This window comes from Vulpes lagopus, chromosome X (genome assembly GCF_018345385.1).
Source record: "Vulpes lagopus strain Blue_001 chromosome X, ASM1834538v1, whole genome shotgun sequence".
In the NCBI taxonomy this organism is placed as follows: Eukaryota; Metazoa; Chordata; class Mammalia; order Carnivora; family Canidae; genus Vulpes; species Vulpes lagopus.
In genome coordinates, this window is record NC_054848.1 from 46,699,322 (window position 1) to 46,771,410 (window position 72,089).

The 72,089-nt window shown below is 39.5% G+C and overlaps 1 pseudogene; it reads left to right on the forward strand.

Moving 5' to 3' along the window:
• Positions 1 to 8,220: 8,220 nt before the first annotated feature.
• LOC121482522 lies at positions 8,221 to 55,842 on the forward strand (annotated as a pseudogene).
• Positions 55,843 to 72,089: the final 16,247 nt, after the last annotated feature.

Below are 72,089 nucleotides of genomic sequence, written 5' to 3' on the forward strand. Positions count from 1 at the left end.
GTCAACAAAACTAAAAGACAACCTACAGGATGGGAGGAGATATTTGCAAATATATATCATTTGCAGCTAAAGGGCTAATATTTCTCCCCATATAAATTAGGGATCTCTTGTCTCTTGCTGCTTTACAGATCTTCTCTTTATCTTTGGAATTTCCAAGTTTCACTATTAAATGTCGAGGTGTTGAATGGCTTTTATTGATTTTAGCAGGGAGCTATCTATCTCCTGGATCTGAATGCCTGTTTCTCTCCCCAAGTTAGGGAAGTTCTCAGCTATGATTTGTTCAAATACACTTTCTGGTCCTCTGTCCCTTTCGGCACCCTCTGGAACCCCAATTCAACGTCGATTTTTCCTTCTGAGGCTGTCATTTATTTCCCTTAACCTTTCCTCATGGTCTTTGTTTTTGTCTTTTTTTCCTCAGCTTCCTTCTTGCCATCAACTTGTCTTCTATGTCACTCACTCTTTCTTCTACCTCATCAACCCTTGTCATTGGGGCCTCCTGTTTGGATTGCATCTCATTTAATTGATTTTTTAATATTTATTTATTTATTTTAATAAATTTATTTTTTATTGGTGTTCAATTTGCCAACATATAGAATAACACCCAGTGCTCATCCCGTCAAGTGCCCACCTCAGTGCCTGTCACCCAGTCACCCCCACCCCTCCGCCCACCTCCCCTTTTACCACCCCTAGTTCATTTCCCAGAGTTAGGAGTCTCTCATGTTCTTTTAATTGTTTTTTAATTTAGACCAGATTAGGTCTATATTCTCGAGTCATGAAGCCTCTTGATTCCTTTATGCTTTTTCCTAGCGCCACCAGTAGCTTTATAATTGTGCTTCTGAATTGGCTTTCTGACATCAAATTGTAATGCAAATTCTGTAACTCTTTCACAGAGAGTACTGTTTTGTGGTGAGTTCTTTTTCAAGTGATTTTGCTCAGGGCAGAGTGGCTAAAAAGGAGTTGTACTGGAAAAAGGAAGGAAAAAAGAGAAAAAAAAAGAAAAAAGAAAGAAAGAAAGAAACAACAAACAAACAAAAAACCCAACAAGGCGGGATATCCTCTGGTTCTATATACTGTAAATCCCTCGACTTCCCCTGGAGCTTTCCAGCGCTACTTGGTCAAGAACTTGCTCTTCCCCTGTCCTTCCTGCTGGTCTTCTTGGGGGTGGGGGTGGGGGCTGCTGTGTTGATCCTCAAGTGTGTGCACCTGGAGGAGCTGCCCCGCCCCTGCCAGGTGCATGGCTCAGTGGGAGCTGTTTACCCCGTGAGGCCTCTGTTCCCTGGCGGCCCTGCTCTGTCCCAGGCATAGGGTGACACCAGGAGGAACAACCCCACTGGTGGCGGCCAGCTCTCCAGCCCTGGATTCAGCTCCTGCAGTAACTACCACAGCTCCCAGTCCGCACTGGCCAGGATGCTCCCGGAGGCGGGGGTGGGTGCTGATCTGCACAGCTCGGGGCGCCTGGTGGCAGAAGCCTCCTTGCTGTCCTGGGCCCTTCCAGTCTCTGCCTGTCCTGAGGGTATTGCAGGATTCTGGGCTGTGTCCCCTGGTGCCCTGGCATCCGGGGCCTGGGCTGCTGGAATCGTATTCCTGGGGCCACGCAGCCTCCTCCCTCTGGAGCCGCAGGTTGAGTTGCTCCCGAGGCCCTGGGGAGGGGAGGGCATGCTTCCGCCCTTTACTGAGCTTGGCCCGAGGTTTGTGACATGCTCTCCCTGGGGCGCACTTCATTAGTGACCCCGGGAACCTGGAGGCTCCACTGCTCCTCCTGGGTTCCTGCCAGAGTTCCCTGAGAGCACCTTTCCCTGTGGGAAGAATCCGGTGCGGATTTTTAAAGTTCCTGCTTCTCCAGTACTGGGCTTTCCTGTCCTGGAGGCTTTTGCCACCCACCACCCTCCACCAGCTCCTCTCAGGGCCCCTCCCCAACTGGATTCATTCTTTCTTTCTTTCTTTCTTTCTTTCTTTCTTTCTTTCTTTCTTTCTTTCTTTCTTTCTTTCTTCTTTCTTTCTTTCTTTCTTTCTTCTTTCTTTCTTTCCTTTCTTCTTTCTTTCTTTCTTTCATCTATCTTTCTTCCTTCCTTCCTTCCTTCCTCTTTCTTTCTTTCTTTCTTTCTTTCTTTCTTTCTTCTTTCTTCCTTTCTTCCTTCCTTTCTTCCTTTCTGCCTTCCTTCCTTTTTTCCTTCCTTCCTTTTTTCCTTCCTTCCTTCTTTCCATTCTTTCTTTCTTTCTTCCTTTTTCTTTCTTTCTTTCTTTCTTTCTTTCTTTCTTTCTTTTTCTTCCTTTCTTCCTTTCTTCCTTTTTTCCTTCCTTCCTTCTTTTCGTTCTTTCTTTCTTTCTTTTTCTTTCTTTTCTTCCTTTCTTCCTTCCTTTCTTCCTTTCTTCCTTTTTTCCTTCCTTCCTTCTTTCCATCCTTCCTTCCCTCCTTTCTTTCTTTCTTTCTTTCTTTCTTTCTTTCTTTCTTTCTTCCTTTCTTCTTCTTCTTCTTCTTCTTTCTTTCTTTTTTCTTCCTTTCTTCCTTTCTTCCTTTTTTCCTTCCTTCCTTCTTTCTTTTCTTTCTTTCTTTCTTTCTTCTTTCTTTCTTTCTTTCTTTCTTTCTTTCTTTCTTTCTTTCTTTCTTTCTTCCTACCTTGTTAGAAGCACAAACTCTTCTCTCTGTAGCGTTCCAGCTGTTCTCTCTTTAAATCTCAGGTCAAGTCCGGAGGTTTTCAGGATGATTTGAATATTATCTAGGTAAGTTGGTGGGGACAGGTGACTTGGGGACCCTACTCTTCCGCCATCTTGCCCTGTCCCTCTGAGACTTATATTAATTATCTTATAACAAACTACTTAAACCTGATAACACTGTAATATTTTTTTACACTTTATCTTTGATCTGATACAAAAATTCTGCACTTATTCCTCCTCATATTCATGTTTTTGATGATACAATATATATTGTTTTATTTTCTTATCCATTTTAAAATTATTTTACTATGCCTATTTTGAATTATTTTCTCTTTTAACGTTTATAATAGAGTTAAAAGTGATTTACATACAGCCATTACAATGTTGAGTATTCTGAGTTTGACTGTATACTTAAATTTACCAATGAGTTTTATACTTTCATATGATTTCATGTTACTAATTAGTATCCTTTCATAGTTCCAGCCCACCATTAGAGCATCGAGTTAGCTAACTCTGTTTTCATATAGCTCACTGAGCTTCCTTAAAGCAATTATTTAGAATTTCTGTCAGACAATTTGTAGATCTCCATTTCTCTGGGGATCTACTTGTGTTCCTTTGGTCTTGTCATGTTTCCTTGATATTCTTTGTTCTTTGAAGTCTTGTGTTGCTGTCTATATACTTGAAGATGCAGTCACCTCCTCTAGTCTGTACTGACTTGGTACGGGAGACATATCTTTACTCGTCAGCCCAGCTAAAGATTCTGAGGTGCATTCAGGTCTTTTCCATGGATGCACTCACTGCATGGAAGTGGTGGGAGATAATTCCTAAAATTGTATAACTTTTCTTGATCCCACGATGCCAGGAAAGGTGCTGAGTGCTCCCTGTTTGTTTTCCATGGATCGGTGTCCTGAAGTTCTCAGGTTTGTATGTCTTCTCCCAGTGCTGCATAGTCAAGATGGCTGTCTGCATACTCTCTCAAGCTGTCTGCAGAGGCTCCCACTCATCAACTGTAGGGTCACACATGGGAGCTGCCCATGGTGAAAGGAGTGGAGTGCCATCATTTGGAAGCTCCTTTGGACCAGTTAGGGGAAGGATCTTCCTGATGGGGTCTGTGAAGCAGCTAGTAAAACCCATGGCTCTTTGTCGAAATGGAACCCTGACTTTTGAGTACCTACCCATTTCTCTTCCCTGCACCCAACTTCTCCCATCCACTAAGACATGATGATCACCTCAGTATTCTTGGAAGGGCGAAAAAGAAGTGGGTTTCTTGGGTAGCAACCTGATTGGATGGGGAAGCTCGCTAAGATTTTACTTCCATCCGTGGGATAAATCATGGGCTGAGAGGAGCTCTCTTGGCACTGAGTTGTGCTTTGGGGGAAGGGTGATGTAAGCAAAGTGAAACTGCACTTCTTACCCTCTTCAATGTGTCTTTTCATGGACTTTTGGCTCAGATAGTGGGCTGGCTAAAGCGGTCTTTATCAGGTTGAGAAAGTTCCCCTTGTTCATAATTTGCTAAAACTGTTTATCATAAATGGGTGTTGGATTTTGGATTTTGTCCACTGCTATTGCTGCATCTGTATATGATCATGTGATTTATCTTCCTCAGTCTATTGATATGATAGATTCCATTAACTGATTTTCAAATGTTGAACCAGTCTTAAATACCTGGATAAATCCCGAATAGTCACAGTGTATGGTTGTTTTCATAGATTATTGCATTTGGTTTGCTAATACTTTGTTGAGTATTTTGCATCTGTGTTAGGAGAGAGATTAATCTGTAGTTTTCATATTTTATAAGGTTTGTATTTGGGCTTGGTATTAGACTGAGTTAGGAAATATTCCACTTGCTCCTATCTTCTGGAGTAGATTGTACAGAATTGGTATAATTTCTTACTTCAATGTATGTTAGAATTCAAAAGCCAACCCATCTTGGCCTGTTATTTTCTATGTTAGAAGGTTATTCAATATTGACTCGATTCTTAAAATAGATATAGAGCTATTTGGAGTGTCTATTTTCTCTCTATTGTTTCTTGTGTGAGTTTTAGCTGAGTTTGTCTTTCTAGGAATTGCTCATTTCATTGGGTCTGTCAAGGTTATGGGTGTACACTTGTTCATTATATTCATTTATTATCCTTTCAATACCTATGTGATTGGTAGTGATCTCTCTCTCATTTTTTAAAAAGATTTTATTTTTTTAAGTAAGTTCCACACTCAATGTGGGGCTCAAATTCACAAACCTGAGATCAAGATTCGCATGTTCTACCAACTGAGCCAGCTAGACACTGCTCTCATTTTTGATATTAGCAGTCTGCATCTTTTCTTCCAGAAAGCACGGACAGAGGTTTATCAATTTTGATTGTCTTTTCTTTTTTTTAAAGATTTTATTTATTTATTCATGAGAGCCATACAGAGAGAGAGGCAGAGACATAGGCAGAGGAAGAAGCAGGCCCCCTGTGGGGACCCTGATGTGAGACTTGATTCCAGGTGGGATCACACCCTGAGCCAACGTAGATGCTCAACCACTGAGCCACCCAGGTGCCACAAGTTCAAACTACTTACAGGGAAACTAGAAAAAGAAAAGAAAAGTAAACAAAATCACAGCAAAGGAAATAATAAACACCAGGATGGAAATCATATTGAAAATAGGAAAATAGCAGAGAAAAAAAATTAAATGTAGTTTTTTCAAAACTATTACTGAAATGTATAAGCTCTAGCAATACTGATAGAAATACAAAAGAGAGATGGCACAAAACATCAAAACCAATCATTCCAGAGTCTGCAGCCATGATATGGAAATACCATGAATAATTATATGCTCATAAACTCACTAATTTAGAAGAAATGGAGCAATTCCTCAAAACCCAAAAACTATCAAAACTCATAAAAGATTAAACAGACATCTGAATAGCACTAAAACTATTAAAGGAATTGAAAATTTTAATTTAAAAAATCTTCCAAAAAAAGAGTCCCAGGCCCAGATGATTTAATTGGAAAATTCTATGAATCAGTTAAAGAAGTAACACCAGTCTACACAATTTCTTTCAAAAGAAACAAGGAAGAAAACCTTCCCGACACATTGGATGAGGCCAATATTAACCTGATATGTAAACCAGCTGCAGACTACCAAAAAAGTCACTACGTTATCAAATCTCTTATGAACATAGGCACAAAAACTGTTAACGAAATATGACCAAATTAAATCCAACACTGTATAAAAACAAATTATACATCTTGACCAGTGGGAGCTTTTCCAGGTATGCAGTGTTGCTGCAACATTCAAAATTCAATTAATGTAATCCAAATAAACTAAATAGTAAAAATAATATGGTTATATCAAGGAACACACAAGGTTACTGACAAAATCCAACACCAAGTCACAGTACAAACGTTCAGAAATTTAGGACAGTGGTGAATTTCCTAAACTTGATAACATTTAAAAAACAAACATACATTATGGTCTGACAATATGCAGGGAAGGATCCCAATCTTTTGGTATCGGTTCAGACCCGATTTGTGACCCAGTATGTGGTCTATTCTGGAGAAAGTTCCATGTGCACTTGAGAAGAATGTGTATTCAGTTGAGTTTGGATGTAAAGTTCTGTAGATATCTGTGAAATCCCTCTGGTCCAGTGTATCATTTAAAGCTCTCATTTCTTTGGAGATGTTGTGCTTCGAAGACCTATCGAGTATAGAAAGAGCTACATTGAAGTCACCAAGTATAAGTGTATTATTATCTAAGTATTTCTTCATTTTGGTTATTAAATGATTTAAATATTTGGGAGCTCCCACATTCGGGGCATATATATTGAGGATTGTTAAGTCCTCTTGTTGGATAGATCCTTTAAGGATGATATAGTGTCCCTCTTCATCTCTCACTACAGTCTTCGGGTTACACTGTTGGTGGGAATGTGAACTGGTGCAGCCACTCTGGAAAACTGTGTGGAGGTTCCTCAAAGAGTTAAAAGTAGACCTGCCCTACGACCCAGCAATTGCACTGTTGGGGATTTACCCCAAAGATTCAGATGCAATGAAACGCCGGGACACCTGCACCCCGATGTTTCTAGCAGCAATGTCCACAATAGCCAAACTGTGGAAGGAGCCTAGGTGTCCATCGAAAGATGAATGGATAAAGAAGATGTGGTTTATGTATACAATGGAATATTACTCAGCCATTAGAAATGACAAATACCCACCAGTTGCTTCAACGTGTATGGAACTGGAGGGTATTATGCTGAGTGAAGTAAGTCAATCGGAGAAGGACAAACATATGTTCTCATTCATTTGGGGAATATAAATAATAGTGAAAGGGAATATAAGGGAAGGGAGAAGAAATGTGTGGGAAATATTAGGAAGGGAGACAGAACATGAGAGACTCCTAACTCTGGGAAACGAACTAGGGGTGGTGGAAGGGGAGGAGGGCTGGGAGTGGGGGTGAATGGGTGACGGGCACTGAGGGGGGCACTTGACGGGATGAGCACTGGGTGTTATTCTGTATGTTGGTAAATTGAACACCAATAAAAATTAATTTATTAAAAAAACAAAAAAAAAAACAAAAAACAAAAAAATAAAATAAATAAAAAACAAACAAACAAACAACCCTACAGCTAAGGCTGTCTACAACGAAGTTTGAAAAGAAGGAAATGATGTCTGATCTCTCTACTCTTGCTCAAACAAAACAAAACAAAACTTAGCCCTTAAAATGAGATAATAAAACTAAATAAAAGCATATTGATGGGAAAAGAAATAAAACTGCCCCTAATTGTAGATAATATTGTCTATATAGAAAATGTATTGAGTGACAGGCATTAAGGAAAGCACGTAATGTGATGAGCACTGGGTGTTATACTAATCGAATTTAAATTAAAAAATAAAGAAAATGCCAAGAAATCTACAACAGGCACACACAGAACCAAACAAACAAAAAGAAAAGCAAAAAGAAATGAGTTTCAGTCAGGTCTGAGGACACAAAATCAGTGCTCAGCTTGGCACCTATGCCCACACCTCCTGGCCACAAGCCCTCAGACACTGCTGGCAGCTCTGCCACCCTGTCCTCTAGCTCCTCCTCCAGGGAGAGCACAGGGTGCTGCGGAGCAGAGCAGCAGACCCATGGGGTTCCTGCCTTCTCCCTGGCAGTCAATCAGGGCCCTTTGCTGCAACGGCCTGGGTGGCAATCTCACAACTTGTCTGGTCAGGAGCCCAGCGTCAAGGAAGCTGAGTGCCAGTGTGAGCTGCTATGCTTCAAATGGTCTCTGGTGGCAGGGCCCACCCTCCGCATTCCAGAAGCGACCACACACAGCTGGCCTGCTGGTGAAGACTCATTTAGATGGAAACGCTCTACATTGGTCCACGGTTGTGCAAATGACTCGGAACTTACCTGGCATTTTGATATAGCCAAATGACAGACAAGGAGCTAAAAGTAAGATAATTGAAGACAGTAAAACCTAAATGAAACGTAAGGATTATTAACCAAAAAAGACCCATTGGAGAAAGCAGAGGATGAAAAATAAAATGAAACTGTTTTATTCTCTGTATTTCATGAGGCTTCATGAAATTTAATAAGAAAATATGGTGACTTTTTCTTCAAAGAACTGTGCTTTTCAGTGCCAGTTACATCAAACCAACCAGCCCCTAAGTGTTAACTCTATACTTGGGAGTATGTTATTAAAGATGCTCACATTAGAATGAGAAAGAAAAACACCTATCAAAATATTATGGTTTATTTTTGCATCTCACTAGCATTCATTGGTCTTTACTTTAGGCAAACATGTCCATTATGTTCTATCTCAGGGAATATTGTACTTTTAGGCACTAAATACCACATCTGCCTATTTACTGAAACTATTTCCTTTACTTATGGCTTATTGTATCATCCAGCTTTCTTGATAACATGTACAAATTATTACCTGAATTTCTCTAAAGCCACCAAACTTTTGATATGTAAAGTTATTTATTTTATTTTATTTTATTTATTTGTAAAGTTATTTTATTTCTTCACAGTAATTTTCATTTGGATTTTAGTCTTTGCTCGTGTTTTGGGAGATCCAACTATCCACCAAAGCCTGAAGGCACAGAACGCTTATTCTTACCAATATCCTTTCTACTTGTGTATTCAAAGTCACTGTCTGTCATTTCCCATGGTGATGATTTTATTTATGGCTTTTATAATCTCTTGATCAGAAGTTATGACCTTGGTACAGGCTATTAGGATATCTTCCTATAGGACTGAAGCTCTCCTCTATTCTTCTTTTCATCTTTCTAGTTATATTGTGGGCTTTAAAAAAGTACTCCTACCAAGCTCGTTACCTGTTTTCCTGGTAGCTGGTTACCATTTGTCCTCCTTCAAATAATTGTCTTTTTGCTTAAAAAATGTGTGTGTGTGTGTGTGTGTGTGTGTGTGTGTGTGTATTAAGATGAACATTCCCTGGTTATATTTTATCAATAGTTTTCCTATTGCCATTGTTATTGGCTTAATTGACACATCTTAATTTAAGAGATATCACATTATCTGTGGGTATGTTTATCAACTGGAAATGATGCTTCATTCCACTTACAATTTACAATCTGGAGCAAATTGAAAAGCTTATACTAATCACAATTTGTTATATGTCAATTATATCTCAAAAAAGCTGGAAAATGTTGTTAGTATGCTGCCATGTTAAAACTAATTAAAACTAATAGCCAGTATAAGAATCATAATTTTACAAATGGGAAGGCATGATGACTCATAAATCATATTATTTCATTCATATGTGGGATTTAAGGAACAAAATACAGGAGCACAGAGGAAGAGAGGGAAAAATTAAACAAGATGAAACTACAGAGGGAGACAAATCATAAAAGACTCTTAATCATAGGAAACAAACTGAGGGTTGCTGTAGGGGAAGGGGGGGTGGGGATGGGATAACTGGTGATGGGCATGAAGGAGGGCACATGATATAATGAGCACTAGGTGTTATATATGGCTGATGAAACACTGAACTCTACCTTTGAAACTAGTAACAAACTATATGTTAATTAATTGAATTTAAATTAAAAAATAAAATAATAAAATAAAAATAAAATTTGAGGACTGTGGAGAAAAAAAGAATAAAGTGGGAGGATTGTAGTTCTGGTCATTTGTTCCAGAGTAATGAAAACTATTTTTCACACAGAAATCTGTGCACAAATGTTTATAGCACCTTTATCTGAAATAGCCAAATCCTGGGAAGGACCCTCTGAAGGATTCAGTGGGTAAATGGCTACACAGATTATGGTGTACCCATGCCATGGAATATTGCTCACCATTAAGAAATGAACTATTTACATATGCAACTCTATTTGCAGATTGCCAGAGAATGATGGTAAGTGAAAAAAGCCAATATCAGAAGGTTACATACAGGATTATTCCATTCTTAAAATTACAAAACAAATGTGACACAGGCTGATGGCTGCCAGGTTGAGGAATGTTAAGAGTGGAAAGAAAGTGGGTCCGGTTGTTAAAAAAAAAATTAAAAAGGTAATATTACGGATCCCTGTGATGGAAATGTTTTGTAGCCTGCCTATATCAAGGTTGATATCCTTGTCACTATATTATAGTTTTGTGAGATATTACCATTGGAAGAAATTGAGCAGATGGCAACTGGGCTCTCTGTGTATTATTTCTTTCAACTGCATCTGATTCAACAATGATCCAGAAAAGAATAAACTTAAATGAAAAGATTACCATGTAATAAAATATGCTACAATTATTCAAGACAACAACAACTCCTCAAAAAGAATAAAGTGGAAGGAATTATTCTACCAATACATTCATATATTATTGGTATATGATTATTTAGCTCCAGTAATCAAAACAGTATGGTGTTGGCTGAGGGATAGACACTTGCATAAGTGGACTAGTTCAAGAATCCTCAAATAGATTCACACAAAAATGCTGACTTGAATTTTGACAAGAGTGCAAAAGCAATTCAATGGAAGAAGGATAGCATTTTCAACAAGTGGTACTAGAGCAACTAGCACCAGAACTTCCACAGGTCCAAAAAATAAATCATGACTTAAACTTCACACATTGTATAAAAGTTCGTTCAAAACAAATTATGATTCGACAAAGCAGGAAAGACTATCCACTGGAAAAAAGACAGTCTCTTCAATAAATGATGCTGGGAAAATTGGACATCCACATGCAGAAGAACGAAACTAGACCATTCTCTTACACCATACACAAAGATAAACTCAAAATGGATGAAAGATCTAAATGTGCGATAAGAATCCATCAAAATCCTAGAGGAGAACACAGGCAACATCCTTTTGAACTTGGCCAGAGCAACTTCTTGCAAGATACCTCCATGAAGGCAAGAGAAACAAAAGCAGAAATGAATCATTGGGACTTCATCAAGATAAAAAGCTTCTCCAGAGCAAAAGAAACAGTCCACAAAACTAAAAGAAAACCTACAGATTGGGAGAAGACATTTGCAAATGACCTATCAGATAAAGGGGTAGTATCCAAGATCTATAAAGAACTTATTCAACTCAACAGCAAAGAAACAAACAATCCAATCATGAAATGGGCAAAAGACATGAAGAGAAATCTCACAGAGGAAGACATAGACAGGGCCAACAAGCACATGAGAAAATGCTCCGCATCACTAGCCATCAGGGAAATACCAATCAAAACCACAATGAGATACCACCTCACACCAGTGAGAATGGGGAAAATTAACAAGGCAGGAGACCACAAATGTTGGAGAGCATGTGGAGAAAGGGGAACCCTCTTGCACTGTTGGTGGGAATGTGAACTGGTGCAGCCACTCTGGAAAACTGTGTGGAAGTTCCTCAAAGAGTGAAAAATAGATCTGCCCTAGGACCCAGCAATTGCGCTGCTGGGGATTTACCCCAAATATACAGATGCAGTGAAACGCCAGGACACCTGCACCCTGATGTTTCTAGCAGCAATGTCCACAATAGCCAAACTGGAAGGAGCCTCAGTGTCCATCGAAAGATGATTGGATAAAGAAGATGTGGTATATGTATAAAATGGAATATTACTCAGCCATTAGAAACGAAAAATACCCACCATTTGCTTCGACGTGGATGGAACTGGAGGGTATTATGCTGAGTGAAATAAGTCAATCGGAAAAGGACAAACATTTTATGGTCTCATTCATTTGGGGAATATAATAATTTGTGAAAGGGAATAAAGGGATAGGAGAGAAAATGAGTGAAAATATCAGTGAGGGTGACAAAACATGAGACCCCTAAACTCTGGGAAATGAACAAGGGGTAGTGGAAAGGGAGGTGGGCGGGGGGTTTGGGTGACTGGGTGATCGGCACTGAGCGGGGCACTTGGCGGGATGAGCACTGGGTGTTATGCTAAATGTTGGAAAATTGAACTCCTATAAAAAATTTTAAAAGATAAATTATGAACATAAAAGGAAAACATAAGGCAATAACAAAAATTTTAAATAGATAGCAAAATCTTTGAAATCTCGGGGTAGGAAATGAGTCCTTAGGCTTGAAACCAAAAGCATGATCCACAAAGAGAAAAATTGATAAACTGAACCTCATCAAAATTAAACACTTTTGCTCTGTGAAAGCCCATGTAAAATTGAAAAGACAAGCTACCGTCTGGGAGGATGTATTTCAAACCATATATTTGACAAAAGATTAGTATTTAGAATATATAAAGAATTCTCAAGAGACCAAAGTTAAAAAGTATATATGCCAACTAGAAAGTGGACAAAAACATGAACATCCATGTCACTGCAGAGGATATAATGTAGCAAATAATCTCTAAAAAGATAACAAACACCATTAGCCATTAGGAAAGCATATTAAAATGACAATGAACTAGCACTACATATTTGCCACACCGGCCAAAATAATAACAAAATAATAATGACAATACCAAATGCTGGTGAAGGTGTGGAGAATCTGGAGCACTTATACTCATGTCTATTTCTTGGAAGCATAAAATGACATTGCCACTCTGCAATACAGTTTGGTAGTTTCTTAAAAACTAAATATACAGTAACTGTACGTCCTAGACATTTTACTCTTGGGCATTTACACCATATAAATAAAAATTAATATTTGCCAAAATTCCGTATAAAAAATGCTCATAACAACATTCTTGGTAATAGCCAAAAACTAGAATCAAACAGATGAGTGGCTAAGCAACCTATGATACATCCATTGCACAGAGTACTACTCAGCAATAAAAGGAATGAACTATTTTTTGTATATTTTTATTGGAGTTAAATTTGCCAACATATAGCATAACATCCAGTACTCCTCCCATCAAGTGCCCCCCTCAGTGCCCGTCAGGCATTCATCCCAAGCCCCGCCCACCTCCCTTTCCACCACCCCTTGTACATTTCCCAGAGTTAGGAGTAACTCAAGCTCTGTCACCCTCACTGATATTTCCCACTCAATTTCTCTCCTTTCCCCTTTAATCCCTTTCACTCTCACTATTTTTATATTTTCCAAATGAATGAGACCATATAATGTTTGTCCTTCTCCGATTGACTTGCTTCATTCAGCATAATTAATACCCTCCAGTTCCATCCACGTTGAAGCAAATGGTGGGTATTTGTCATTTCTAATGGCTGAGTAATAAATATTCCACTGTATACATAAACCACATCTTCTTTATCCATTCTTCTTTCGATGGACACCGAGGCTCCTTGCACAGTTTGGCTATTGTGGACATTGCTGCTAGAAACATCGGGGTGCAGGTGTCCCAGGGATTCACTGCATCTGTATCTTTGGGGTAAATCCCCAGCAGTGCAATTGCTGGGTCGTAGGGCAGATCTATTTTTCACTCTTTGAGGAACCTCCACACAGTTGTCCAGAGTGGCTGCACCAGTTCACATTCCCACCAAAAGTGCAAGAGGGTTCCCCTTTCTCCACATCCTCTCCAACATTTGTTGTTTCCTGTCTTGTTAATTTTCACCATTCTCACCGGTATGAGGGCACATCTCATTGTGGTTTTGTTTTGTATTTCCCTGATGGCAAGAGATGCGGAGCATTTTCTCATGTGCTTGTGGGCCATGTCTTTGTCTTCCTCTGTGAAATTTCTGCTCATGTCTTTTTCCCATTTCATGATTGGATTGTTTGTTTCTTTGCTTTTGAGTTGAATAAGTTCTTTATAGATCTTGGATACTAGCCCTTTATCTGATAGGTCATTTGCAAATATCTTCTCCCAATCTGTAGGTTGTCTTTTAGTTTTGTGGACTCTTTCTTTTGCTGTGCAGAAGCTTTATACGTTGAATAAGTCTGAATAGTTCATTTCTACTTTTGTTTCCCTTGCCGTCATAGATGTATCTTCCATTAAGTTGTTGTCACCAGGTTCAAAAAGGCCTGTGTTCCCCTTGAGGATTTTGATGGATTCTTGTCTCACATTTAGATCATTCATCCATTTTGAGTTTATCTTTGTGTATGGTGTAGGAGAATGATCTAGTGTCATTCTTCTGCATGTGGCTGTCCAATTCTCCCAGCACCATTTATTGAAGAGACTGTCCTTTTTCCAGTGGATAATATTTCCTGCTTTGTCAGATAATAGTTGACCATATGTTGAGGGCCCGTTTCTGGGTCCTCTATTCGGTTCCATTGACCTATGTGTCTGTTTTCGTGCGGGAACACACTGTCTTGATGAGCCCAGCTTTGTAGTACAATCTGAGGTCTGGCATTGTGATGCCCCCAGCTCTGGTTTTCCTTTTTAATATTCCCCTGGCTATTTGGGGTCTTTTCTGACTCCACACAAATCTTAAGATGATTTGTTCCAACTCTCTGAAGAAAGTCCTTGGTAGTTTCATACAGATTGCATCGCATGAGTAAGTTTCCCTGGGTAGCATTGACATTTTCACAATATTAATTCTTCCAATCCAGGAGCATGGAATATTTTTCCGTCTCTTTGTGTCTTCCTCCATTTCTTTCAGAAGTGTTCTGTAATTTTTAGGGTATAGATCCTTTACCTCTTTGGTGATGTTTATTCGTAGGTATCTTATGCTTTTGGGTGCCATTGTAAATGGGATTGACTCCTTAATTTCTTTCTTCAGGCTCATTGTTGGTGTCTAGAAATGCCACTGACTTCTGGGCATTGATTTTGTATCCTGCCACACTGCTGAATTGCTGTATGAGTTCTAGCAATCTTGGGGTGGAGTCTTTTGGGGTTTCTCTGTACACTATTATGTCATCTGCAAAGAGGGAGAGATTGACGTCTTCTTTGCCAATTTGAATGCCTTTTATTTCTTTTTGTTGCCTGATTGATGAGTCTAGGTCTTCTACTACTATGTTGAATAACAGTGCTGGAAGAGGACATCCCTGTCATGTTCCTGATCTAGGGGAAAGGCTCCCACTGTTTCCCCATTGAGAATGATATTTCCTGTGGGCTTTTTGTAGATGGCTTTTAAGATGCTGAAGAATGTTCCCTCTATCCCTACACCCTAAAAATTTTGGATCTGGAATGGATGCTGTCTTCTGTCAAATGCTTTCTCTGCATCTATTGAGAGGATCATATAGTTCTTGTTTTTTCTCTTGTTGATATGGTCTATCACACTGACTGATTTATGAGTGTTTAACCAGCCTTGCATTCTGGGGATAAATCCCGCTTGGTCATGGTGAATAATCTTCTCAATATACTGTTGGATCCAATAGGCTAGTATCTTGTTGAGAATTTTTGCATCTGTGTTTATCAGGCATATTGGTCTATAATTCTCCTTTTTGGTGGCGTCTTTGTCTGGTATTGGAATCAAGGCGATGCTGGCCTCGGAGAATGAGTTTGGAAGTATTCCATCTCTATCTTTCCAAACAGCTTTAGTAGAATAGGTATGGTTTCTTCTTTAAACGTTTGATAGAATTCCCCTGGGAAGCCATCTGGCCCTGGGCTTTTGTGTCTTGGGAGGTTTTTGATGACTGCTTCAATTTCCTCCCTGGTTATCGGCCTGTTCAAGGTTTCTATTTCTTCCCGTTCCAGTTCTGGTCATTTGTGGTTTTACAGGAATGCATCCATTTCTTCTACATTGCCTCATTTATTGGCGTATAGCTGCTCATCATATGCTTTCAAAATAGTTTGTATTTCCTTTGTACCAGTTGTGATCTCTCCATTTTCATTGGTGATTTTATTTACTTGAGTCTTTTCTCTTTTGTTTTTTAACAATGCTGGCTAATGGTTCATCTATCTCATTAATTCAAAGAACCACCTCCTGGTTTTGTTGATCTGTTCCACAGTTCTCCTGGTCTCTATTTCATTGAGATCTGCTTGAATCTTTATTAACTCTCTTCTGCTGGGTGTAGGTTTTATTTGCTGTTCTTTTCCTGTTCCTTTAGGTGGAAGGTTAGCTTGTGTATTTGAGTTTTCTCCAATTTATTGAGGGATGCTTGTATTGCAATGTATTTTCCTCTCAGGACTGCTTTTGCTGTATCCCAAAGATTTTGAACAGTTGTATCTTCATTCTCATTAGTTTCCATGAATTTTTTTTCATTCTTCTCTAATTTCCTTGTTGACCCTTTCATCTTTTAGCAGGATGCTCTTTAACCTTCACGTGTTTGATTTCTTCCAAATTTCTTCTTGTGATTGAGTTCTAGTTTCAAAGAATTATGGTGTGAATATATGCAGGGGATGATCCCAATCTTCTGGTGTTGGTTAAGACCTGATTTGTGACCCAGTATGTGGTCTATTCTGGAGAAAGTTCAATGTGCACTTGAGAAGAATGTGTATTGAGTTGTGTTTGGATGTAAAGTTCTGTAAATATCTGTGAAATCCATCTGGTCTGGTGTATCATTTAAAGCTCCTGTTTCTTTGGAGATGTTGTGCGTAGAAAAGCTGTCATTTGCAGAAAGTTCTGTCTTGAAGTCTCCCAGCATTAGTGTATTATTATCTAAGTATGTCTTAACTTTGGTGGTTAATTGATTGATATACTTGGCGGCTCCTACATCAGGGGCATAAATATTCATGATATTTAGATCCTCTTGTTGGATAGGTCCGTTAAATTTGATATAGTGTCCTGCTATATCTCTTACAACAGTCTTTGGATAAACTTTAATTTTTCTGATATGAGGATGGCTACTCCTGTATCTTTTGAGGACCATTTGAATGGTAAATGGTTCTCCAACCTTTTTATATTTAGGGTGTAGATGTCCTTAGGTCTAAAATGAGTCTCTTGTAGACAGCAAATAGATGGGTCTTGCTTTTTTATCCAGTCTGAAACCCTGCGTCTTTTGATGGGATCATTAAGCCCATTCACGTTCAGAGTTAGTATTGAAAGATATCAATTCAGTGTCATCATGATACCTATTCAGTCCCTGTTTTTGTGGATTGTTTCTTTGGACTTCCTCTTTCTTTTACAGAGTCTCCCTTATTATTTCTTACAGAGCTGGTTTGGTGGTCACATATTCTTTCAGTTTCTGCCTATCTTGGAAGCTCTTTATCTCTCCTATTCTGAATGAGAGCCTTGCTGGATAGAGGACTCTTGGCTGCATGCTCTTCTCATATAGGACCCTGAATATATCCTGCCAGCCCTTTCTGGCCTGCCAGGACTCTGCGGAGAAGTCTGCTGTTAATATAGTATTTTTCCCTATATGAGTTAGGGATTTCTTGTCTCTTGCTGCTTTAAGGACTTTCTCTTTATCCCTGGAATTTGCAAGTTTCACTCTTAAATGTCGAGGTGTTGAAGGCTTTTATTGATTTTAGGGGGCGGGGAATCTCTCTCCTGGATCTGAATGCCTGTTTCCCTCCCCAAGTTAGGGAAGTTCTCAGCTATGATTTGTTCAAATACACTTTCTGGTCCTCTGTCCCTTTTGGCACCCTCTGGAACCCCAATTCAACATAGATTTTTTTCCTTCTGAGGCTGTCATTTATTTCCCTTAACCTTTCTTCATGGTCTTTAATTGTTTTTTTTTTCTTTTCTCCTCAGCTTCCTTCCTTGCTATCACCTTGTCTTCTATGTCACTCACTCTTTCTTCTACCTCATTAAGCCTCATCGTTGGGACCTCCAGTTTGAATTGCATCTCATTTAATTGATTTTTAATTTCAGCCTGATTAGATATAAATTCTGCTGTCATGAAGTCTCTTGATTCCTTTATGCTTTTTTCCAGAGCCACCAGGAGCTTTATAATTGTGCTTCTTAATTGTCTGACATCAAATTTAATGTAAATTCTCTAACTCTGTGGCAGAGAGTACTGTTTCTGATTCTGTGTTTTCTGGTGAGTTCTTCTTTCTAGTCATTTAGCTCAGTGCAGAGTGGCTGAAAATGAGTTGTACTGGAAAAGGGAAGAAAAAAAGAAAAAAAACAAAGAAAAAACAAAACAAAACAAAAAACAAGGCGGTATCCTCTGCTTCTATATACTGTAAGTCCCTTGACTCCCCCTGGAGCTTCCTAGCACTGCTCAGTCAAGAACTTGCTCTTCTCCTGTCCTTCCAGCTGGGAAGGGGCATGCTGTGCTGATTGTCAGGTGTGTGTACCTGCCGGCGCTGCCCCTACCCCTGCCAGGTGTTGGGCTCAGTGGGAGCTGTTATCCTGTGAGGCCCCTGTTCCCTGGCGGTCCTGCTACATCCCAGGGACAGGGTGACACCAGGAGGGATGACAACACTGGGCGTGGCCAGCTCTCCAGCCCTGGAATCAGCTCCGACAGTAACTACTGCAGTCTCCCAGTCGGCACTGCCCTGGATGATCCCGGGGACGGGGGGCGCTGATCTGCATAGCCCGGGGTCGCCCGGTGGCAGTAGCGTCCTTGCTGTCCTGGGCCCTCCCCTCCTCCACCTGTTTAGGCGGAATGTAGGATCCTAGGCTGTGTCAGCTCAGTGCCCTGGGATCCGGGGCCAGGGCTGCTAGAATCGCGCTCCCGGGACTGCAGCTCCCGAAGGCAGCAGGGCTCAGCTGAGCTTCCCCTGAGGCCCCGCCAGGCACCCTCCAGCCCTTTACTGAGCTCTGCCCACGGTGTGTGTGGCACTCTCCCGCAGGATCAGTTCCTCTGTTAGTGACCCCGGGAACCTGGAGGCTCCACTGCCCCTCCTGCATTTCTGCCCGAGTTCCTTGCTCAGTGCCTTTCCATCCAGGAAGAATCCCGTGCGGATTTTTAAACTTCCTGCTTCCCCGGGACTGGGCTTCCCTGTCCTGGAGGCCTTCGCTGCCTGGCCTCAGCCCAGCTCCTCATTGGGGCCCCTCTCCCACTTGATTATTTTTTATTTTGTTTTTTTTTTTTTTTCCCGTCTTCCTACTTTGTTAGCAGCACGCACTCTTCTCTCTGTAGCGTCCCAGCTGTTCTCTCTTTAAATCTCAGGTTGAATTCATAGGTTTTCAGGATGATTTGAAAGTTATCTAGGTAAGTTGTTGGGGACAGGTGACTTGGGGACCCTACTCTTCCGCCATCTTGCCCTGCCCCCTGAACTCTTAATCCATTCAACAACTTGGATGAACCTTCAGAGAAGTATACTGAGGAAATAATAAATATAGCCAAAAGGTTACATGCTGTATGATTTCACTGTTGCATCATATTTGAAATGATAAAATTTTAGAAATGTAGAATCCATTTGTGGTTGCCAGATTAGGGGAGTTAGGGACCATAGCACAGGAAGATGTGTGTCATTAAAAGGACCATGTATGTGATCCTTGTGATAAAGGACTACATCAGTATCTTTACCGTGGTGTTGGATACACAAGTCTACACATGTGAGAAACTTGTATGGCACTAAATACACACCTACTCCTACACAAATGAATACCACTGGTAAATCTGAGTAAGATCAGTGGATTGCATCCATGTCAATATTCTAATTGTGATATTATACTATAGTTTTGCAAAATCTCATCTGTATTATTTCTTACAACTTCATGTGAATCTATAATTCTCACAATAAAACTTTAAAATACGAAATAGAAAGGCACGTATTGAAGGAAAAACAGTACCAAATTGAAGTAGAGGTGATGAATATGAATTGTAAAAATCGATACTAATATGAGGGAAGGATTTTTGTAATACATGTTGCATTTTCTCAGAACTTTGCATTTAAACATATCTAGATTGATAAATGGCTTCATCGCTTGCTGGGTGAATGAATGACTTAACCTCTCTGACCCACTGTTAACCTCATCTAAAAATGTGAATAATAATATTATGTTACCACCTCTGTGAAGCTGTTCCTGAAAACTTGAATTCCTTTGTTCATGTTTCAAGCTTCTCTAGCTCACTCCTGCCATGGCTCTCATCATATTTGCCTTTTAGTTATTTTCACTGTGGTTGTCTGCTTACTAGACTATGAACTACTCAAGCACTGTTATCCTATAAGAATCATCCCTATGTCTCCATAGCCTGCCTCACCCAGCATCTGGAGCCTGGTCCCCAGCAAATGAGGGATGATGACACATAATGCTCACTCAAAAACCATACCTATTATTATATTGTCATTTTGTTCACAGGAAATAATATATTGAAAATGGGAGAACGTAGAATGTATCTACTTGTATGCATGTTCATAAGAACAGGATTGGGGTGGTTTGGTAGTGGTGGCTTTTATCCCCATATCTTGTTCAGAATATTCTGATACCACTGTATTCTCCACTTTTACCCCTTCATAAACCCAAATACAAAATAACTGATGAACAGTGCTGGGTTTCAGTAAATACTAGTTGGATGAATACAACACTGCCATCAGGTTACTTTAGTTTTGCAGAGAATAATTGCAGATGTCATTCAGGCTTACTTCAGCATAATCAAGAACATGAATTCAGTGATCAGTGGCCTTGGGTGAGTCCAGGTGAGCTCTTTCACATTCAAAATAGACTTCTCTCTCTTTTCCTCCTCAGACTTCTCTCTTTGTTTTCCTCCTGCTGCTTTGGCCACAACTCCTCTGTATATGCTTTTCTCCCAGGCTTCCCTCCCCTGTGTCCTTTCTTTGCACTTCCACAGCTTTTCTGTTTATGTTTGCCTAACCAAACTAGTTGTGAGATTCCCAGATGCCAAAGACCATGATCCATTCTTTCATTTCTCACATCCAGGATATCCCTAAAACATGGTAGGCATTGCTGTTTGCTTGCTGCATTAATTAATTTATCTTTGTAATGACTCTGACAGAAGGGACACTCCCTTTATTCTACAAAATCTAATGTAGATATTAATGTGTAGGTACCAGGTAGTAGACAGGCTATTGTAGTGAGTGGTGAATACGTTACATGAGTATAATGTGGAGTTCTTTTCTTTGCCGTCTCACACGCAGAGAATCACAGTTTTCAGTACCCAGAATGGCTTCCAGTAATAGTGGTGTGTGGAGTTTGGGGAATTCACTTTCACAGAAAACAAGTAAAACAAAATATTGAAAAACAACCACATCAAAAAAAAAAGGAAAAAAAAAAGAAAAACAACCACTTCATGGTACTGACAGACAATAGAAACCCTGAGAAATGTTTCTTTATGAAAAAACTGCTACAGTGTCAGGTAAGAAGAAAAGTTTGTGGCCTTTTTCCTGGGGGTGTCCTCATTCCCCCTCTCCAGCTCAGATCGTAAAAGTCAACTGTTGTGCTGTGTAGAGGTGGTGGACTCAATCTGGGAATGTTGACAGGCCAACTTAGAGATTTTGCACAGATAGTTTGGAATTAAAGAGTCATAAAAGGTTGAGATATTGTATTCTCCAGTGCTTATGGTCTGACTGCTAAATTATGCATCCATGAGGGAGACCCAGGGAGTCAGGAAAAAATTGGAAGTCTTGGATGACTTGTGATGGATGTTGCTATAATTTTTAATGCACTCCTCAACCCACAGGCAACTTGGACGACAGAGAGAGGTAGCCTTACTGGTTTGAGTAGGGCTGCAAGATTTAGCAAATAAAAATTAAAATTCCCAGTTAAATTTGAATTTTAAATATACTAAAAATATTATTCATTGCTTATCTGAAATTCAAAAGGCATCTTGTGTTTTACCTGGCAACCCTAGGATTGAGGTGTTTGGACAAAAGCTCCACCCAAACTTTCTGAATACAAAACTATACAGGTGAAAGGGAGACTGCCAGAATTCCCAGCCAAAAAAGAAGAGAAAAAGAAGGTAAGAAAAGAAAAAAAAAGAAAGAAAAAGAAGAAAGGAAAGGAAAGGAAAGAAAGGAAAGGAAAGGAAAGGAAAGGAAAGGAAAGGAAAGGAAAGGAAAGGAAAGGAAAGGAAAGGAAAAAATGCTGAGCACAGACATTATTGCCTATACACATCTGGGAAACAGTTTTAGCAGTTGAGTCCAGTTGAGGTCACAATAATTATCAACTAATAGAAAAAAAAGATGAAGCTAGAAACATTCAGAAAACAAAACAAAATCAAAATCGCTAGAATGTGCCACCTATAAGTTCATCTTTCAATTCAAATTTATTAGATAGGGAAAAAATGGAAAGTATAACTCATTACCAAGACAATAAATGAGTCAGGACGCCTAGGTGGCTTAGTGGTTGAGTGTCTGCCTTTGGCTCAGGGCATGATCCCACAGTTCTGGAATCGAGTCCCACATGGGGCTTCCCACCAGGAGCCTGCTTCTTCCTCTGCCTATGTCTCTGCCTCTCTTTCTCTGTGTCTCTCTTGAATAAATAAACAAAATCTTAAAAAAAGAAAGGAAACGAGTCAGTGAAATCAGCCTCTATGTAAAACTAGATATTAATTTAGCAGATACACTTCAACGCAATTATTATAAATAAGTTTAAAAATTTTAAGAAATAAATATTTAAAAGTTAAAGAAAAATAGACTGGATTTGGGAAAAAATAGGGAATATTAGCCAAGAAATAAAAATTCTGAGAGGAAAAACAATGGAAAATCTAGAGCTGAATAGCATAATAACCAAAATGAAAAAAAATTCACGAGATTTACTGAGAAGCATAACTGAGATACCAAAAGAAACCACTGCAAAACATGAAGACAGAACAATAGAAATTAGTCAATCTAAAGAACAGGGATAAAAGAGTGAATGAAGATTCAGAGGTCTGTGCAAAAATATCAAGCACCCCAACATATGTGTAATTGTAATACAGAAAGGGCAAGAGAAAAAGAAGGGGCAGACAAAGTTTTTGAAAAACAAAAACAAAAACAAAATTCCCCAAATTTGGTAAAAGTATTAACTTAAAGATCAAAGAAACTAAATGAGCTCCAAGCAGGAGAAACACAAAGAGAAGCAAAACTCAAAAGTCAAAGGGAAAAAGGGAAATTTTGAAAGCAACAATAGAAAAAAATAATACATCAGAGAAACAGAACATAAAAAAGCCTCATGAAGGGACCAAGACTGGAACAAAGAACAGATAAAATCAAGTGTGGATACAGTGTACTAAATGAGAGGAAAAGTTGGAGGGGTAGGCAGAAGCCATACAGTCTAGTGTCTTGCAGGCCATGCTAAGGAGTAACGATTTTATTTTATTTTATTTTATTTTTTTAAATTTTTTTTCAATTTATTTATTTATGATAGTCATACAGAGAGAGAGAGAGAGAGGCAGAGACACAGGCAGAGGGAGAAGCAGGCTCCATGCAGGGAGCCCGACGTGGGATTCGATCCCGGGTCTCCAGGATCGTGCCCTGGGCCAAAGGCAGGCGCTAAACTGCTGCGCCACCCAGGGATCCCAGGAGTAACGATTTTATTAAAGTTAAAGTGGGAACTCAAAAATTTAACAGGTCTTGACATAATTTGTTCAATATGCTGAAGAGACATGGTGGCTACTTTGTGGACAATATATTTTACAGGGATGAGAGTTGAATAAAGGAGGAAAACTGAGATGTTAATTAAGGCAAGAGATGAGTGACATTGGATTTTAAAGTGGTAGTAATAGATGAGGCAGTTGTACTCAGGATATATTTTGAAGATAGAATCAAGAAGACTTGTTGATGGGAATTAGTGAAAAAAATATATATATGCATAACAAACCCAAGAGTTCACCCAAACAGGGAAGCCATGTAGGTTAGACAAGTCTGAGTTTCAGAGAAAAGAATGGTGCTCAGATATAAATTTGGATGGACTAATCTAGCGCTTTCTACACTCGATGGGTATTCTAAACACAACATCTCCAAAGAAAACAAGAGCTTTAAATGATACACGGGACCAGATGATTTCACAGATATCTACAGAACTTTACATCCATACTCAACTGAATACACATTCCTCTCAAGTGCACATGGAACTTTCTCCAGAATAGACCACATACTGGGTCACAAATCAGGTCTGAACCGATACCAAAAGATTGGGATCATCCCCTGCATATTCTCAGACCATAATGCCTTGAAATTAGAACTAAATCACAACAAGAAGTTTGGAAGTACTTCAAACACGTGGAGGTTAAGGACCATCCTGCTAAAAGATAAAAGGGTCAATCAAGAAATTAAGGAAGGATTAAAAAGATTCATGGAAACTAATGAGAATGAAGATAAAACCGTTCAAAATCTTTGGGATGCAGCAAAAGCAGGCCTGGGGGGGAAATACATTGCAATACAAGCATCCATTCAAAAACTGGAAAGAACTCAAATACAAAAGCTAACCTTACACCTAAAGGAGCTAGAGAAAAAACAGCAAATAGATCCTACACGCAGCAGAAGAAGAGAGTTAATAAAAATTCGAGTAGAACTCAACAACATCGAGACCGGAAAAACTGTGGAACATATCAACAAAACCAGGAGTTGGTTCTTTGAAAGAATTAATAAGATAGATAAACCATTAGCCAGCCTTATTAAAACGAAGAGACAGAAGACTCAAATTAATAAAATCATGAATGAGAAAGGAGAGATCACTACCAACACCAAGGAAATAAAAACGATTTTAAAAACATATTATGAACAGCGATACACCAATAAATTAGGTAATCTAGAAGAAATGGATGCATTTCGGGAAAACCACAAACTAACAAAACTGGAACTGGAAGAAATAGAAAACCTGAATGGGCCAATAACCAGGGAGGAAATCGAAGCAGTCATCAAAAACCTCCCAAGACACAAAAGTCCACGGCCAGATGGCTTCCCTGGGGAATTCTATGCAACGTTTAAAGAAGAAACCATACCTATTCTCCTAAAGCTGTTTGGAAAGATAGAAAAAGATGGAGTACTTCCAAATTCGTTCTATGAGGCCAGCATCACCTTAATTCCAAAACCAGACAAAGACCCCACCAAGAGGAGAATTATAGAACAATATCCCTGATGAACATGGATGCAAAAATTCTCAACATGATACTAGCCAATAGGATCTAAGAGTACATTAAGAAAATTATTCACCATGACCAAGTAGGATATATTCCCGAGACACAAGGCTCATTCAACACTCATAAAACAATCGATGTGATTCATCATATTAGCAAGAGAAAAAACAAGAACCATATGACCCTCTCAATAGATGCAGAGAATGCATTTGAAAATACAGCATCCATTCCTGATCAAAACTATTCATAGGGTAGGGATAGAGGGAACATTCATCAACATCTTAAAAGCCATCTATGAAAAGCCCACAGGAAATATAATTCTGAATGGGGAAGCACTGGGAGTCTTTCCCTTAAGATCAGGAACAAGACAGGGATGTCCACTCTCACCACTGCTATTCAACATAGTACTGGAAGTCCTGGCCTCAGCAATCAGACAACAAAAAGACATTTAAGGCATTCAAATTGGCAAAGAAGAAGTCAAGCTCTCCCTCTTCGCCGATGACATGATACTATACCTAGAAAACCCAAAAGACTCCACCCCAAGACTGCAAGAACTCATTCAGCAATTTGGCAGCGTGGCAGGACGCAAAATCAATGCCCAGAAGTCAGTGGCATTTCTATCCACTAACAATGAGGCTGAAGAAAGAGAGACTGAGGAGTCAATCCCATTTACAATTGCACCCAAAAGCATAAGATACCTAGGAATAAAACTCACCAAAGAGGTAAAGGATCTATACCCTAAAAACTATAGAACATTTCTGAAAGAAATTGAGGAAGACACAAAGAGATGGAAAACTATTCCATGCTCATGGATTGGCAGAATTAATATTGTGAAAATGTCTATGTTACCCAGGGCAATTTACACGATTAATGCAATCCCTATCAAAATACCATGGACTTTCTTCAGAGAGTTGGAACAAATTATTTTAAGATTTGTGTGGAATCAGACAAGATCCCGAATAGCCAGGGGAATTTTAAAAAAGAAAACCATAGCTGGGGGCATCACAATGCCAGATTTCAGGTTGTACTACAAAGCTGTGGTCATCACGACAGTGTGGTACTGGCACAAAAACAGACACATAGATCAATGGAACAGAATAGAGAATCAAGAAGTGGACCCTCAACTTTATGGTCAACCACAAATGTTGGAGAGGATGCGGAGAAAGGGGAACCCTCTTGCACTGTTGGTGGGAATGTGAACTGGTGCAGCCACTCTGGAAAACTGTGTGGAGGTTCCTCAAAGAGTGAAAAATAGATCTGCCCTATGACTCAGCAATTGCACTGTTGGGGATTTACCCCAAAGATACAGATGCAGTGAAACGCCCGGACACCTGCATCCCAATGTTTATAGCAGCAATGTCCACAATAGCTAAACTGTGGAAGGAGCCTCGGTGTCCATCAAAAGGTGAATGGACAAAGAAGATGTGGTCTATGTATGCAATGGAATATTACTCAGCAATTTGAAAGGACAAATTCCCACCGTTTGCTTTGATGTGGATGGAACTGGAGGGTATTATGCTGAGTGAAATAAGTCAATTGGAGAAGGACAAACATTATATGGTCTCATTCATTTGGGGAATATAAAAGATAGTGGAAGGGAATAAAGGGGAAAGGAGAAAAAAATGAGTGGGAAATATTGGAAAGGGAGACAGAACATGAGAGAATCCTAACTCTGGGAAACGAACAAGGGGTGGTAGCAAGGGAGTTGGGCGGGGGGTGAGGGTGACTGGGTGATGGCACTGAGGGTGGCACTTGATGGGATGAGCACTTGGTGTTTTTCTAAATATTGGCAAATTGTACACCAATAAAAAACAAATTTATAAAAAAAATAAGGTGATTTAGTATTAGGGACCTATACTTGCCTCATCATTCACACACAGGTAGGTAAGTATGAAATCATTCTGAACACCAAAGAAGTGGATCTGAGGACTAACAAAACAAACTCTGCAAGTAGATGAAAAGAAAATGCCGTACAGAAGAGAGTAGGTTAGGAGATTTGAGTACGAAAAGATTCACAGATGCTGCAGAGGGAAGGAAGCTCTTATCAGAATGAAGAGAGAGAGAGAGATTGAGATTGGAGATGAAGAGAAGTACACGGGGAATTGTACAAGGAAAACACTTCCTCCAAGCCGTTGACTGGGAAAATAAGAAGGAATGATTATTATGATTTTCACAAATAGCAGAACTCAAAGACTGAAGTTTTAGAATCTGCACCTTGGCCAGTATGGAGTCAAGCAGCTTTAGGATGGAATGCTCTGTATTTATCTGTGAAGTCCATCTGGTCCAGTGTGTCATTCAATGCCCTTGTTTTTTTGTTGATCTTCTTCTTAGATTATCTGTCCATTGCTGTTAGTGGGGTGTTGAAGTGCCCTATTAGTGTATTATTATCAATATGTTTCTTTCTTTGGTTATTAATTGGTTGATATAAGTGGCTGCTCCCAAATTAGGAGCATAAATATTTATAATTATTATATCTTCTTGTTGGATGGACCGTTTAAGTGTGATATAGTGTCCCTCTTCATCCCTTACTACAGTCTCTGGTTTAAAATCTAATTTGTATGGTAAAAGCATTGCTACCCTAACTTTCTTTTGAGGTCCATTCATATAGTCAATTGTTCTCTACCCCCTCATTTTCAGTCTGAAGGTGTCTTTAGTTCTAAATGAGTCTCTTGTAGACAACATACAGATGGGTCTGGCTTTTTAAATCCAATCTAGTGTTCTGTGTCTTTTGATTGGAGCATTTAGCCCATTTACATTCAGAGTAACTATTCAAAGATATGAATGTAGTGCCATTGTATTACCTGTAAAGTCCCTGTTTCTGTAGTTTGTCTCCATTTCTTTCTTTTCTAAGTTACTCTTGGGTTCTCTCTTCACTTACAGAATCCCCTTAATAATTCTTAGTGATCACATATTTTTCCAGTTTCTGTGTGTCCTGGAAGCTCTTTATCTCTCCTTCCATTCTGAATGACAGCCTTGCTGGATAAAGTATTCTTGGCTACATGTTTTTCTCATTTATATATATTTCTGAATATATATTTCTGAACTGCCAAGTCTCTGTGGATAGGTATAATGTCAATCTAATATTTCTCCCTCTGTATGTTAGGAATCTCTTGTCTCAATATATTTTCAGATTTTCTCTTTATCTCTGACATTTGCAAGCTTCACTATTATATGTTGGGATGTTGATCTGTTTTTATTAATTTTGGGCGGGATCTTCTGTACCTCTTGGTTATATATGCCTGTTTCCTTCCCCAGATTAGGGAAGTTCTCAACTGTGTTTTGCTCAAATATACCTTCTGGCCCTATATCTCTCTTCATCTTCAGGCATCCCAATAATTCTGATGTTGGTTGGTTTCATGGCATCACTGATCTCTTGGACCCTCTCCTCATGGGATATTAGTTGTTTTTCTCTCTTTTGCTTAGCTTCCTTCTTTTTCATCAACTTGACTTCTATGTCACTTACTCTCTCTTCTGCATCATTTACCCAAGCTGTTAGAGCATCCAATTTATACTGAATCTTAGAGAATTTTTAATTTCAGCCTTATTATATTTTATTACTGCACTAAGATATTTTCTAGTGTCCTTTCTGCATTTTTTCAAGCCCAGCTAGTAACTTTATAATTGTTATTCTAAGTTCCATCTGTGACATTTTACTTAAATCCATATCTTTTATATCTGTGGCAGAGTATTACCTGTGATTCTTTCTTTTGTTGTGATTTCCTCCTCCTACTCATTTTGCTCAAAGAATGAATGAATTTGTGAACAGTATAAAAAATGACGACCATGACCCAAGAAAAATACACACTAGACTAATCTGATGAGGTCATAAAGCAAAAGAACAAAGCAAAAGAAAAATAAGAAAAAAAGGGAGAGAGGAGAGAATATAATCCCACATAGTGAACAAAAGAGAGTGATCTACTTGTTCCTGAGTGTATTTTGGTCTGCGTGTTAGAAGATGCTAAATCCCAATATTGTAAAGAAAGCAAAACCTTATATGTAAAAAAATAAAATTGAATAGAGTGAAAATAAACAAAAATGAAATATATATCTATAAAATGGAAATGTAAAAAGATGAAAGTTGACAAAAGACTTAAAAACACAGAGTTGATAAAATAAGAAATGAGTTGACAAGGGAAAAGATAAAAGAAAAAATTTAAATTGAAAGATAATAACATGAAAAAACCCTCTAATTCTATATACTATTTTCCCTTAGCAATGGAGTTTTATAGTCTTGTGGGGTCTGTAAACTTGTGAACCTATTTCTCCAGTTAGTCTTCTGGGGGAGGGGCTTGCTGCATTGCTTCTCAGGTTTCTTTGCCTGGAGGAGTTCCACCATCCCTTGCCAGGGGACCAGGCTGAATGTAAGCTGATCCTCTCTGTGGCTTTTGTTCCCTGAAGGCTTTCTGAACCTCTTTAGAGGATCAAAATAAAAATGTCCACACGCCTCTCTTCAGTAAACCCTCAGGGATAAACAGTCTTCACTTTTGCATGTATCACAGTCTGCAGACTCCTGCAGTGTGTGCCCACACGAATCCTCCAGGGGATATTGGATGATCTTGCCTTATTGCACTTTGTAGGATGCTGGCACTTATACTGGTGTCCAGATCATGGGCTCACCTGCTCCACTTCTCTTGGGAGAAAGTGGAGTGTCACCTGCCACTGTTCTTTACAGGGCCCCCACCCTGAAAGCTGTTGCCTGGTCTTGTCTGCATTGTCTCTGCCCCTCCTGGAGGATGGTAAGGTGTCCCCACATTCCAATCCTCTGCAAGGTCCCCAGGAAGAGAGTAGTCACCTGTTTGGGCCTGCATCTCAATATATGGCAAACCGAATTGAGAGCCACCTCTTGGGCTCACACACCTCAACCAGTTTCCCTGCTCCATTGCTTTGTTACTCCACAGGATCAGGTACTCCAGTTAATTTTGTGACTCCAGGGATCCTGAGACCACACTGTCTCACCTAGAATTCTGCCCATTTCAACAGCTGAGCACTTTTTAGGCAGGGATGTCTCTCACTAGAACAGATTTCTAAGGATCCCAGTTTTGCCCTCAGGGGCTATAGCACTTTCCAGTAGCTGGTTTATGGAGGGTCCTTCCCCCTGCTGCTTATCGTCCTATATATCCCCTCAGATTCACTTCTCCATACCTCTTACCTTGAAAAACAGTGTTCACTTTTCTACCTATAGACTTCCACATATTCTTTTCTTACATCTCAAGTTGAATTCATGGGTGTTCGGAATGCTTTGATAGTTATCTAGCTAAATTCAAGGGTATAGATGAAACAAGGTCCCCCACTCTTCTGCCATCTTGGCACATCCTCTGGTGTCTTATTAATAATGACATTACTTGCAGGAGCAGGAAACACAAAAGGCTTTCATAACACACAGAAGAAGACAGAGACCTAGGCAAAATGCTAAGACAGAGAAGGTCATCCCAACGGAAAGAACAAGAAAAAGGCAAGGCCAGGGATCTAACCAAAACAGATGTAAGTAATATGCCTGATACAGAGTATAAAACAACAATCATAAGGATACTGTTTGGGCTTAAGAAAAGCATAGAAGACACAAGAGAGTACTTTACCACAGAGAAAAAAAGACCTAAAAATTAGTCAGACTAAAATAAAAAATTCTATAACCAATATTCAAAACTAACAACACATAATTACCCCAAGGATTGAAGAAGCAGAGGAATGAATAAGTGATATTGAAGATAAAATTATGGGGGAAAATGAAGTAGAAGAGAGAAAGAAAAAATATTGAATTGCAAATGCAGACCTAGGGACCTCAGTTACCCATAATGTAAAATAACATTCCTATGATTGAAATCCCAGAAGAGGAACAGAGAGGAAAAAGGGTAGAAGAATTATTTGAGTAAATAATAGCTGAAAACTTCCCTAATCTGGGGAAGGAAACAGATATACAACTGCAGGAGGCACAGAGCTAACAAAAGAGGACCATCAAAGCTAACAAAAGAGGACCGACACTAAGACATAATATAGTAAATTTTTAAAAATAAAAAGAATAGTAAAAAATCCTGAAAGCAACAAGGGACAGGAATCCTTAACCTACAAGGTAAGACAAACTAAGCTAGTAGCAGACCTATCAGTAGAAATTTGGCAGGCCAGAAGACAGTGTCATTATATAGTAAACGTGCTGAATGGGAAAAATATGCAGCCAAGGATATGCTATCCAACAAGGTTGCCATTCAGAATAGGAAAGATAGAGTTTCCAAATGAAAGCTAAAGAGGTCAATGGCCACTAAACCAGGCCTGCAAAAAATATTCAAGGTTACACTTTAAGAGGGAAACAAAGACCAAAAGTGGCAAAGACTAAAAAGGAACATAGAAAATCGCTAGGAACATTAACTTTACAGGTAACACAATGGGACTAAATTCGTATCACTATCAATAATTCCTCTGAATACAAATGAACTACATGTTACAATCAAAGATATATGGTATCAGAATTTTTAAAAGATTTTATTTATTTATTCATGACAGACACAGACAGAGAGGCAGAGACAGAGGCAGAGGGGGAAGCAGGCTCCATGCAGGAAGCCTGATATGGGACTCAATCCCAGAACTCCAGGATCATGCCCTGGGCTGAAGGCAGGTGCCAAACTGCTGAGCCACCCAGGTATCAGATTTTTAAAAAACAAGACCCATCAATATGCTGCCTACAAAAACACATTATGGACTTAAAGACACCTGCAGATTGAAATTGAGGGAATGGAGAAACATTTATAATGCTAATGGATGTCAAAAGCAAGCCAGAGTAGCTATACTTATATCAGACAAACTGGATTTTTAGCAAAGACTGTAACAAGAATTGAAGAAGGGCACTACATTCTAATGAAGGGGTCTATCTGACAAGATCTAGCAGTTGTAAATGTTTATGCACCCAACTTGGGAGCACCAAAATATATGAATCAATTAATATAAAAAATAAACTCAATAATAATAATACAGTAATAGGAGACTTTTACACCCCACTCACAGCAATGAACAGGTTATCTAAAAAGAAAATCAACATGGAAAAGAATGTCTTTGAATGACACACACTGGACCAGATGGACTTAACAGATATATTTAGAAAATTTCATCCTAAATTAGCATGATACACATTCTTTTGAAGTGTACATGAAACATTCTCCAGAATAGATCATGTACCAGTTCATAAATCAGGCCTTAACAAATAAAAAGATTGAGATAATACCATGCATGTTTTCAGACCATAACACTATTAAACTTGAAGTCAACAACAAGAAAAAAATGGGAAGACTACAAATACATGAAAGTTAAGGAACGTTCTATTAAGTAATGAATGGGTAAACCATGAAATTAAAGAAGAAATGAAAAATTACATGGAGGCAAATGAAAATGAAAACACAAGTTCCAAAAACTTTAGGATGAAGAAAAAGTGGTCATAAGAGGGAAGTGTATAGCAATACAAGTCTATCTCAAGAAGCAAGAAAAGTCTCAAATATATAACCTAAATTTACACCTAAAGCATCTAGAAAAAGGTACAGCAAATAAAACCTAAAGACAGCAGGAGAAGGGAAATAATAAAGATTAGGGCAGAAATAATGACACAGTAACAAAACAAAACATAATAGAATACACTAATGAAACAAAGAGCTGGGTCTTTCAAATAATTAATAAAATTAATAATCTCTTAGCCAGACTTATCAAAAAGAAAAGAAAAGGGATCCAAATAAAATCATGAATAGGACAAGAAATTACTATAACACCACAGAAATAGAAACAATCATAAAATAATATTACAATAAATTATATGCCAACAAACTGGGCAATATGAAAGAAATGGTTAAATTCCTAGAAAATATAAACTACCAAAATAGAAACAGAAATAGAAAAGAAATAGAAAATTTGAGAAGACCTATAACCAGCAAAGAAATTGAATCAATAATCAAATATCCTCCAACAAAAAATCCAGGGCAGATCCTTCCAAGGGAACTTCCACCAAACAATTTAAGGAGAGTTATCACTTATTATACTCAAACTAATCTAAAAAATAGAAATGGAAGAAAAATTTAAAAACTCATTCTATCGTGCCAGCATTACCTTGATTCCAAAACAAAGTCTGGATAAAGTCTCCACTAAAAAAAGAATCACAGAGCAATATCCCTGATGAATTTGGATGAAAAAAATTCTCAACCATATATTACCAAATCCAACAGTACATCAAAAGAATCATTCACCATAATCTAGTCAGATTTATTCCTGAGTTGCTAGAGTGGTTCAGTCTTCACAAATCAATCAATGTGATATATAATAGTAATAAACGAAAGGAAAAGAACCATACGATACTCTCAATAGATGCAGAAAAATATCTGACAAAGTACATCTATTTGGTTTGCTTAAAATTTTTATTTAAATTTTAGATAAATATATGGTGTAACATTGATTTCAGGAGTAGAATTTAGTGATTTATCACTTACTTATAACACACCTGACTCATCATAAGAAGCACCTCCTTAATACCCATCATCCATTTATCCCATGCTCCACCCACCTCCTTTCATCAATGCTCAGACTGTTCTCTATAGTTAAGAGTCTCTTATGATTTGTTTCTTTCAATCCTTTTTACTTCCTATATGTTCATCTGTGTTATTTCTCATACTCCACATATAAGTTAAATCATATGGTATTTGTTTTTCTCTGACTGACTTCTTTCATTTGGCATGATGTACTTTAGCTCTATCCATGTCATTGCAGATGGCAACATTGCATGAATTTTTATGGCTAAGTAATATTCCTATATACATATTGAATTCCCACCAACAGTGGAAGAGGGCTCCTTTTTCTCGACATTCTCACAAACATCTGTTGTTCCTTATGTTGTTAATTTTAACCATTCTGACAGGTGTGATGTGTTATCTCATAGTGTTCTTGATTTGTATTTCCCTGATGAGTGATGTTAAGCATCTTTTCATGTGCCTTTTAGCCACATGTATGTCTTTGTTGGAAAAAAAAAAGTCTATTCATGTCTTCAGCCCATTTATTAACTGGATTATTTGGCTTTGAGGTGTTCAGTCTGATAAGTGCTTTATAGATTCTGGATATTAACCCTTTATCAGACATGTCATTTGCAAATATCTTCTATTCTATAGGTTACTTTCAGTTTTGGTGCTTGTTTCCTTCTCTTTGTGGAGCTTTTTATCTTGATGAAGTCTCAATAGCTCATTTTTGCTTTTGTTTCCTTGTCTCTGGCCAACTGTCCAGTAAGAAATTGCTATGGCTTAGATCAAAGAAGTATATTACTTAGCCCTCTAAAAGAATGAAATGTTGCCATTTGCAATGATCTGGGTGGATCTAGAGTATATTATGCTAAGCAAAATAAGTGAGAGAAAGATAAGTACCATATGATTCCACTCACATGTGGATTTTGAGAAACAAAAGAAATTCAAAGTGGACAGAAAAAAAGGAAGTGAGGCAAACTATAAGGGACTCTTAACTATACAGAAAAAAATGAGAGTGGCTGGAAGGGCGGTGGGTGGGGATAGACTAAATGGTTGATGAATGTTAAGGAGCACATATCTGGAGATAAGCCAAGGTGTTATATGTAAGTGATGAATCACTAATTTTTACTACTGAAAAGAATTTTGCATATATACTAATTAACTTGAATGGAAATAAAACTTGAATTAAAAAATGAAAGAAAAGAAACCTGGGGTAGCAATACTTAGAAAAACTGCACATTAAAACAAAGACTGTAAGAACAAAAAGGAAGAAAGAGAGAAAGAAAAAGAAAGAAAGAAAGAAAGAAAGAAAGAAAGAAAGAAAGAGAGAAAGAAAGAAAGAAAGAAAGAAAGAAAAAGAGAGAAAAAAAGAATATAATCTTTAAAAAAATTTTTTATTGGAGTTCAACTTACCAACATATAGCATAACACCCAGTGCCCATCCCGCCAGGTGCCCCCCTCAATGCACATCACGCAGTCACCCCAACCCCCCACCCACTTCCCCTTCCACTAACCCTTGTTCATTTCCCAGAGTTTAGGGGTCTCTCATGTTTTGTCACCCTCACTGATATTTTCACTCATATTCTCTCCTTTCCTTTATTCCCTTTCACGAATTTTTATATTACCCAAATAAATGAGACCATATAATATTTGTCCATTTCCGATTGACTTATTTCACTAAGCACAATACCCTCCAGATCCCTCCATGTCAAAGCAAATAGTGGGTATCTGTCGTTTCTTTTTTTTAATTTATTTTTTATTGGTGTTCAATTTGCCAACATATAGAATAACACCCAGTGCTCATCTCATTAAGTACCCCCCTCAGTGCCCGTCACCCAGTCACCCCCACCACCCGCCCACCTCACTTTCTACCACCCCTTGTTCGTTTCCCAGAGTTAGGAGTCTCTCATATTCTGTCTCCCTTTCTGATATTTGCCACTCATTTTTTCTCCTTTCCCCTTTATTCCCTTTCACTATTTTTATAGTACCCAAATGAACGAGACAATATATTTGTCCTTCTCTGACTGACTTATTTCACTCAGCATAAAACCCTCTAGTTCCACCCACGTCGAAGCAAATGGTGGGTATTTGTCATTTCTAATGGCTGAGTAATATTCCATTGTATACATATACCACATCTCCTTTATCCATTCATCTTTTGATGGACACCGAGGCTCCTTCCATAGTTTGGCTATTGTGGACATTGCTGCTATAAACATCGGGGTACAGGTGTCCCGGCGTTTCACTGCATCTGTATCTTTTGGGTAAATCCCCAGCAGTGCAATTGCTGGGTCCGAGGGAAGATCAATTTTTAACTCTTTGAGGAACCTCCACACAGTTTTCCAGAGTGACTATACCACTTCCAATTCCCACCAACAGTGCAAGATGGTTCTCCTTTCTCCATAACCTCTCTAACATTTGTTTCCTGTCTTCTTAATGTTCACTATTCTTACCTGTGAGAGGTGGTATCTCATTGTGGTTTTGATTTGTATTTCCCTGATGGCAAGAGATGCGGAACACCTTCTCATGTGCTTGTTGGCCATGTGTATGCCTTCCTCTGTGAGATTTCTGTTCATATCTTTTGCCCATTTCATGATTGGATTGTTTGTTTCTTTGCTATTGAGTTGAATAAGTTCTTTATAGATCTTGGATACTACCCCTTTATCTGGTACATCATTTGCAAATATCTTCTCCCATTCTGTAAGTTGTCTTTTAGTTTTGTGGACTGTTTCTTTTGCTGTGCAGGAGCTTTTTACCTTGATGAAGTCCCAATATTCATTTATGCTTTTGTTTCTCTTACCCTCATGGATGTATCTTGCAAGAAGTTGCTGTAGCCAAGTACAAAAAGGGTGCTGCCTGTGTTCTCTCTAGAATTGTTTTTCCTCTAGAATTTTGATGGATTCTTATCTCACATTTAGATCTTCCATCCATTTTGAGTTTATCTTTGTGTGTGGTGTTAAGAGAATGGTCTAGTTTAATTCTTCTGCATGTGGAGGTCCAATTTTCCCAGCACCATTTATTTAAGAGACTGTCTTTCTCCAGTGGATAGTCTTTCCTGTTTTGTCAAATATTAGTGGGCCATAAAGTTGAAGGTACACTTATGGGTTCTCTATTCTGTTCTGTTGATCTATGTGTCTGTTTTTGTGCCTGTACCACACTGTCTTGATGACCACAGCTTTGTAGTACAACTTGAAATCTGGCATTGTGATGTCCCCAGCTATGGTTTTCTTCTTTAAAATTCCTCTGGCTATTCGGGGTCTTTTCTGTTTCCACACAAATCTTAAGATGATTTGTTCCAACTCTCTGAAGAAAGTCCATAGTATTTTGATAGGGATTGCATTAAACGTGTAAAGTGCCCTGGGTAACATTGACATTTTCACAATATTAATTCTGCCAATCCATGAGCATGGAATATTTTCCCATCTCTTTGTGTCTTCCTCAATTTGTTTCAGAAGTGTTCTATAGTTTTTAGGGTATAGATCCTTAACCTCTTTGGTTAGGTTTATTCCTTGGTATCTTATGCTTTTGGGTGCAATTGTAAATGAGATTGACTCACTAATTTCTCCTTCTTCAGTCTCATTGTTAAGGTATAGAAATGCCATTGATTTCTGGGCATTGATTTTGTATCCTGCCACACTGCCAAATTGCTGAATGAGTTCTAGCAATCTTGGGGTGGAGTCTTTTGGGTTTTCTAGGTAGAGTATCATGTCATCGGCAAAGAGGGAGAGTTTGACTTCTTCTTTGCCTATTTGAATGCCTTTTATTTCTTTTTGCTGCCTCATTGCTGATGCTAGGACTTCTAGTACTATGTTGAATAGTAGTGGTGAGAGTGGACATCCCTGTCTTATGCCTAATCTTAGGGGAAAGGCTCCCAGTATTTCCCCATTGAGAATGATACCTGCTGTGGGCTTTTCAAAGATGGCTTTTAAGGTGCTGAGGAATGCTCCCTTTATCCCTACACTCTGAAGAGTTTTAATCAGGAATGGATGCTGTCTTTTGTGAAATGTTTTATCTGCATCTATTCAGAGGTCATATGGTTCTTGTTTTTTCTCTTGCTAATATGATCAATCACATTGATTGCTTTACGAGTGTTGAACCAGCCTTGCATCCCGGGGATAAATCCCACTTGGTCATGGTGAGTAATTATCTTAATGTATTGTTGGATCCTATTGGCTAGTATCTTGTTGAGAATTTTTGCATCCATGATCATCAGGGATTTGGTCTGTAATTCTCTTTTTTGGTGGGGTCTTTGTCTGGTTTTGGAATAAAGGTGATGCTGCCCTCATAGAATGAGTTTGGAAGTATTCATTCTCTTTCTATCTTTCCGAACAGCTTTAGTAGAATAGGTATGGTTTCTTCTTTAAATGTTTGATAGAATTCCCCTGGGAAGCCATCTGGCCCTGGACTTTGGTGTCTTTGGAGGTTTTTGATAACTGCTTAAATTTCCTTCCTGGTTATTGGCCTGTTCAGGTTTCCTATTTCTTCCTGTTCCAGTTTTGGTAATTTGTGGTTTTCCAGAAATGTGCCCATTTCTTCTAGATTGCCTAATTCATTGGCCTAACGCTGCTCATAATAAGTTTTTAAGATCATTTGTATTTCCTTGGGATTGGTGGTGATCTCTCCTTTTTCATTCATGATTTTATTAATTTAGGTTTTTTCTCTCTTCTTTTTAATAAGCTCATAATAAGTTTTTAAGATCATTTGTATTTCCTTGGTATTGGTGGTGATCTCTTCTTTTTCATTCATGATTTTATTAATTTGAGTCTTTTCTCTCTTCTTTTTAATGGTTTTATCTATCTTATTAATTCCTTCAAAGAACCAACTCCTGGTTTTGTTAATCTGTTCCACAGTTTTTCTGATCTCAATTTCATTGAGTTCTGCTCGAATATTTATTAACTCTCTTCTTCTGCTGGTCGTAGGATCTATTTGCTGTCTTTTCTCCAGCTCTTTAGGTGCAAGGTTAGCTTTTGTATTTGAGTTCTTTCCAGTTTTTGGATGGCTGCTTGTATTGCGATGTATTTCCCCCTCGGGACTGCTTTTGCTGTATCCCAAATATTTTAAATTGTTTTACATTCATTCTCATTAGTTTCCATGAATCTTTTTAATTCTTCTGTCATTTCCTGGCTGACCCTTACATCTTTTAGCAAGATTGTCCTTAACCTCCACGTGTTTTAAATCCTCCAAACTTCTTCTTGTGATTTAGTTCTAGTTTCAAAGCATTATGATCTGAAAATATGCAGGGTGGGATCCCGATCTTTTGGTATCGGTTCAGACCCGATTTGTGACCCAGTATGTGGTCTATTCTGGAGAAATATCCATGTGCACTTGAGAAGAATGTATATTCAGTTGCATTTGGATGTAAAGTTCTGTAGATATCTGTGAACTCCATCTGCTCCGGTGTATCATTTAAAGCTCATGTTTCTTTGGAGATGTTGTGCTTAGAAAATCTGTCAATTGTAGAAAGCACTGTGTTCAAGTCACCAAGTATAAGTGTATTATTATCTAAGTATGCCTTAACTTTGCTTATTAATTGATTGATATACTTGGCAGCTCCCACATTTGGGGCATAAATATTTTTGATTGTTAGGTCCTTTTGTTGGATAGATCCTTGAAGTATGATATAGTGTCCCTCTTCATCTCTTACTACAGTCTTTGGGATAAACTTTAATTTATCTGATATAAGGATGTCTACCCCTGCTTCTTTTGAGGACCATTTGAATGGTAAATTGTTCCCTAACATTTTATTATTCAGGCTGTAGGTCTCCTTTTGTCTAAAATAAGTCTCTTGTAGATAGCAAATAGATGGGTATTGCTTTTTTATCCTGTCTGAAACCCTGTGCCTTTTAATGGGGTCATTAAGCCCATTCACGTTCAGAGTTACTATTGAAAGATATGAATTTAGTGTCATCATGATACCTATTCAGTCCCTGTTTTTCCGGATGGTTTCTTGCACTTGCTCATTCTTTTACAGCATCCCCTTTAATATTTCTTGGAGAGCCAGTTTGGTGGTCACATATTCTTTCAGTTTCTGCCTATTTGGAAGCTCTTTATCTCTCCTTCCATTCTGAATGAGAGCCTTGCTGGATAAAGTATTCTTGGCTGCAGGTTCTTCTCATTTAGGAGCCTGAATATATTCTGCCAGCCCTTTCTGGCCTGCCAGGTCTCTGTTTAGAGGTCTGCTGTTAATCTAATAGTTCTTTCCATATAAGGTAGGGATTTTTTTGTCTCTTTGTGCTTTAGGATTTTCTCTTTATCTTTGGACTTTGCAAGTTTCACTATTTTTTTTTTAATTTTCATTTATTTATGATAGTCACACAGGGAGAGAGAGAGAGAGGCAGAGACACAGGCAGAGGGAGAAGCAGGCTCCATGCACCGGAAGCCCGATGTGGGATTCGATCCCGGGTCTCCAGGATCGCGCCCTGGGCCAAAGGCAGGCACCAAACCGCTGCGCCACCCAGGGATCCCGCAAGTTTCACTATTAAATAATGAGGTGTAGAGTGGTTTTTATTGATGTTGGCGGGGTTCTTTCTATCTCTTTGATCTGAATGCCTGTTTCCCTTCCCAAGTTATGGAAGTTCTCAGCTACGATTTGTTCCAATACATATTCTGGACCTCTGTCCCTTTCGGCGCCCTCTGGAACCTCAATTAAATGTGGATTTTTCCTTCTGAGGCTGTCATTTATTTCCCTTAACCTTTCCTCATGATCTTTTAATTGTTTTTGTCTTTTTCCCTCAGTTTCGCTCCTTGCGAATCAAGTTGTCTTCTATGTCACTCACTCGTTCTTCCACCTCGTTAACCCTCATTGTTAGGAACTCTAGTTTGGATTGCATCTCATTTAATTGATTTTTAATTGCGGCCTGATTAGATCTAATTTCTGTAGTCATGAAGTCTCTTGATTCCTTTATGTTTTTTCCAGAGCCACCAGTAGCTTTATAATAGTGTTTCTGAATTGGCTTTCTGACATTGAATTGTAATCCAAATTTTGTAACTCTGGGAGAGAGGACTGCTTCTGATTCTTTCTTTTGAGGTGAGGTTTTCCTTCTAGTCATTTTGCTCAGTGCAAAGTGGCCAAAAACAAGTTGTACTGGAAAAAGGAGAAAAAGAAAGAGGAAAAAAAAAAAAAAACGGGGTGAGGGAAACAAACAGAAAACAAAAAACAAGGGGAAGTATTCTTTGATTCTGTATACTGTAAATCCCTCGCCTTCTCCTGGAACTTTGCATCGCTGCTTGGTCAATAACTTGCTTTTCCCCTGTCCTTCTAGCTGGTCTTCTGGGGGAGGGGCCTGCTGTGCTGATTCTCAAGTGTGTGCACCTGGGAGAGCTGCCCAGCCCCCTTCCTGGTGCATGGCTCAGTGGGAGCTGTTTATCTTGTGAGGCCCCTGCTCAGTCCCAGGTACAAGGTAACACCAGAAGGGACAAGAACAGTGGCTGAGGCCAGCTCTCCAGCCCTGGAATCAGCTCCCACAGTAACTACCACAGCTCTCAGTCTGCAGGATCCTGGATGCTCCGGGGGCAGGGGCCGTGGATATGCACAGCTCAGGGCTTCCCGTCTGCAGGCGCATCCTTGCTGTCCTGTGTCCTCCTGGGCCCTGACTGTTCCAGGGGAGCACTGGATCTAGGGCTGTGTCCCCCAGCGCCCTGGACTCCAGGGCCTGTGCCACTGGAATCTCGCTCTCAGGCTGGGCAGCCCCCTCCACGCAGAGCTGCTGACAGAGCCACCACCCAAGCTGCTCCCAGGGCCCCGCGGGGCTTGTGCTGAAGCCCTTTAGGGAGCTTGGCCTGCAGTATGGTGCTTTCCCCCAGGGTGCAGTTCCTCTGTTAGTGTCCCTGGGAGCCTGAGGGTATCCCTGCCCCTCCTCGGATCCTGCCCTGTGAGCGCCTGTCTCGGAACGTTGGTAATGCTCTTGCTTCTCTGGGACTTGGCTTTCCTGTCCTAGGGTCACTGCCACGTGGCCTTAGTCCGGCTCCTCGCTGGGGCTCCTCCCTCTTGGATGCTTTTTTATTTCTTTATTATTTTTTTTCCATCTTCCTACCTTGATAGCAGCGCAAACTCATCTCACTATAGCATTCCAGCTGGTCTCTCTTTAAATCTCAGACCAAATTCGTAGGTTTTCAGGATGATTTGAAAGTTATCTAGGTAAGTTGGTGGGAACAGGTGACTTGGGGACCCTACTCTTCCGCCATCTTGCCCCGCCTCCTTGAAAGCATATAATCTTAAAGGGAACAATCCATCAAGAGGAAAAGCAATTTCAAATATTTATTCACCAAACTGGGAGCACCCAAATATATGATGCAGTTAATAACAAACAAAAGAAGTAATTAATAGTAATACAATGATAATAGTAATTTATCCATCCACTTACATCAATAACTAGTTCATCTAAACAGAAAACCATGAAGGAAAAATTGGCTTTAAATGACACATTATTCTATATGGATCTAACAGATATATTTAGAACATTCTATTATAAAACAGTAGAATACACATTATTTTCAAGTACGCATGGGGTATTCTCCAGAACAGACTTTATATTAGACCACAAATCAGGGCAGCCCCGGTGGCGCAGCGGTTTAGCACCGCCTGCAGCCCATGGCGTGATCCTGGAGACCCGGGATCGAGTTCCACATCGGGCTTCCTGCATGGAGCCTGCTTCTCCCTCTGCCTGTGTCTCTGCCTCTTTCTCGCTCTCTCTGGATGAATAAATAAATAAATCTTAAAAAAAATAGACCACAAATCAAGTCTAAACAAATCCAAAAAGATCGAAATCATACCATGTATCTTTTCTGACAAGAACAATATGAAGCCAGAAATCAACCACAAGAAAAAAATCTAGAATAAACATAAATACGTAGATTTTGAATGATATGCTACAAAATGAATATGTCAACCATGAACCAGAGAAGAAATAGAAAATACATGGAGAAAAATGAAAATGAGAACACAAATGTGCAAAATCTTTGGGATGCAGCACAAATGATTGTAAAAAGGAAGTTTATAAGAGTTACACGGCGACCTGAAGAAGCAAGAAAAATCTCAATAAGCAACCTAACTTTACACCTGAAGAAGATAGAATAAGAAGAAACAACAAAACCATAACAATTAGAAAGAAGAAAATAATAATGACTAGAGCAGAAATAAACAAAATAGAAAATAAAAAGAAACAAAACAAGAACAAACAAAAAAGAAAATAGCAAAACAATAGTAGAAATCAATGCAAGTAGGATCTGGTGCTTTGAAAAGACCAACAAAATTGAGAAACCTTAAGCCAGACTCATCAAAAAAATGTGTGAGACAAAGAATGAGAGACGAATTAAAATCATAATTGAAAGAAGATAAATAACAATGGACACCACAGAAATACAAAGTATTAGAATATTATGAAGAATTATATGGCAACAAATTGGACAACCTAGAATAAATGGATAAGGTCCTAGGGACACAAATCTTACCAATATTGAATCAAAGAGAAACAGATAATTTGAACAGATTGATATCCAGCAATGAAATTGAATCAGGAAAAGAAGAGAAAGAAAACAAACATTATATGTTCTCATTCATTTGGGGAATATAAATAATAGTGAAAGGGAATATAAGGGAAGGGAGAAGAAATGTGTGGGAAATATCAGAAAGGGAGACAGAACATAAAGACTCCTAACTCTGGGAAACGAACTAGGAGTGGTGGAAGGGGGAGGGTGGGGGTGGGGGTGAATAGGTGACGGGCACTGAGGGGGGCACTTGATGGGATGAGCACTGGGTGTTATTCTGTATGTTGGCAAGTTGAACACCAATAAAAATAAATTTATTATTAAAAAACAAACAAACAGAAAACAAAGAAACAGAACAACTCCCAACAAACCAAAGTTCAAGACCTTTTGTCTTCACAAGTGATTTCTACCAAACCTTTAGGACTTAATATCTATCCTTTTCAAACTTTTCCAACATTTGATAAAGCAGGAAAGAATCTAAATATATTCTACCATGCCATCATTTCTCTGATACTAAAACCAGATGGATAAAACAGACCAAAAAAAAGAGAACTACAGTTCAATATATTTTATGACTATAGGTGAAAATTTCTCTAAAAAATATTAGTAAACCGGGATCCCTGGGTGGCGCAGCGGTTTGGCGCCTGCCTTTGGCCCAGGGCGCGATCCTGGAGACCCGGGATCGAATCCCACGTTGGGCTCCCGGTGCATGGAGCCTGCTTCTCCCTCTGCCTGTGTCTCTGCCTCTCTCTCTCTCTCTCTCTGTATGTGACTATCATAAAAAAAAAATATTAGTAAACCAAATCCAACAAAACATTAAATTAAATCATTCAACATAATCAATTAGAAAGTATTCCTGGGATGCAAATATAGTTCAATATTTATAAAGTAATCAACATGACAAAGAAAGGATAAAAATATGATAATTTCAGTAGGGGCAGAAAAAGCATTTGACAAAGTATAACATACATTCATAATAAAAATCCTGAGCAAAGTAGGTTTACAGGGAACATACCTAAACATACTAAAGGTTGTATATGAAAAACCCACTGTTAATATCATACTTACTTGTGAAAAAATGAGATATTTTCCCTAAGGTTAGGAATAAGACAAAGTTGTCTATCTCACATTTTTATTCAACATAGATTGAATGTCCAAACCACAGATATCTGACAAGAAAAAGGTATAAAAGGCATCCAAATCAGCAAGGAAAAAGTAAAACTTCCATTATTTGCAGGTGTGACATAAAACTGACAAAAAAATGTTCATAATATGTTTTTAAAATCGTTTGTATTTCCTTGGTGTTGGTAGTGATCTCTCCTTTCTCATTCATGATTTTATTAATTTGAGTCTTCTCTATCTTCTTTTTAATAAGGCTGGCTAATGGTTTATCTATCTTATTAATTCTTTCAAAGAACCAACTCCTGGTTCTGTTGATCTGTTCCACAGTTTTTCTGGTCTCTATTTCGTTGAGTTCTGCTCGAATCTTTATTAACTCTCTTCTCCTGCTGGTGTAGGATCTCTTTGCTTTTTTTTTCTGTACCTGCTTTAGGTGTAAGGTTAGCTTTTGTATTTGATTTCTTTCCATTTTTTGAATGGATGATTGTATTGCGATTTATTTCCCCCTCAGGACTGCTTTTGCTACATCCCAAAGATTTTGAACAGTTGTATCTTCATTCTCATTAGTTTCCATGAATCTTTTTAATTCTTCCTTAATTTCCTGGTTGACCCTTTCATGTTTTAGCAGCACAGTCCTTAAACTCTACGTGTTTGAAGTCCTTCCAACTTCTTGTTGTGATTTCGTTCTAATTTCAAGTCATCATGGTCTGAGAATACACAGGGGATGATCCCAATCTCTTGATATCGGTTCAGACCCGATTTGTGACCCAGTATGTGGTCTCTTCTGGAGAAAGTTCCATGTGAACTTGAGAAGAATGTGTATTCAGTTGAGTTTGGATGTAAAGTTCTGTAGATATCTGTGAAATACATCTGGTTCAGTGTATAATTTAAAGCTCTTGTTTCTTTGGAGATGTTGTGTTTAGAAGACCTATTAGTATAGACAGCGCTAGATTGAAGTCACCAAGTATAAGTGCATTATTATCTAAGTATTTCTTAACTTTGGTTATTAATTGATTGATATATTTGACAGGTGCCACATTCGGGCCATATATATTGAGGATTGTTAAGTCCTCTTGTTGGATAGATCCTTTAAGTATGATATAGTGTCCCTCTTCATCTCTCACTATAGTCTTCGGGGTAAATTTTAGTTTATCTGATATGAGGATGGCTACCCCTGCTTTCTTTTGAGGACCATTTGAATGTTAAATGGTTCTCCAACCTTTTATTTTCAGGTTGTAGGTGTCCTTCTGTATAAAATGAGTCTCTTGTAGACAGCAAATAGATGGGTCCTGCTTTTTTATCCAGTCTGACACCCTGTGCCTTTTGATGGGGTCATTAAGCCCGTTCACGTTCAGAGTTACTATTGAAAAATACGAGTTTAGTGTCATCATATCTATTCAGTCCTTGTTTTTGTGGATTGTTCCACTGGACTTCTTCATAAAGGGGAATTTTAAGAATCCCCCTTAAAATTTGTTGCACAGCTGGTTTGGTGGTCACATATTCTTTCAGTTCCTGCCTGCTTGGAAGCTCTTTATCTCTCCTTCCATTCTGAATGAGAGCCTTGCTGGATAAAGTATTCTTGGTTGCATGTTCTTCTCATTTAGGACCCTGAATATATCCTGGCAGCCTTTTCTGGCAGCCAGGTCTCTGTGGAGAGGTCTTGTTACTCTAATATTCCTCCCCATATAAGTCAGGGATTTCTTGTCTCTTGCTGCTTTAAGGATCTTCTCTTTATCTTTGGAATTTGCCAGCTTAACTTTTAAATGTCGAAGTGATGAATGGTTTTTATTGATTTTAGGAGGGGAATCGCTCTATTTCCTGGATCTGAATGCCTGTTCCCTTCCTAGATTAGGAATCTATTCAGCTTTGATTTGTTCAAATTGTATTCTGGCCATCTGTCTGTTTCGGTGCCCTCGGAAACCCCAATTAAATGTAAGTTTTTCTTCCTCAGGCTTTCATTTATTTCCTTTAATCTATCTTCATGCTCTTTTCATTGTTTGTCTCTTTTTCCCTCAGTTTCCCTCTTTGCCATCAACTTGTCTTCTATGTCACTCACTCGTTCTTCCACCTCGTTAACCCTCGTTGTTAGGACCTCTAGTTTGGATTGCATCTCATTCAATTGATTATTAATTTCTGTCTGATTACATCTAAATCTGTAGTCATGAAGTCTCTTGAGTCGTTAATGCTTTTTTCTAGAGCCACCAGTACCTTTATAATAGTGCTTCTGAATTGGCTTTCTGACATTGAATTGTAATCCAAATTTTGCAACTCTGTTGGAGAGAGGACTGTTTCTGATTCTTTCTTTTGTGGTGAGGTTTTCCTTCTAGTCATTTTGCTGAGTGCAGAGTGGCCAAAAACAAGTTGTATTGGGAATAGTCGAAAATGAGAGGAGAGAAAGACGGAAAGAAAAGAGAAAAAGAAAAAAAGAAAAAAGAAGAAAAAGAGAAAGAAAAAGAAAGAAAGAAAAACAAGTGGGGGAAGCAAACAGAATTCAAAAAGCAAAAAACAAACAAACAAACAAACAAACAAACAAACAAACAAACATGACACCGGAAAGTATCTTCTGATTCTATATACTTTAAGTCCCTTGACTTCCCCTGGAACTTGCCGGTTTAGCTGGTCTTCTGGAGGAGGCGCCAGTTGTGCTGATTTTCAGGTGTTAGCACTTGGGAGAGCTGCTCTGCCCCCTGCCTGGTGCAGGGCTCAGTGGGGGCTGTTTACCCCTTGAGGCCCCAGGAGGAACAACCACAGTGGCGGCGGCCAGCTCTGGAGCCCTGGATTCAGCTCCAGCAGTAACTACAGAGCTCTCAGTCTGCAGGGTCCTGGATGCTGCAGGGGCGGTGGCGGGGCCGCTGATCCACTCAGCTCAGAGCAGGAGCGTCCTTGCTGTCCTGTGCCCTCCTGGCCGCTTTCTGTCCCCCGGGGGAGGCGGGATCCTGGGCTGCCCAGAGCCCAGTGCTCCCGGGTCTGAGCTGTTGGATTCGCGCCCTTGGCCGAACTCATACAGCAAACTCTCCCTCTTCGCAAATAACATGATACTCTACCTAGAAAACCCAAAAGACTCCACCCCAAGATTGCTAGAACTCATTCAGCAATTCAGCAGTGTGGCAGGATACAAAATCAAAGCCCAGAACTCAGTGGCATTTCTGTACACTAACAATGAGACGGAAGAAAGAGAAATTAAGGAGTCGATCCCATTTACAATGGCACCCAAAAGCATAAGATACCTAGGAATAAACCTCACCAAAGAGGTAAAGGATCTATACCCTCAAAACTATAGAACACTTCTGCAAGAAATTGAGGAAGACACAAAGAGATGGAAAAATATTCCATGCTCATGGATTGGCAGAATTAATATTGTGAAAATGTCAATGTTACCCAGGGCAATTTACACGTTTAATGCAATCTCTATCAAAATACCATGGGCTTTCTTCAGAGACTTGGAACAAATTATTTTAAGATTTGTGTGGAATCAGAAAAGACCCTGAATAGCCAGGGGAATTTTAAAAAAGAAAACCATAGCTGGGGACATCAGAATGCCAGATTTCAGGTTGTACTACAAAGCTCTGATCATCAAGGCAGTGTGGTACTGGCACAAAAACAGACCCATAGATCAATGGAACAGAATAGAGAACCAAGAAGTGGACCCTCAGCTTTATGTTCAACTAATATTCGACAAAGGAGGAAAGACTATCCACTGGAAGAAAAGAGAGTCTCTTCAATAAATGGTGCTGGGAAAATTGGACATCCACATGCAGAAGAATGAAACTAGACCACTCTCTTTCACCATACACAAAGATAAACTCAAAATGGATGAAAGATCTAAATGTGAGACAAGATTCCATCAAAATCTTAGAGGAGAACACAGGCAACACCCTTTTTGAACTCAGCCACAGTAACTTCTTGCAAGATACATCCACAAAGGCAAAAGAAACAAAAGCAAAAATGAACTATTGGGACGTCATCAAGATCAAAAGCACAATGAGATACCACCTCACACCAGTGAGAATGGGGAAAATTAACAAGGCAGGAGATAACAAATGTTGGAGAGGATGCGGAGAAAAGGGAAGTCTCTTACACTGTTGGTGGGAATGTGAACTGGTGCAGCCACTCTGGAAAACTGTGTGGAGATTCCTCAAAGAGTTAAAAATAGACCTGCCCTACGACCCAGCAATTGCACAGTTGGGGATTTACTCCAAAGATTCAGATGCAATGAAACGCCGGGTCACCTGCACCCCGATGTTTCTAGCAGCAATGTCCACAATAGCCAAACTGTGGAAGGAGCCTTGGTGTCCATCGAAAGATGAATGGATAAAGAAGATGTGGTTTATATATACAATGGAATATTAGTCAGCTATTAGAAATGACAAATACCCACCATTTGCTTCAACGTGGATGGAATTGGAGGGTATATTGCTGAGTGAAATAAATCAATCGGAGAAGGACAATCATTATATGGTCTCATTCATCTGTGCAATATAAAAAATAGTGAAAGGGAATAGAGGGGAAGGGAGAAGAAATGTGTGGGAAATATCAGAAAGGGAGACAGAATCTAATGACTCCTAACTCTGGGAAACGAACTTGGGGTGGTGGATGGGGAGGAGAGCAAGGAGTGGGGGTGACTGGGTGGCGGGCACTTAGGGGGACACTTGACGGGATGAGCACTGGGTGTTATTGTGTATGTTGGCATACTGAATACCAATAAAAAGTAAATGTATTATTAAAAAGCAAAAAAAAGAAAAAAAAAGAAATGACAAATACCCACCATTTGCTTCGACGTGGATGGACCTGGAGGGTATTATGCTGAGGTAAATAAGTCAATCGCAGAAAGACAAACATTATATGGTCTCATTCATTTGGGAAATATAAAAATTAGTGAAAGGTAATAACAGAGGAGAGAAAATGAGTGAAAATATCAATGAGGGTGAGAAATCTTGAGAGACACCTTTCGCTGGTTGATGAATAAGGGCTAGTGGAAGTGGAGTTGGGCGTGGAGTCTGGGTGATGGGCACTGAGCGGGGCACTTGGTGGGATGAGCACTGGGTGTTATGCTATATGTTGGCAAATTGAACTCCAAAAAAAATTTTTTTTAAAAAACAATACCCATCAGAAGAAGAGAGTTAAAAAAGATTCGAGTAGTACTCAACGAAATAGAGACCAGAAGAACTGAGTAAAAGAACAACAAAACCAGGAGTTGTTTCTTTGTAAGAATTAATAACATAGATAAACCATTAGCCCCCCTTATTAAAAAAAAGACCGAAATTAATAAAATCATGATTGTAAAAGGAGAAATCACAACTAATACGGAAGAAATACAAACGATTTTAAAAGCATTATGAGCAGCTATATGCCAATAAATTAGGCAACCTAAAAGAAATGGACGCATTTCTGGAAAACCACATACTATCAAAACTGGAACAGGAAGAAATCCACAACCTGAACAGGCCAATAACCAGGGAGGAAATTGAAGCAGTCATCACAAGCCACCAAAGACACAAAAGTCCAGGGCCAGATGGCTTCTCAAGGGAATTCTATCAAACGTTTAAAGAGGACACAATACCTATTCTACTACAGCTGTTCCAAACGATTGAATGGAATGGAATACTTCCAAACTCGTTTTATGAGGCCAGCATCACCTGAATCTCAAAATCAGTCAAAGATCACACCAAAAAGAATTATTAACCAATATCCCTGATGAAAACGGATGTAAAAACTCTCCGCAGTATACTAGCCAATAGGATCCAACAGTACATTAAGAAGATTATTCACCAAGACCAAGTGGGATTTATCCCCAAGTTGCAAGGTTGGCTCAACGTTTTAAGACAATCAACATCATATATCACATCAACGAGAGAAGAACCAGAATCATATCCTCTCAATAGATGCAGAGAATGCACTTCTCAAAATACAGCATCCCTTCCTGATCAGAACCCTTCAGAGTGTAGGGAAAAAGGGAATATTCCTCAGCATCTTAAAAGCCATCTACGAGGGGATCCCTGGGTGGCGCAGCGGTTTGGCGCCTGCCTTTGGCCCAGGGCGTGATCCTGGAGACCCGGGATCGAGTCCCGCGTCGGGCTCCCGGTGCATGGAGCCTGCTTCTCCCTCTGCCTGTGTCTCTGCCTCTCTCTCTCTCACTGTGTGCCTATCATAAATAAATAAAATAAAATTAAAAACAAAACAGAGGATCATAGGAAAATGTAGGGAAAAATAAAACATGACAAAGTTAGAAAGGGAGACAAACCATAGACAGTCTTTAAAAAAAAAAAAAAAAAGCCATCTACGAAAAGCCCACAGCAAATATCATTCTCAATGGGGAAGCACTGGGAGCCTTCCCCTAAGATCAGGAACATGACAGGGATGTCCACTCTCACCACTGTTACTTAACATAGGACTAGAAGTCCTAGACTCAGCAATCAGGCAACAAAAAGAAATAAATGTGTTCAAACTGTAAAGAAGAAGTCAAACTCTCCTTCTTTGCAGATGATCTGATACTGTACATAGAAAACCCAAAAGACTCCACCCCCAGACTGCCAGAACTCAAACAGCAATTCTGTAATGTGGCAGGATATAAAATCAATGCTCAGAAATCAGTGGCATTTCTATACACTAACAATGAGACTGAAAGAGAAATTAAGGAGTCAATCCTATTTACAATTACATCGAAAAGCATAAGATACTTAGGAATAAACTTCACCAAAGAGGTAAAGGATATATACCCTAAAAACGACAGAACACTTCTGAAAGAAAGTGAGGAAGACAGAAAGAGATGGAAAAATATTCCATGAACATGGATTGGAAGAATTAGTATTGTGAAAATGTCAATGCTACCCAGGGAAATTTACACATTTAATGCAATCCCTATCAAAATTCCATGTACTTTCTTCAGAGAGTTGGAACAAATCATCTTAAGATTTGTGTGTAATGGGAAAAGACTCCACATAGCCAGAGCAATATTGAAAAAGAAAACCATAGCTGGGGGCATCACAATGCCAGATTTCAGGTTGTACTACAAAGCTGTGATCATCAAGACAGTGTGGTCCTGGCACAAAAACAGACACATAGATCAATGGAGCAGAATAGAGAACCCAGAAATGGGCCCTCAGCTCTATGGTCAACTAATATTTGACAAAGGAGGAAAGACTATCCACTGGAAAAAAGATAGTCTCTTCAATAAATGATGTGGGTGAAAATTGGATATCCATATGCAGAAGAATGAAACTGGACCGTTCTTTACAGCATACACAAAAATAAACTCAAGATGTAAATGTGAGACAAGAATCCATCAAAACCCTAGAGGAGAACACAGGCAACACCCTTTTTGAACTTGGCCACACGAACTTCTTGCAAGATACATTTATGAAGGTAAGGGAAATAAAGCAAAAATAAATCTTGGGACTTAATCCAGATAATTTCTTCTGCAGAGCAACAGAAACTGTCAACAAAACTAAAAGACAACCTACAGAATGGGAGAAGATGTTTGTAAATGACATATCTGATAAAGAGCTAGCATCCAAATCTATAAATTATTATACTCAGCACCCAAGAAACAAACAATCCAATCATGAAATGGACATAAACATGAACAGAAATTTCTCCAAAAAAGACATTCTCATGGCCAACAAGCACCTGAGAAAATGCTCCACATCACTTGCCATCAGGGAAATACAAATAGTTGTATTTATATTATATCAAACTACTCGGAAATATAAATAGTTTGAGTTGGTATCTCATAACCACAATGAGATACCAACTCACACCAGCGGGGCTGTTGAAATTAACAAGACAGGAAACAATAAATGTTGGAGAGCATGTGGAGAAAGGGGAACCATCTTGCACTGTTGTTGGGAAGGTGAAGTGGTACAGCCTCTCTGGACAACCGTGTGGAGGTTCCTCAAAGAGTTAAAAATTGAGCTACCCTTCAACCCAACAACTGCACTCCTGGGAATTTACCCCAAAGATACAGATGCATATAAAATGCAGCACACCTGCCCCCCCAATGTTTATAGCAGCATTGTCCACAATAGCCAAACTGTGTAAGGAGCCTCAGTGTCCAACAAAAGATAAATGGATAAAGCATATGTGGTCTATTTATACAATGGAATATTACTCAGCCTTTAGAAATGACAAATATCCACCATTTGCTTCATCGTGGATAGAACTGGAGGGTATTATGCTGATTGAAGTAAGTCATAGAGAAGGACAATCATAAAATGGTTATACTCATAAGGGGAATATAAAAAATTAGTGAAAGGGGTTATAATAGAAAGGAGAGATAATGAGTGGGAAAAATCAGAGAAGGTGACAAAACATGAGAGACTCCTACCTCTGGGAAATGAAGAAGGGGTAGTGGAATGGGAGGTGTGTGGGGAATGCGCTGACTGGGTGATCCGCCTTTCGAGGGGCACTTGACGGGATGACCTCTGGGTGTTATTTTATATGTTGGAATATCGAACTCCATAAAAGTTATACCCAAAATATTGTATTTCCTAAGTCTGTCTACTGAAAAGGCTAAAAGCAATGACATCCCTCTAGCAAAAAAGCACTCTTGTTGTCTTTTTCTTGCTTTCTAAAAGCCATTTATGTCTCAAAGGAACCAGGGTTTCTTAGAAAAATGGCAGATTTTAATAATAGAATTGGAAAAGTACAAGAGAAGCTTTGAAAATATTTTATGACAGGAAATAAGGAAGCAGTCAAAAATGAAGTGGCATATCATAAGTACATGGGAGTTAACTCAAAGGTTATTCCATCGATCAAATCTGGAACACTTTACGCATCAAAATGAATAACATAGTGAATGTATATTAATTTTTTAAAACCCATGATTTATAGCAATGCTAAAAATCAATGGGGTTCAGTTTGGGGATGGAGAGCTCTATCAAAGGGAATTCTGCTATTTATGACAACATGAATTGATGTTGTGGGGATTGTGTTACATGAAGTAAGTCTCATAGAGAAAGTCAAATAGCATATGATATCACTTTTATGTGAAATCCAAAAAAGCCAAACTTGTAAATACAGAGTATGGTGCTTACAAAAGGTTGTGTGGTAGGGGAACTGGAGATGTGTCCTTTAAGGGTGTAAACATGAAACTAGTAGATGAACAAATTCTAGAAATCTAATGCACTGCATGGTGTTTATATTCAACAATCTTCTATTATAAATTTCAAAGTGGGTATGTCACTAGTTCTTAATAGTTTCCACCACATAAAAATGATAATTAAGTGACAGGATAAAAATGTTAATTAATACTACAGTGGTAATCACATTGCAATATATAAATGTGTCATATCAAATATGTCCTATACATTAAGCTTATACAATGTTGTATGTCAGTTAAGAAGAATGAAACCACCAATGATGTACTTTAGAGATTGAAAACAGGATATAATAGAGCATGGCTGAAAGCAATACATGGAGGGAAATATTATCAACAGTGGCATAGCTCCTGAATAACCAGCTATATAAGTGTCATTTGTTGCATGGCTTAATGGACAAAAGTTATGTCCACCAAATACTTCAGTCTCTCCTACATCCTGAACCTCATAGAAGTATACTTCATAGGCACTATAAGTTAAAGATGACCACACAAACTGAATTCCAATGAAATGTAAGCAAGAGTAATTTCTGTCACTTCTGGAAAGAAGCCTTTCAGGAAGAAACATTATGTATCACATTCCTTTTTTTTCTGAAATAGTGCCCTCCAAAGTTACATCTAATGAGGTTCTCTCAGCTTTGGACCTTGAGTGAGAATTATGTGAAAAATAGCCCTCTTCCTCCCAGAAAGCATATATAACATAAGCAAAAAACCACCTGTTTGTTGCCTAAATACACTTTGTTGAAGGGTATTTGTTAATGCAGAAAAAACTAACACACACTGATAAATTTGAACTACTCTAAAAAATCTCTAACTCATACTTTCCTATTATTTGGTATACCTAATCCAAACAATTCTCTACTTAAGAACACATAAATGTTTATTAGTCAGATATGACTAACTCTTCTGTTTATGACCCCACAACTTTAAATTATTCACTCTATTTTTAAAACACTTTCATTTCTCCCTACCCTACTTTGTGTAGTGCACATACTGTGCAACTGCCTATCCAATGCTTTTCTTATTTGGGTACTGAGGTAAGGGCACCATAGTGGCCCAGATGGCCCTTTTTGTTTTTAATTCTAATTCTGGAGTTAAGATGTCAGAGTAGTAGGGGGACCCTGAGCTTGCCCCATCCCTCAAACACCGCCAGATCAACACCAAATCATTTTGAACATTTAGAAAATCAATATGAGGATTAAGAAAAGTAACTGCACAATTGGAGGGAGGTAACATGGCAGATATGAGGTTCAGAGCTGTGAATTGGGGGAGAGAAAAACTGGTGCCACAAAGAGGAAGGAACTCTTTTTCATGGAGCAAAGTTAAGGAGAGAGGGGTAGAGAGCAGCATGTAGGGTTTGCAAAACACACTGCAGTGAGGGGAGCCCCTGGTCACACTGGGAGAGATCACTCCCCTTCCTGGAGTACCTTTGGAAGAAGGTATTTTGCTACTCCAAAAACCAAACCTTCACTCTCCAATGTAGGGGATAGAGGCACATGGACAAAGGGCAGATAACCTAGTCTAAGCTTTTCCCTGTGCACTATAATAGACTCCAGCCACCATGTGCACACCGTGCAACTGCTTTTCTGGGACACAGTGGTACTGGTCCTACCACAAGGCTCTACTCTGGGAGAAGGGAAAGGGCCTACACCTTGCCAGGCCCTTTGATTTAGAATTTTGAATCCCAGACACAAGCCAAAGATAAAACACAGAATTGTGGTGCCAGGCATGCTGCTGGCTGTGCACAGAGAGGTTAAGGGCAGAAATTTGGGGAAAGCCTTGGACATAGGAGAGGAAATTGTTTGATTTTCTTTGAGGGCCTCCTTAACAGTGGTGAATATAAGTTCCCCTCCCTAGGAATGAGAGGGTGAGGTGACACCATTTTTCACATTTCACCCACTTGTCCACTAGCATGGTTGGATGTCAGAGAGAAACATAGCACCTCCACTGGGGGCTAAAGTCACTTACACCAAACCCCAATCCACTGTCCCACTGTGCCTGGCAGGGGTATCTTTATAAGGGCAGGCTGATTGTGAGCCAGCACAGCAGGTGTCTCCCTCAGAAGACCAACATAAACCCCCACAAATGCCAAATCTATTGATTACAGAGTGTTCCAAAGTGTCAGCTTCAGTGCTGGTGGAAATAGGACCAGACTTTTGGTTTTTATATTTTTTTTCCTATTTTTTCGATAGATAGATAGATAGATAGATAGATAGATAGATAGATAGATAGATATAGATATAGATATAGATATAGATATAGATATGTCTAGATATATCTATAAACATGTTATTTTATTTGTTTTTTCTTTTTTCTTTGGTATCAAGCTTAAAGGGTTTTTAAAAAACTTTATTTATTCATGACAGACAGAGAGAGGCAGAGACATAGGAAGAGAGAGAAGCAGGCTCCATGCAGGGAGCCCGATGTGGAACTCTATCCCACAACTTCCAGGATCACACCCTAAGCCAAAGGCAGACACTCAACCGCTGAGCCACTCAGGGGTCCCAAGCTTAAAGTTTTTTGTCCATTTGTTGGTTTGTTTATTTTCTTGTCTAGTTTTTTGGATCAGGATACTTTTCTTTTTCTTTTTTCCTTTTTTCTTTCTTATTCTCTGGAATCACACTTATAGATTTTGTCTTTTCATTTACTTTTGTGTTCCTTTTTCTTCTCTTTTTTTCTTGGATTAAGCCTTTTTTGTTGTTGTTGTTGTTGTTCCAGGCTTACTGTAACAAACAAATCAAAGTACACCTAGTTAAAGGTCCAAACACTTCCCACTGCAAGCAAGGAGGAACTCTGTATATCACTGACCTCTGTGAAAGAGTACCCAAAACACAACAACAGAGTGCACACAGCATACAACAGAAACACTTCCTGAAGTGCCAGGTGCTGGACAGGGTATGACCGCTACTTAATATAGTGTTACTCTCAGGAGCAGAAAACATAACAAGTTTTCATAAAACACAAAAGACAGAAACCTAGACATAGTGACAAGTTGGAGGAATTTTTCCCAAAAGAAAGATCAAGAAGAAATCACAGAGATTTGCTCAAAACATGTATAGCAATATATCTGATAAAGAATTTAGAGCAACAGTAATAAGAATACTAGCTGCACTTGAAGGAAGCACTGAAGACACAAGAGAAGCCCTGCCTGCAGAGATAAAAGACCTACAATCTAGTCAGGCCAAAATAAAACATGCTATAACTGAGATGCAAAACAGACTGAAAGCAATTACAATGAGGATGGAAGAAACAGAGGATCGAATAGGTGATAGTGAAGATAAAATTATGAAAAATAATGAATTTGAAAAGAAAAGAGAAAGAAAGCTATTAGATCGTGAATATAGACTTAGGGAACTCACTGATTCCACAAAGTGTAATAATTTCTACATCATAGAAGTCCTAGAAGAATAAGTGCAAGAAAAAAGGGCAAAAGGTTTATCTGAACAAATTATAGCTGAGAACTAACCTAATCTGGGGAAGGAATGAGGCACTCAAACCCAACAAGCACAGAGAACTCCCTTCAAAATCAACAAAAACAGGCAACACCAAGACATACCATAGTGAAATTTGCAAAATACAAAGATGAAGAGAGAATTCTGAAAGAAGCTAACCACAAAAGGCCCTTAACCTAAAAGGGAAGACATATCATGTTAGAAGCATACCTGTACACAGAATTTTGGGAGGCCAGAAAGGAGTGACATGATACATTCAATGTGCTAAATAGGAAAACTATACAGCCAAAAATACTTTATCCAGCAAGGCTGTCATTCAGTATAGAAGGAGAGAGAAAGAATTTCCAAGACAAGCAAAAAGTAAAGGAGTTGGTGAACACTAAACCAACCTTGCAAGAAATACTAAAGGGGATCCTTTGACCTGGTGGAGAAACCAAAAGCATAGAGACTAAAAAAGTACAGGGACAATCTACAAGAACAATGACTTTACAGGTAATACAATGGCACTAAATTCATACCTATCAATAATTACTATGAATGTAAATTGGCTCAATATTTCAATCTAAAGATATAGGATAGCAGAATGGATAAAAAAAATAAGACCCACTGATATGCTGCTTATAAAAGACTTATTATTGACACAAGGACACCTACAGATTGAAAGTGAGGGGGTGGAGAACCATCTATCATGCTAATGGACATCAATAGAAAGCTGGAGTAGTCATACTTATGTTAGTCAAACTAGATTTTAAATCAAAGACTGTAATAAGGGATGAAGAAAGGCACTATACACTAATAAAGGGGTCAATCCAACAAGAAGACCTAACTATTGTAAATATTGATGCCAGAAACTTTGGAGCAGCCAAATATATAAATCAATTGATGGCAAACTTAAAGAAACTCATTGATATTAAAACAATAATTGATGGGACCCTTAACACCCCATTCACAGCAACAGACAGATAACTGAAGCAGAGGTAAATGAGGAAATATGGCTTTGAATGATACATTGGACCAGATGGACTTAACAGAAAAATTCAGAACTTTTCATCCTAAAGTAGGAGAACACACATTCTTTTTGAGTGCACATGGAATATTTTTCAGAATAGATTACTAAGTCACAAATCAGACTTCAACAAGTACAAAAAGATTGAGATTATATCATGCATATTTTCTGACCACAACACTATGAAACTACCACAAGAAAAAATTTGGAAACATCACACATACATGGAAGTTAAAATATATCATACAGAAGGATGAATGGGTCAACCAGAAAATTAAAGAAGAAACAAAAAATATATATGGAAGCAAAGGATAATGAAAATACAACAGTCCAAAACATTTGGAGTGTACCAAAGGCAGTCCAAAGAGGGAAGTATATTGCAATACAGGCCTACCTCAAGAAGCAAGAAAAATCTCAAATACATAATCTAATCTTACACCTAAAGGAGCTAGAATAGGAACAGTAAATAAAGTTTAAAGGTAGCAGAAGAAGGGACACAATAAAGATTAGAGCAAAAATAAATGATATACTAACAAAACAAAACAAGTAGAACAAATTAATAAAATTAAGAACTGGTTCTTTTATTTTTTATATATATTTTTATTGGAGTTCGATTTGCCAACATATAGTATAACACCCAGTGCTCATCCCGTCAAGTGTCCGTCTCAGTGCCTGTCACCCAGTCACCCCATCCCCCTGCCCACCTCCCCTTCCACTACCCCTTGTTCGTTCGCAAGAGTTAGGAGTCTCTCATGAAGAACTGGTTCTTTTAAAGAATTAATAAAATTGATAAGCTCCTAGCCAGACTTATCAAAAAGAAAATAAAAAGGACTCATATCAATAAAAAATTATGAATGAAGGAGGAGAGATTACAACCACACCACAGGAATATAAATAATCATAAAAGAACATTACAATAAATTATATACAACAAACTGGGCAATCTGGAAGAAATGAATAAATTCCTACAAACATATAAACTTAAAAAAATTGAAAGAGGAAGATGTAGAAAATTTGAATAGACTCATAACCAGCAGAGATATTGAATCAGTTATCAAAAATCTCCCAACAAATTAAAGTCCAGAGCCAGATGGCTTTCCAGGGAAATTCTACCAAACATTAGTGCTTATTCTTCTGAAACTGTTCCAAAAAATAAAAAATGGAAGTAAATATTCCAAACTCCTTCTGCAAGGCTAGCATTACCTTGATTCCGAAACCAGACAAAGACCCCACTAAAAAGAAAACTACAGACCCAAATCCCCGATGAACATGGATGCAAAAATTCTCAAAAAGACACTAGCTAATTGAATCCCACAGTACACTAAAAGGATTACTCACCATGATCAAGTGGGATTTATTCTGGGCAGCAGGAGTGATTCAATATTTGCAAATCAATCAACATGATACATCACATTAGTGAAAGAAAGGATAAGAACGATATCATCCTCTGAATTGATGCAGAAAAAGTATTTGACAAAATTCAGCATCCTTTTTTGATAAAAAAAAAAAACCCTCAGAAAGTAGAAATAGAAGGAACATATCTCAACATCACGAAGGCCATATATGAAAGACCCACAGCTAATATCCTCAATGGGGAAAACTGATAGCTTTTCCCCTAAGATCAAATACACGACAGGGATGTTTGTTCTCATCACTGTTGTTCAACGTAGTACTAGAAGTCCTAGCCTCAGCAATCAGGCAACAAAAACCAATAAAAGACATCCAAATTGGGAAGGAAGAATTGAAACTGTTAATATTTGCAGATGAAATGACACTCTATGTAGAAAACCTGAAAGGTGCCACCAAAAATTTCTAAAAGTGGTATACGAATTCAGCAAAGTCACAGGAGATAAAATCAGTGTACAAAAATATGTTGCATTTTATACACTAACAATGAATCAGAAGAAGAGAAATCAAGGAATTGATCCCATTTATAGTTGCACCAAAAATCATAAGATACCCGGGGAGGGGGGGAACTAAACAAAGAGGTGAAGGATCTGTATGCTGAAAACTATAGAACACTTTTGAAAAATACAGAAGACACAAGGGATTGGAACGACATTCCATGCTTTTGGATTGGAAGAATAAATATTGTTACCCAAAGCAATCTATGCATTCAATGCAATCTGTATCAAAATAACACCAGCATTTTTCACAGAGCTTGAACAAACAGTTCCAAAATTTGTGTGGAACCAGAAAAGACACAGAATAGCCAAAGTAATGTTGAAAAAGTAAAGAAATGGACAGCCCGGGTGGCTCAGCGGTTTAGCACTGCCTTCAGCCCAGGGCCTGATCCTGGAGACCCAAGATCGAGTCCCACGTCAGGCTCCCTGCATGGAGCCTGCTTCTCCCTCTGCCTATGTCTCTGCCTCTCTCTCTCTCTCTCTCTCTCTCAGTGTGTGTGTGTGTGTGTGTCTCGTGAATAAATAAATAAAATCTTTAAAAAAAGAAAAAGTAAAGAAAAGCTTGAGACATCACAATTCTGGACATCAAGCTTTACTACAAAGCTATAATCATCAAGACAGTGTGGTACTGACCCAAAAACATTGACATAGATCAATGGAACAAAAATAGGGAACCCAGAAATGGACCCACAGTTTTATGGAAAACTAATATTTATCAAAATAGTAAAGAGTGTCCAATTGAAAAAAGACAGTCTTGGGGCACCTGGGTGGCTCTTATGGTTAAGCATCTGCCTTTGGTTCAGGTCATGATCTCCAAGTCCTGGGAGAGTCCTTGGGCTCCCAGCTCAATGGGGAGTCTGCTTCTCCCTCTCCCTCTGCCTCTCCCTCTGCTTGTACTCTCTCTCTCTCTCTGTCAAATGAATAAATAAAAAATCTTTTAAAAAGAAAGAAAGAAGACAGTATCTTCAAGAAATAGCATTGGGAAAGCTGGACAGTGATATAGATAAGAATGAAACTGGACCACTTCTGTACACCATACACAAAAATAAATTCAAAATGGACAAAAGACTTAAATGTAAGACAAGAAATCATCAAAATCCTAGAGGAGAAAGCAGGCAGCAACCACTTTGACCTTGGCCACAGCAACTCCCTCCTAGACATGTCTCTCTGGAAATAAGATAAATAAAAGCAAAAATGAACTATTGGGACCTCATCAAGATAAAAAGCTTCTGCAGAGCAAAGGAAATAGTCAACAAAATTAAAAGGCAACCTAGAGAATGGGAGAAGATATTTGCAAATGTCATATCAGATAAATGGTTAGTATCCAAAATCTATAAAGAACTTCTCAAATTCAACATCCAAAAAACAAATATTCCAGTTAAGAAATGGGAAGAAGACATGAATAGGAATTTTCCAAAGAAGACATCCGATGGCTAACACAGGAAAAAATGTTCAACATCACTCATCATCATCACAAATCAAAGCCATAATGAGATAACACCTCACACTTGTCAGATTGACTAAATTTAACAACTCAGCAAACAACAGATGTTGGTGAGAATGCAGAAAAAGGGGAACCATTTTCTACTGTTCATGGAAATGCAAACTGGTGCAACCACTCTGGAAAACAGTATAGAGGAGGTTCCTCAAAAAGTTAAAATAGAACTACCCTACCATTCAGCAAGTGCACTACTAGGTATGTATCCAAAGGATACAAAAATGTTGATTCTAAACAGCACATGAATCCCAATGTTTATAGCAGCACTGTCCACAATAGCCAAATTATGGAAAGAGTCCAAATGTTCATTGACTGATGAATGGACAAAGAAATGGTGTATATATATATATATAGACTGGAATATTACTCTATGTTCAAAAAGACTGAAATCTCCCCATTTGCAAATCGTGGATGGAACTAGAGTATATTATGCTAAGTGAAATAAGTCAGTCAGAGAAAAACAAATATATGATTTCACTCATATGTGGAATTCAGGAAAAAACATATGAACATAGGGGAAGGGAAGGAAAGATAGAATAAGATAGAAATAGAGATGTAGGCAAAACATAAGAGAATTTTAAATATAGTGAACAAACTGAGGTTTGCTGGAGGGGAGATGGATTGGGGGATGGGCTAAATGGGTGATGAGCATTAAGAAGGGAACTTGTTGGGATGAGCACTGGGTGTTATATGTAAGTGATGAGTCAAAAATTCTACTCTGCAACCAATACTACACTACATGTTAACTACTTGCAAGGTTTTTGATGACTGCTTCAATTTCCTCCCTGGTTATTGGCCTGTTCAGGTTTCCTATTTCTTCCTGCTCCAGTTTTGGTAGCTTGTGGCTTTCCAGTAATGCATCCATTTCTTCTAGATTGCCTAATTTATTGGCATATAGCTGTTCTTAATATGTTTTTAAAATAGTTTCTATTTCCTTGGTGTTGGTAGTGATCTCTCCTTTCTCATTCATGAGTTTATTAATTTGAGTCTTCTCTCTCTTCTTTTTAATAAGGCTGGCCAGTGGTTTATCTATCTTATTAATTCTTTCAAAGAATCAAGTCTTGGTTTTGTTGATCTGTTCCACAGTTCCTCTGGTCTCGATTTCGTTGAGTTCTGCTCGAGTCTTTATTAACTCTCTTAATCTGCTGGGTGTAGGATCTTCTTTATTAACTCTCTTAATCTGCTGGGTGTAGGATCTCTTTGCTGTTTTTTATCTAGCTCCTTTAGGTGTAAAGTTAGCTTTTGTATTTGAGTTCTTCCCAGTTTTTGAATGGATGGTTGTATTGCGCAGGTGTCTGTTATTGTCCCAGGAAGCCTGAGGGCATCCCTGCCCTCCTGGGGTCCTGCTCTAACTCCCTAAGAGTGTCTTTCAGCCTGGGAAGTTTGGTGAAGCTCCTGCTTCTCTGGGATGGAGCTTTCCTGTCCTGGGGGCACTCTTCCAGGCCTTAGCCAGGCACTGGGCCCCTCCCCCTTGGATGCCTTTTGTTTCTTAAATCTTTTTTCCCCGGTCTTCCTACCTTGATAGAAGCGCGAACTCTTCTCACTGTAGCATTCCAGCTGTTCTCTCTTTAAATCTCAGGCCGAATTCGTAGATTTTCAGGATGATTTGAAGGTTATCTAGGTAATTTGGTGGGGACAGGTGATTTGGGACCCTACTCCTCTGCCATCTTGCCCCTCCTCCCAAGGAAACAATCCAATCATGAAATAGGTAAAAGGTATGAGCATAAATTTCACCAAAGTAGACATAGACATGACCATCAAGCACATGAGAAAATGCTCTGCAACACTTGCCATCAGGAAATACAAATCAAAACCACAATGAGATACCACCTCACACCAGTGAGAATGGGGAAAATTAACAAGGCAGGAAACAACAAATGTTGGAGAGGATGTGGAGAAAGGGGAAACCTCTTGCACTGTTGGTGGGTATTTGAACTGGTGCAGCCACTCTGGAAGCTGTGTGGAGGTTCCTCAAAGGGTTAAAAATAGACCTGCCCTATGACCCAGCAATTGCACTTCTGGGGATTTACCCCAAAGATTCAGATGCAGTGAAACCCTCGGACACTTGCATCTCGATGTTTATAGCATCAACGTCCACAATAACCAAAGTTGGAAGGAAACTCGGGGTGCATTGAAAGATGAATGGATAAAGAGATGTGTTATATGCATACAATGGAATATTACCCAGCCATTAGAAATGACAAATACCCACCATTGCCTGGATGTGGATGGACCTGGAGGTTATTATGCTGAGTTAAATAAGTCAATTGGAGAAGGACAAACATTATATGGTCTCATTCATTTGGGGAATACGAGAATAGTGAAAGGTAATAAAGGGGAAAGTATAGAAAATGAGTGAAAATATCAGTGAGGGTGACAAAATATGTGAGACACCTATCTCTGGGAAATGAACAAGGGGTAGTGAAAAGGGAGGTGCACGGGGGTTGGGGTGACTGGGTGATGGGCACTGAGTAGGGCACTTGGCGGGATAAGCACTGGGTGTATGCTATATGTTGGCAAATTAAACTCCAATAAAAAAAGATAAACAAAAAAACATAGTAATTGTGAGCAAACTCTGAGCTTTATCCACTCTGGGTCTTTGCTCACTATTTCCTCTGTCTGAATTGCTTTTCTTCTCATCCCCAGCTATCTAAATTCCATCTGCCTACGCACAGGCCTCTTCCTCCCTGAAGCTGGTCTTCCTGAATGAGTAGTGGGTCCATGTTGGCTCCCCTGATGGCGGAGTCTGCAGCAAACACTCTGTATCTTTCTTATGTCATTTCAAAGATACGATTTTGCCTAAGTCACTTCACCTCTCTGAGCCTCGGTTTCCTTGTCTATGATATGGGGTTAATTAAGTGCTGTACTCATAAGGTTGTGAGAATTAAATGACATTACAAATGAAAGCACTTATCATGCAGGAAGCACAGACTTTGCCTCTCAGGTGTTTCAAGCAGTGTGTGAGAGCGGCATGTGATAAATGCATGTTGAAGGAATACATGATGGAAAATATTTTGCACGTGTGTTTACCTGAACATTTTAAAAGCAAGCAAATACTTTATACCTTTTTTGGCTGGAAGAGATTAAATACTTGCTTGACAGAACCTCGGCCTATAATCCCACTGAGGGAAAGGACCCTGTCTAGCCTCTTGATACTCCATAGAGTTTGTGGAACAGGATACGGCTACACCTGGTGACTAAATGGTAGGGCAGGGCAGTGTATCCCATGTGGAAAGCAGAATTCTCAGCTGAATTGCACCCAACAAAGCCCAGTCCCCTGTACATGTGTAGAAAGGAGATGCCTGGTATAGAGTAACAAGCATTGAGCTCAAACCTGGGAACATGAGTTCTGGCCCAGCCCGTGTTGCTTGCAAGCTCTTTGACTTTGCTGAGTTCACTTACCATCTCTGTCCTGTGATTTGTCCTCTGAATCAACAGGAAAAGGCTAATCTCTCCAGCCTTGTATGCCAGGCCTGTTTTCAGGCTCTCTGGACATCCAACAGTACATACCAGTGACCCTGGATGAAAGCAGGTTCCTTGGAATTCAGGGTTTTTCCCCCTCTTTTGTTTGTTTTATGTTTGCTCTTTATGAATCTGCCTAGAGGATTGCAAAATCACCTGTATTTTTTTTAATAGCTTCTCCATTCTGTTGGGATTTTGTGAGAATGTGATCCAGCAAGCTAATTCTCTTCCCAACAGTCACTTTCTAACTGAAATCTTCTTTATATCCAGAGCCTACCAGGGCTTTCTATTGGGGAAGCCTGGCCACAAACTAATTTGGAGCAGTCTACGTTTACTGCAGCACTGCCTTCTGCCTACCAAACAGCTGGCTGAGGAGGGGGTGGGCATTTCTCTGCCTCAGGCCTCATCTGAGCGAACCTTTGCTCCACTCCGCAATAAGGGCAGGGCAGCTCCCCATAGCACCGAGGGTGGATCAGAGCCTACCTGAAGCAATGTACAAGCTAGGGCTGTGGCTTCCATCCAAATTCCTCAAGGTAACTTAGTTTGTGAGCTACATTCAGTATTCACAAATGCTTAACAGAAATCACATTTATGTAAGACAGGTCACAGAAGTTGTTGGTAAATAAACACAGTGTATTTCATAGCCAGAATATCACCAGGCATGGTTTTAACAGGAGGAAATAATTAAGCCAGGCCTTGGAACATGGTGGACCACAGGCTTGTCTGGGCTAAATAGCACATGACAAAGGAAGGGCAACTGACTTACTGACTTGTGAGGGCCTTGGGAGTACAGAGAGAAGAGGGAAAGTAACATCATTGTGGTAGGCTCTGTGCCTAAATTGCATCCAAACTGAAATCCTTTGCAAGAACCTTCAATTACCAGTGAAGCTAGAGAAAAGTTAGCTCTTTTGCCCAAGATCATAGCGCTGCTGGTGAATGTCAGTGTCTGGGTTCACATCTTCAGATTTCCAAGCCCTGACTTCTGCCATCACACACCTTGCAGCTGCTCCAATCGAATGCATGCACATTTAGTGGTTCAAGAGGGCTTACGATGGAAAAGAGTATTCTTGCTCTCTTGGAATAGGAGCAGAAGGAAAAGAGATGATAAAAGGGACAGGTGTAGGGAAGAGAAAAGCAGAGATCCTTAGTCACCTTACCAGGTTTTCCATGCCTGGACCTGCTTCTTCCAAGCTGTGTCAAGTCCAGCATGTTACCCTACCTTTCTAAGCCTCGGTTTCTCCATCGGCAAATGGGCATGTCACAGTGGTTTTGTAAAGATTAAAGGAAAATAGCTCATACAAGATGGGGTACACTGAAAATCCCCCCCCCCCGAGGCTCCAAAGACATCCACTTCCCTATCCCTAGAACCTGTGAATATATTACCTTACACGGCAAAAGGGAACTCTGAAGATGTGATTAAGTTAAGGATCTTTGGATGGGGAGATTATCCTGGACTATGTGGATGGGCCCAAGGTAAATGTAAGAGTCCTTTATAGGAGACAAACAGTAGAATTAGAGTCAGCAAAACATCTAAGGATAGAAGCAGAGATCAAAGAAGAGAGAAGATGCTACCCTGCTGGCTTTGTAGATGGAAGAAGGGAGTGTGAGCCAAGGGATGTAGGATGCCTCTCAAAGCTAGAAAAGACAAGGAAGTGGATTCTCCCCAAGGACCTCCAGGAGGAAACGCAGACTTGCAGATACATTTTAAACTTCTGACCTCCAGAACCGTAAAATTGTAAATTTGGTTGTTTTCAGCCACTAAATTTGTGGTAACTTGTTACATCAGCAGAAGGAAAATCATACACAAGGCATATATGTACCTCATTCACAGGGAATAGCTAATGAATAAGAGCCACTGTTGAGGTGAATTTATACCACTGCAGTGAAAGTGCTGGAAGGGACTAGGTTGAGATATGCTGGGCTGGATACATTGGCAGCAATTCTTGTGGGTCTTGCACCCTGTTCTTCCCCGGGGTTGTCTACTAACCCATCCACCCCAGACATTGTCCCATCCGTGTGCCCAAGTGTCCATAGGCATTGCTTTCACCTGGGCAGACATCTATAGCCACCCCCTGGGTGGTAAGTGCTGGGAGCGAGATAGGGAAATGCTGGGTTAGTCCACACTGCTCTTGTTGCTGCACTAATTCACCTATATGCTCTGTTCTGATGCCAGCCAGCACCTCCCCAGGGCATAGAACACTCTTGGGCCAGTACCTCCATTTGCAGTGACCTTTGCACAGATTGTGGGCCATGACTTACTCAAACAAATGAGTGAGACCACATCTGCTGTCCCTCATTCAGGGACTCCTCACAATTTCTGGCCTACTGACAGTTCCCGGGAATCATTTCACAGAGCAGGTACGGACTTATTTTACAACTTCCAAGAATTAGGGTCTTCCAAAGAAGTCTATACTCCTACCATCATCAAACAAAAATCATGTGATTGACTTTGGATTTATCTGCTGGGTTTTAGGAAGAAATATCTTTACTGCAAATTAATCTTGAGCACAGGGACAAGAATAAAGATTAATGTTACAAACACCTGTATAACCTGTGCCCCGCTGTCCCAAATTTAAAAATTATGTCTTACTTTGGCCTGCCCTTTACATGACAGATATGGAAAAGCCCTCTGTTACTTCTTCCCAGACCCACACCACTCTTTTCTTCCTCAGTGGGGCCCTGCCATCATGAATTCAGTATGTTTTTTTCTTCAAGTTTTTATTTAAATTCTAGCTAGTTAACACATAGTGTAATACTGGCTTCGGGAGTGGAATTTAGTGATGCATCACTTATATTTATTAACACCCAGTGCTAATCATCACAAGCGGCCTCCTTTATACACCTCACTCATTTAGCCCATCCCCCACCCACCTAGATCCACCAACCCTCAATTTGTTCTCTATCATTAAGAATCTCTTTTGGTTTGCTTCCATCTCTTTCTTTTCTCCCTTCCCTTACGTTCATCTGTTTTGTTTCTTAAATTCCACATATGAGTGAAATCATGTGGTATTTGTCTTTCTCTGATTTATTTCACATGGCATAATGCATTCTAGCTCCATTCACATCATTGCAAATGGCAACATTTCATTCTTTTTGAAGACTGAGTATTATTCCATTGTATATGCCACCTCTTCTTCATCCATTCATCCATTCATTAGTCAACGGACATATGGGCTCTTTCCATAGTTTGGCTATTGTTGGTAATGCTGCTGTAAATATTGTGGTGCATGTGCCCCTTCAAATCTGTATTTTTGTACCCTTTGGGTAAATACCTAGTACCGCAATTACTGGGTCATAGGGTAGGTTTTTTTTTTTTGTAAAAAAAAAAATATTTTAGTTATTTATTCATGAGACACACACACACACACACACACACACACACACACACACACACACGAGGCAGAGACCCAAACAGAGGGTGAAGCAGGCTCCACACAAGGAGCTCAACGTGGGACTTGATCCTGGGTCTCCAGGATCAGGCTCTGGGCCGAAGATGGCGCGTAACTGCTGAGCCACCTGGGGTGCACTGGGTAGTTCTATTTTTAACTTGTTGAGGAATCTCCACACTGTTTTCCAGAGTGGCTGTACCAGTTTGCATCCCCAACAAGAGAGGAAGAGGGTCCCTCTTTCTTGGCATCCAGCCAATATCTGTTATTTCCTTTTGTTCATTTTAGCCACTCTGACAGGTGTGAGGTGGCATCTCAGTGTAATTAAAAAGTTATTTAAATTTGATTTTGTTGACATATAGTGTATTATTAGTTTCAGGGGTAGAATTTAGTGATTCATCAATTGCATATAACACCCAGCGTTCATTACATCAAGTGCCCTCCTTAAATGTCCATCACCCAGATATCCCATCCCCTCCAACCACCTCCCCTCCAGCAACCTTCAGTTTATTTCCTAGAGTTAAGTGTCTCTTATGGTTTACCTCTTTCTCAATTTTCATCTTATTTTATTTTTCCTTCCCTTCCCCTATGTTCATCTGTTTTGCTTCTTTTTTATATTTTTTATTTTTTTAATAATAAATTTATTTTTTATTGGTGTTCAATTTGCCAACATACAGAATAACACCCAGTGCTCATCCTGTCAAGTGCCCCCCTCAGTGCCCGTCACCCATTCACCCCCAACCCCCGCCCTCTTCCCCTTCCACCACCCCCAATTCGTTTCCCAGAGTTAGGAGTCTTTATGTTCTGTCTCCCTTTCTGATATTTCGTACCCATTTCTTCTCCCTTCCCTTATATTCCCTTTCACTATTATTTATATTCCCCAAATGAATGAGAACATATAATGTTTGTTTCTTAAACTACACATAGGAGTGAAATCACTTGTGTTTCTCTGACTGACTTATTTAGTATGCATAATACAATCTAGCTCCATCCACATTGTCACAAATGCCAAGATTTCATTCTTTTTGGTGGCTGAGTAATGTTCATCTTCTTTTAGTTTTGTTGATTTTTTTCCTTTGCTTTTTATATTGATACGGTCCAAGTAGTTTTTTTCTTTTGTTTCCTTTGCCTTTGGAAACGTGTCTAGCATAAAGTTGCTGTGGCCAAGGTCAAAGGGGTTGCTGTTTGCTTTCCCTTTTAGGATTTTCATGGTTGTCTGTCTTACATTTAGTTCTTTCATTCATTTTAATTTATTTTTCTGTGCCTTTGTTTATGGTGTAAGAATGTCATCTAGATTCATTCTGCATGTTGCTGCCCAGTTTTCTGAACACCATTTCTGTCTTTTTTTCAACTGGATATTCTTGCTTTATTGAAGAGTAGTTTGCCATAGAGTTATAGGTCCATTTTTAGGTGTTCTGTTCCACTGATCTTTGTGTCTGATTTTGTGCTGGTACTATACTCTCTTGATAACTACAGTTTTGTAATATCACTTGATGTCTAGAATCATGATGCCTCCAGATTTTCTTTTCTTTTTTAGGATTGCTTTGGTTATTTGAGGTCATTTCTGGTTTCATACAGATTTTGAAAATGTTTTTTCTAGCTCTGTAAAAAACGCTCATGTTGTTTTCAGAAGGATTGCATTAAACCTATAAATTACTTGGGTAGTATAGACATTTGAATAATGTTTTTTTCTTAAATTCCATGAGTATGACCTGTTTTTCCTTTTTTGTATGTCCTCTTCAATTTCCTTCATGAGTATCCTATAGTTTTCCAAGTACAGATCTTTTACCTCTTTGGTTAGATTTATTCCTAAATATCTTATTGGTCTTGGTGCAATTGTGAATGGGGTCGATTTCTTTTTCCGCTCTTCATTATTGGTGCATAGAAATTTCTGTACGTTGGCTTTAAATCCTGTTACTTTGGTGAATTCATATATTAGTTCTACCAATTTTTTTGGTAGAATCTTCCTAGTTTTCTACAGAGTGTCATGTCTTCTGCAAATATTGAAATTTGAATTCTTCCTTGCCAGTTTGGGTGCATTTTGTTTCTTTTTGCTCTTTGATTGCTTAGACTTCCAGTATTGTGTTAAATAGGAATGATGAGAGTGGACATCCTGTATTTTCCTGACCATAGAGGAAAAGCTCTCAGCATTTCCCTGGTGAGGATGTTATTTGAGTGGATGTTTTATATATGACTTTTATGATGTTGTACGTCCATCTATGCCTACTTTGTAGTCTTTACCAAATAAGGTTGCTGTATTTTGTCAAATGCTTTTTCTCCAACTGCTGAGATGATAATATGCTACTAAATCTTTCTTTTATTAATAAGGCACATCACGCTGATTGATTTGCAAATATTGAACCAACCATGTAGCCCAGGAATAAATTCCACTTGATTGTGGTGAATAATTGTGTTGGTTTGGATTAGCTTGTATTTTGTTGAGAATTTCTGTATCCATGTTCATCAGTGATATTGTCCTGTAATTCTTTTAGTGGGGCCTTTGTGTGGTTTTGGAATCAAAGTAATGCTATCCTCATAGAAGAATTTTGGAAGATTTACTTCCATTTCTTTTTTTTAATATTTTATTTACTCATGAGAGACACACAGAGAGAGGCAGAGACACAGGCAGGCTCCTTCCAGGGAACCCGATGTGGGACTCGATCCCAGGACCCTGGCATCATGCTCTGAGCCAAAGGCAGACGCTCAACCCCTGAGACACCAGGAATCCTGATTTACTTGCCTTTCTATTTTGGGGGGACAGTTTCAGAAGAATAGGTATTAACTCTTCTTTAAATGTTTAATAGGATTTCCCTGGAAGGGGGAGGGGCAAGATGGCGGAAGAGTAGGGTCTCCAAATCACCTGTCCCCAACAAATTACCTAGAAAACCTTCCAATCATCCTGGAAATCTACGAATTCGACCTGAGATTTAAAGAGAGAACAGCTGGAACGCTACAGTGAGAAGAGTTCGCGCTTCTATCAAGGTAGGAAGACGGGGAAAAAGAAATAAAGAAACAAAAGGCCTCCAAGGGGGAGGGGCCCCACGAGGAGCCAGGCTGAGGCCGGGGCGAGTGTCCCCAGGACAGGAGAGCCCCGTCCCGGAGAAGCAGGAGCTGCACCAACCTTCCCGGGCGGAAAGGGGTTCGCAGGGAGTTGGAGCAGGACCCAGGAGGGCGGGGAGGCCCTCGGGCTCCCGGGGACACTAACAGGCACCTGCGCCCCAGGAGAGTGCGCCGAGCTCCCTAAGGGCTGCAGCGCGCACGGCCGGACCCGGAGCAGCTCGGAGGGGCTCGGGGGCGGCTCCGCGGAGGGGGCTGCACAGCTCCAGGAGCAGCTTGGCGGCGGAGGCTCGGGCGGAGGAAGAAGCTCCGCCCAGAGGGGGCTGCGCGGCTCCAGGAGCAGCTCGGGCGGCAGCTCCGCGGAGGGGGCTGCACCGCCGGGAGCGAATCCAACAGCGCGGGCCCCGGAGCACAGGGCGCCGGGACACAGCCCAGGATCCGGCCTCCCCCGGGACAGGCAGAGGCCGGGAGGGCCCAGGACAGGAAGGACACTCCTGCCCTGAGCTGAGCAGATCAGCGGCCCCGCCCGGGAGGCCCCAGGCCCTGCAGACGGAGAGCCCCGGAGCTACTGCGGGGGCCTAATCCAGGTTTCCAGAGCTGCTGCCCCGCCACTGTGGCTTCCTCCCGGGGCCTCATGGGGTGAACACCCCCCACTGAGCCCTGCACCAGGCAGGGGCTGAGCAGCTCCCCCAAGTGCTAACACCTGAGAATCAGCACAGCAGGCCCCTCCCCCAGAAGACCAGCGACACGGACCAGTTCCAAGGGAAGTCAAGGGACTTAAAATATACAGAATCAGAAGATACTCCCCCGTGTTTTGTTTTTGTTTTTTGTTTTTGTTTTTTGTTTTTGTTTTTGTTTTGTTTTGTGCTTTTTTTTCTTTCTTTCTTCTTCATTTCGGATTGCTTCCCCCACCCCACCCCACCCTTTTTTTTTCTCCTTTCTTTCTTTTTCTTTCTCTTTTTCTTCTCTTCCCCCCCCCTTTTTTTCTTCTTTCTCTTTTTTCTTTTTCTCTTTTCTTTCCTTCTCTCTCTTTTTCTCCTTTTCCCAATACAACTTGTTTTTGGCCACTCTGCACTGAGCAAAATGACTAGAAGGAAAACCTCACCTCAAAAAAAAGAATCAGAAACAGCCCTCTCTCCCACAGAGTTACAAAATCTGGAATACAATTCAATGTCAGAAAGCCAATTCAGAAGCACTATTTTCTTTTTTTTCAGAAGCACTATTATACAGCTACTGGTGGCTCTAGAAAAAACCATAAAGCACTCAAGAGACTTCATGACTGCAGAATTTAGATCCAATCAGGCAGAAATTAAAAATCAATTAAATGAGACGCAATCCAAGCTAGAAGTCCTAACGACGAGGCTTAACGAGGTGGAAGAACGA